The following is a 70,338-nucleotide window of genomic DNA, read 5'->3' as shown; positions in this document are numbered from 1 at the left end:
CTAGGTCCTAGGAATATCAGAACCAATGGACCACTTTGTGCCTCCAAATGAGGTCATCATCTAGTTGACTGTGACACAAAGTGACCCTATTCAGTGTTTCTGAGATTGCAAATCTTCACAGGAGCAGACAACCTCGTCTTTTCCCTGCTGCTGGGTTTGAATCTCTGACTTTACGGTTAGCACCCCAAAATCTAATCAAATCCACAGCAAATATTTACTATCACGGAGCTGACATTCAAACTAGATTGAGATAATAAGCAATGTGCATAAGAAGTATTCTCCCCACCCCCACCTTCACTATCATGATCCCAATTCTACCTTACAAATCTGGCTAGACCAGAGGATGGACACTGGTACAGATAGGAACTGGAAACACAGGGAATCCAGGGTGGATGATCCCTTCAGGACCAGTGGTGTGAGTGGCGATACTGGGAGGGTAGAGGGAGGGTGGGTTGGAAAGGGGGAACCGAATACAATGATCTACATGTGACCTCCTCCCTGGGGGATGGACAACAGAAAAGTCGGTGAAGGGAGACGTCAGACAGTGTAAGATATAACAAAATAATAATTTATAAATTATCGAGGGGGGGAGGGGGGAAATGATGAGCTGATGCCAGGGGCTTAAGTGGAGAGCAAATGTTTTGAGAATGATGAGGGCAATGAATGTACAAATGTGCTTGACACAATGGATGTAGGTATGGATTGTGATAAGAGTTGTATGAGCCCCCAATAAAATGATTAAAAACAAACAAAAACAAGTATAACAGGGTAAAAGGAAGCACAAATGGGCGTAAGCGGATAACAATAATTGGATGGCCAAGGAAGTCCTTACATAAAAAGAGGCATTTGAACAAAGATTTGAAGGAAGGGAGGGGGAGTTGTGCAGCTATCCAGAGTGTCGGCTTTAGAGAGGGGAGGGCAGCGGCAAGTGTAAAGGCTCTGTGGTGGCACTATTGCTGGGATGTCTGAGCAGTAGCAAGAAGGCCAAGATGGTAGAAAGTCAAGTGGCAGGTACTGTTGCGCTTTCAGGGCCACTGTAAGGACTGACTTTTGTTTTGATTGAAGAGGGAACCATAACAAGCCTTGGCAAAGCCACTGCCATTCAGTGCCTGCTGACATCCCTACACACATGCAATCAATCAAAAGAAATATCACCGGAGTATTTCCCCGTAGCATCTCTCCTCATAAGAGGACCGAACATCATCACCGTATCCCTTCATCTTTAGCAAGTTCTCATGGCCTTAACTCCTCCCTGTCCTCAAAAAGGTTTTAAGAAAATTTGTAAAACTGAGGGGTACTCTCCCCCCTTTTAGTTTTCCATTTCCCAATGAACAGATGAGTCCTAGCACTAACTGGGGTGTTAACCAAGAGGCTGATATTTGAACCCGCCAGTGGCTCTGTGGGAAAATGAGCTGGCAACTTGCTCCCATAACGCTAACAACGAAGAAAAGTCAATGGGGAGGTACTACTTTGTGGATGGTTATGGGGGGGAACAGGGCACTACTTTGTCATATATATTAGGCTCGCCGCAAAAAATAAACTGAGGCCAGGCCAGGGAGAAGGAGAAGGGGAAGGAGAAGTTTATTCTGCACTTCTGGGTGAGATTCACAGATCCAAGAGTGGGGCCAGTGAAGTCGCATCATCTGTGGTGAAGAGCAAGTTTTTGAGCTGGTCAGGAAGGGAAAGGAGAAGGGAGGGGTAGGGGCTGCAAAGGGCTTAAGCCGTGTCCATCTGTGAAATTCCGAGACGGGGTGGTGTCTTGATCATTCCGCCTGACTCAGAGGAGATGGCTCATTGGCCCAGAGCCCTTTGAGGCTAGCTATTTCCATTAGATAAGGGCAGGTCAAGCTGTTCCTAATGTCCCTATACCCCACCAACAGTAGAGAGGCACTGTGAGTCAGAATCATTTCAGCAGCACCCAACAACATAACAATGAATGGATTGTTTTCAAAAAAGAAGTAAGATAAGGCTCAGAATATCAACAGACATGAGTCAACAGGGTTGCTTGTGGCTATTCAAAGCATAAGGGATTCCACATTTGTATAATCCAGCCAACTAGAAATGATGATGTCCAGCAATGACTTTATAACCTTGGGGGCTTCATCAATGCCTCCAAAGATGGCTTTTTATGTCCTCTTTCAGGAACAACACAAAGTGACATGTATATGGAAAGATATGGTAGTTGTCTATGAAAGCATAAAAGAAGAGTTGTATTAATATGTGTATGCTTATGAACTATCACCACAATCAAAATAGTAAGCATATAATCATTACCCTGAAAAGTTTTCTCCTCCTTTTTCTAATCCTTCCTTATCTTTATCTTCAAGCAACCACTGATCTGCTTTCTGCAAGGAAACTTTACCCAGTGCCATTGAGTTCATGCAGATCGCAGTGACTCTGTGCAGGGTTTCCAGGCTGTAAATCTCTACAGGAGCAGATAGCCTCATCTTCCTCCCAGAGTGGATGATGGATTTGAACAGCTGAGCTTGTGGTTAGCAGGATCGTTCAGTTTCCATTTACTCCAATCTTATATAAATGGTATACGTTATTCCATTTTTTTGTAAGGTGAAATTTACATACTATAAAACCACTTTAAAGTGTGCAATTCAGTGGTCACACAAGCTTATGAAACCATGTCACTAATTGCAGAACATTTTCTTTTTTTTGTCAGAACATTTTCATTATCCAAGAAGAAACCTCAAAACTGATATCAATTACTCCATTTTCTTCCTCCTCCTGCTCCCTGTGACCTCTAATATACTTTCTATCTATGAGTTTGCCTATTCTGAATGGTCCATAAAGGAACCACACAATATGTGACTTTTTATGTCTGACTTCTTTCCCTTAATGTAATGTTTTCAGGGATCATCATGTATCAGTACTTCGTTTCTGTTGATGGAATATGTGGTAGTTACATAATCTTGGTGTCAACTTGTGAAGGGGTGGAGTCTAGCCTGTCAATCAGGTCACAGCTTGATGACCTCATTTGGAGGTGCCACAGAGATAAATAACTCACTGGGGGCCAGATATGCAGAGTCTTTTCTTGGTCTTTCTGTTGAAAAGCCACATAGAACTACACTAGAGTCCTAGAGCTGGAGGAGCCATATGGAGACCCCTGCCAGTGAGATGCTTTCACTGCCACGGGATCCACAAGACTTTCCACCCACTGACCTGTCATCTTCCTGCATTCAGCGTCATTACATGTGTTTTGTGAGTCTGAAGAGGAATTTATAGATTGGTATCGGACATATGGGCTAATATTGGACTTCTGGACTTGATCTGGACTGGGCTGGGATGTTTTCTCAACATACAATTACTCTTTGATATAAAATTAGCTCTTCAACACATTTGAGTGTCTATGAATTTGTTTCTCTAGTCAACCTGGACTAACACATTATGGTACTAGGAGTGGGGTGGAAGAGGTATGTGGATTGACCACTCTGAATGAGCCAAGAAGGTAAAGATAATCGTGTCTCACGTGAACACTCACCAAAGAGTTACCTCTGAAGAGGACTTTAACATGCCAATGGATAAGATGACACGCACTGTGGAGACTGGTCCTCCTCTTTCCTTCACCACTCCTGTCATTGTCCAATGGGCACATGGACAAAGTGGACATGGTGGCAGGGATGGAGGTTATGCATGAGCAGAGCAACGTGGACTTCCATTTACCATAGCTGACTTGGCCACTGCCATTGCTGAGTGCCGCATCTGCCAGCAGCGGAAACCAACATTGAGTGGAAGATATGGGACCATTCCTCAGGGAGATCAATTAGCAACCTGGTGGCAGGTTGATCACATAGGACCACTTCCGTCATGGAGGGGGCAGCATTTTGTTCTTACTGGAATAGACACCTACTCTGCATATGGATTGGCCTTCCCTGCGTGCAATGCTTCTGCCAAAACTACCATTCGTGGACTCACAGAATGCCTCATCCACAGGCATGGCATCCCACATAGCATTGGGTTGTAATCTATATGTAACTTTATGAGAACCTCCAAGTGAATTTTCATAAGGTCTGCATTATTGGGGTCTTAAAAGATTAAAGATAAACAAACGGCCATCTAGCTGAGAAGCAACAAAACCCACATGGCAGAAGCACACCAGATTGTGTGATCATAGGTGTTGGTAGGATGAGATAGCAGGCATCAAAGACCCAGAACAAAAAGTCATATCACTGTGAATGAGGGGGAGGGCAGAGTGGAGACCCAAAGCCCATCTGTATACAATTGGACGTCCCCTTAAAGAAGGGCCATGGGGAGGAGGCGAGCCAGTCAGGGTGCACTGATGAAACATACAACTTTCCTCTAGTTCTTTAATGCTTCCTCATCCCCACTATCATGACCCCAACTCTACTTTACAAATATGGCTAGACCAGAGAATGTACATAAGAGCTGGAAACACAGGGAATCCAGGACAGATAAACCCTTCAGGACCAATATTGAGAGTAGCCATACCAGGAGGATAAGGGAAAGGTAGGGGGAGATAGGGGGAACCAATCACAATGATCTACATATAACCCCCTTCCAGGTAGACGGACAACAGAAAAGTGGGTGAAGGGAAACATCGGTCAGTGAAAGACATGAAAAAATAATAATAATTTCTAAATTATCAAGGGTTCATGAGGGAGAGGGGAGGGAGGGGAAAAGTAGAAGCTGATACCAAGGTCTCAAGTAGAAAGAAAATGTTTTGAAAATGATGATGGCAACAAATGTGCTTGACATAATGGATGGACAGATGGATTGTGTTAAGAGTTGTATGAGCCCCCAATAAAATGATTTTTTAAGTCTGCATTATTTTACATTTCCACCAGCAATGAGTAAAGGTTCCCATTTCCCCCACATTCTTTTTTGTTTGTCAGTTAGTCAAGCAGCTGTCTTCCGAATTTCCTGGCATAGATGAATGAGTGCGTCCAGTGCTTCACCAGTTTGTTGAAATATTTCAATTAGTATTCCAGCAATTCCTTGAGCCTTGCTTTTAGCTAATACTTTCAGTGCAGCTTGAGCTTCTTCCTCCAGTCCCATTGGTTCTTGCTTATATGCTACTTCATGAAATGTGCAATGTTCACTAGCTCATTTTAGTGCAGTGACTCAGTGTATTCCTTCCATCTTCTTTTGATGCTTCCTGCATCATTCACGATTTTGCCCAAAGGATCTTTCAATATTGCAACTCAATGTTTGAATTTTTTTCTTGATTTTTCTAAGTCTCTGATATGCTAAAGCATGTTCTTTTGGGGTTTTCTAACACTAGGTTTTCTCATCCCAGGTCTTTGCACTCTCCGTTATAATACTTGACTTGGTCTTCTCAGGCTGCCCTTTACAAATATTTCCTCCCAGTCTGTAGCTTGGCTTTTCAGTCTCTTAACAATTCCTTTGGAAAAGCAGAAAATGTTTATTTTTATTTTATTTTTTTTTTGACCCTGTCTGAAACTAGCCCAGGCTCCAAGAGCACTGAGGGGCAGGCTTCAATGTTTCTTTTCCTCCTTTTACGACCACCCAGACCAGTGTTGAAAATGTTTATTTTTGATGAAGTAAAATTTATCAATGTGTTCTTTTTGAATCATCCTTATGGTATCATATTAAAGAAACCTTAGTCTAATTCTAAGTTACAGAAATTTTCTCACAGGAACTGATACCAAGGGCTCAATAGAAAGGAAATGTCTAGAAATGATTGACAGCAACATATGTACAAGCATGCCTGTTGCAATCAATGTATGGATTGTAACAAGAGTTGTAAGAGTCCCCAATCAAATGATCTTTAAAAAAAATTAGATAATTGGAAAATAAAAAAGGAAGGAAAGATATTTTTTACATTTTATTGTTTGGGGGTTTACGTTTGAGTCTTTGATTCATTTTGAGTTTGTTTTTGTGTATAATGAGACACATGAATTCAAGCATACATATTAAGTATCATAAATCTAGTTATGTGTTGGGCTGTGAGCTAAAACCACCAGCTGCTCCATGGGAGAAAAACTAGACTTTCTACTCCCGTAACAGTTACAATCTTGGTAACCCACAAGGGTTGAGTCAACATTGACTCAATGGAAGTGAGTTTGGTTTGGGTTTGATTTTAATAGCACATACATTCAATAGTACATAATACATAGTACATAAATCATAATACATAGCACAGAATTCTTCAGAGAAGGGTTAGAGAAGTGAACCCATCACCTTCCAAAGTATGTAGACCCCCCAAAAAAAGTATGTAAACCTAGATAGCAGATATATCAAGAAACAATAGCTTCCCATTTTAATATCTTGTTTTATGAAGATTTCTATGAGTTTGTAAGATTTTTTAACTATTAATTGTGAATTGGGTGAAGGTCTACAGAGCAGATCCATTTTCCACTCAACAATTCAACATATTTGTTTCATCTCATTGATTGTAATTCCCACAATCCCACTTATCTCACTTCCTCTCTGCATTTCCTATTTCCATTCCTCCTTCTTTTCTACCTCTTCTAAACGCTGCCCCTTTGATTTTAAATTGTTGCTATTCTAAATTGTACATACTTAATTAGGGTTAAATTTTTCCATATAGGCCTGTCTATGTTTTGACTAACAATGGAACCATGAGTGAGGTTACGTCTAGGACGGAAAGGTATCTAAGGGTTGTAGTCTCAAGGGTTCCATCAGTCTCTTTCCAACCAGTAAGCTTGGTTGTTTTTTTAAAATACTTTGGTCTATACGTTTTTGTAATAGGTATCCAACCATTTCAGCACCATTTATCAAAATGATTATTTTTCCGCCACTGCATTGCCTCTGTGCCTTTGTCAAAAAAAATCAGTTGTCTATAAATGTAAGGACTTATTACTGGACTTTCCGTTCTGCTCCACTGGTATATTTGTCCGTCATATATGTCAATATCATGCTGTATTGATTACTGTATTTTTAGAATGATTCTTGAAATCAGGAAATGTTTTCTCTAGTATCCTAAGTATGTTACACTTCCAATTTTAGAATCTGTTTATCAATTTCTTGAGGCCTTGGGTTGAGCAGATAGTTACTGTGCAACGAGGGTGCCTGGGAAGAAGGAGCTGGCAAGCTACTCCCCTGGAAACCACACGGAGCACAACTTGACTCTGCATGCATCAGATGAAATGGACTTCAAGCCAACTGGTGGTGGTATCAATTTCTTTCATTTTACAATTTCTCTCAACTCTTACAATATTCTTTTTTTTAAATCATTTTACTGGGGGCTCATACAACTATCACAATCCATAAATCCATCCACTGTGTCAAGCACATTTGTACATTTGTTGCCATCATCATTTTCAAAACCTTTTCTTTCTACTTGAGCCATTGATGGTATCAGTTTTTACAGGAAAAAGGAGCGCCTGCTGGGATTTTAACTTTGATAGCCCTGAATCTGTGTATCAATTTAAGAAAAATCCACATATTAATAGTATTAAGTCTTGTGACTCATGAACAAAATTAGTATTTATTCTTTAGTTTTTGTCAGCAAATTTTTTAGTTTTCAGGTTTTACACATTTCTTGTCAGATTTACCTTTAAGTGCTTCATATATTTTGATATTGTACATGTTATTTTTAAAGTTTAGAATTCCAATTGTTCACTGGTAGTGTATAGAAATACAGTTTTTTATCATTATATTAGGAGCTCATACAACTCTTATCACAATCCATACATACATCAACTGTGTCAAGCACATCCATATATTCATTGCTTTCATCATTCTCAAAACATTTGCTCTCCACTTAAGCCCCCGCCATCAGCGCCTCATTTCCTCCTCTCCCTCCCTTCTCCCTCCAAATACAGTGTTGTTGTTTAATACATTGAGCTTGTATCTTACAAGCTTGCTAAACTAACAATCATTCTATAAACTTTTTGTTGTGGATTCCCTTTAATTTTCTACTAGATCACGTTGTCTACAAATAAATATGGTTTTACTACTTTCTTCCCAATATGTATGCCTATTATTTAATTTTCTTCCCTTCCTAGGACCTCTAGTGCAGTGGCTCTCAACCTTCCTAATGCCACGACCCTTGTAGTGACCTCCCCAACCATATAATATTTTCTTTGCTACTTCATAACTATTATTTTGCTACTGTTATGAATCGGGTGACCCCTGTGAAAGGGTCATTCAACCACCAAAGAGGTCACGACCCACAGGTTGAGGACCGCTACTCTAGTGTGATGTTGAACAGAAGGGGTGAGAGTAGACATCTGTCTCGTTCTTGACATTAAGGAAACACATTCAGCCTTTCACCATTCAGCATGATGCTAGCTTTAGTTTTTCGTAGATGTTATTAATCAGGTTGAGATAGCTATTGTCTTAGTTACCTGGTGCTGCTCTAAAAAATACCACAAATGAGTTAATTTAACAAACAGAAAATAATTTTATCATTTAGGAGGCTGTTGTTGTTATTGTTTTCAGGTGGTCTCTAGTCAGTTCCAACTCATCATAACCCTGTGTACAGCAGAACCAAATACTGCCTGGTCCTGGTCATTCTCACAGTAGGTTTTCTGTTTCAGCTGCTTTACAAAGCATGATATAATTTTCCAGGGATTTATCCCTCCTGATAACACATCCAAAGTATGTGAGACAATTGCCACCCTCCTCGCTTCTAAGGAGCATTCTGGCTGCACCTCTTCTAAAACAGACTTGTTTACTCTTCTGGTAGTCCATGATATTTTCAATATTCTTCACCAACCCTACAATTCAAATGCACCAACTCTTCTTCAATTTTCCTTATTAATTGTCCAATTTTCACATACATATGAGGTGATTGAAAATACCATGACTTGGGTCATGCTTGTCACTCAGTTGTCAAAGTGACATCCTTGCTCTTTAAAGAAGTTTTGTACAGCCGATTTTCCCAATGCAATGCATCATTTGATTTCTTGACATAAATTGTGGATCCAAGTAAAATTGAGGCAAGGTAGGGGGCACACATGGAGGCTGTTTGACCAGAGAGTGAAGGAAGAGCCATCCCTTACATAACTGAGTGGGACTTGGGTTCAGACAGAAAAGACAGGCCTCTGAATGAAGTTATTGAACCATTTTCCAGAAATAGAGATCTGGCGCCATCCTGTGGAAACAGTACGCATACCTTCCTGAAAACCCTCCTCTCCCTTTTCAGACCAAACATTTTAAACTACATTTCCTAGAATTCCTTGCATGCATACTTAGACTGAAACTCTCAGAATCCCTCTAGACTCACAGGAATCAGTCACAGGAATCAGTCATACCCTTACCCACCTGTGTGGCAGAAAGCCATCTTCCTGACCACACTAGCCATCTTGTCATGGCTTCCTTCCAGAGCCCCTAATAAAAATCTCCTGCATTGCCTCTATGCCTAATCAGAGTAATTCTTTCTCTTGGGAAAGACAAGAGGTTATTTTAAAAAGAAAAAAAGAGAGAATCTTCTGATTAAAAAAAAACAAGAATTTGACCATGCAACAAAATTAAATCCGTTTAGCAGGATGTGTTTATTGGTCCAGTTGTGAGGGATTTGGTTTTGTCTTACACTGACTTGTAATCCCTACTGACACCTACGGGCATTGATTTTCATCATCAAGTGCTTCAAATACTTTTAACATTCGACAGCAAGGTTGTGTTCCAGCATCTGCATAGTGTAGGTTGTTAATAAGCCTTCCTCCAATTCTTACACCAGTCAACTCTTGAATTATTTGCTCAGCCTACAGATTGCATAAATATGGTGAAAAGATACTGCTCTGATGTACACACGTAGGTAGCCATATATCCATACCCATACACACATATGCCTATATAGGTAGTCCCTAGCTTTTGATGGAATCTACTCAATCAATTCTGTTTTAAATCAGTTTGATATCAGTTGAAAGTTTAATTTTTTAAATTATGATTGTCATGTATTATCAGTATCTTTAAAAATCCAATCTTTATTTGTCCTTAGGAGATGTAGACATTGCTTATAAATTTTCAGTTTATTTAATATTTTGTATAGTACACATTACTACTGGCAAGATGTAAAAAAAAGTCAAAGTGCAATTTATCAAAATTGAAATACATCAGAAGTTAAGGAATATATATGTGTATATATATAATACATATTTGAGTAGCCACACATTATGATGTGTCCACTTATACATGGATCTCTTTGGATTATTCTACTTGGAATTTGTTATCTTTTAGTAAATGTAGATGAATATTTCGCATAAATTTGGGGAGTTTACAGCCATTATTTCTTCTAATACTATTTCTGCTCTTGCCTATTCCTCTTCTTCTGAGTCATGTAATTCATATGTAATAATCTTGTTCTTTTGTGTGTGTCCTTTCTTTTACTTTTTTAACAGTTTTATTGGCATATAATTCAGTAGTGCAGTCACATTAAGAAGAGTTGTCCTCACTCTATGATGCTCACTCTCCCGACACAACTGCTGGAGCCAAAGTGGGTGAACAAGTAAATGTGGTGAAGAAAGCTGATGGTGCCCGGCTATCAAAAGAGATAGTGACTGGGGTCTTAAAGGCTTGAAGATAAACAAGCGGCCATCTAGCTCAGAAGCAACAAAGTCCACATGGAAGAACACACCAGCCTGTGGGACGAGTGGTCCCGAAGGAATCAGTTATCAGGAATCAAAGAACAAAAAAATCATCATATCATTGGCTGCACACCTCCATGATAGGATCTCTGAAGACAAATGGGTGCATAAGCAAATGTGGTGAAGAAAGCTGATGGTGCCCGGCTATCAAAAGAGATTGTGTCTGGGGTCTTAAAGGCTTGAAGGTGAACAAGCAGCCATTTAGCTCAGAAGCAAAAAAGCCCACATGGAAGAAGCACACCGGCCAGTGCGATTACGAGGTGCCAAAGGGACCAGGTATAAGGCATCATGCAAAAAAAAAAGATATATGTGTGTATATGTATATATATGTATGTGTGTATGTATGTATATATGTGTATATATATACCATATTGAATGAAGGGGGAAGTGCAGAGTGGAGACCCAAGGCCCAAGTGTCGGCCAATGGAGATCCCCTCATAGAGGGGTTTAGGAGAGGAGATGGTTTAATTAGGGTGTGAGGTAGTACCGATGAAGAACACAGCTTTCCCCCAGATCCTGAATGCTTCCTCCCCCCAACTACCATGATCCGAATTCTACCTTGCAGGGCTGGATAGGGCAGCGGTTGCACACTGGTACATATGAGGGCTGGGGGCACAGGGAATCCAGGGTGGATGATACCTTCAGGACCAAGGGTGTGAGGGGCGATGCTGGGAGAGTGGAGGGTGAGTGGGTTGGAAAGGAGGAACTGATTACAAGGATCCACATGTGACCTCCTCCCTGGGGGAGGGACGGCAGAGAAGGGGGGGGAAAGGGAGACTCCAGATAGGGCAAGATATGACAAAATAACGAGGTATAAATTACCAAGGGCACATGAGGGAGGGGGTAGCGGGGAGGGAGGGGAAAAAAAGAGGACCTGATGCAAAGGGCTTAAGTGGAGAGCAAATGCTTTGAGAATGATTGGGGCAGGGAATGTATGGATGTGCTTTAAACAATTGATGTATGTATATGTATGGATTGTGATAAGAGTTGTATGAGTCCCTAATAAAATGTAAAAAAAGAAAAGAGCAGGAAAAAAAAGGAAAATGATTAGGGCAAAGAATGTACAGATGTGCTTTATACAATTGATGTATGTATATGTATAAGAGTTGTATGAGCCACTAATAAAATGTTTTTTAAAAAAAGAAGAGTTGTGCTCACTTCGGCAGCACATATACTAAAATTGGAACGATACAGAGAAGATTAGCATGGCCCCTGCGCAAGGATGACACGCAAATTCGTGAAGCGTTCCATATTTTAAAAAAAAGAAGAGTTGTCCTCATTCTTATCAACTCGGCATTTCCCTCCAACCTCCCCTACCAAGAAAATATTAATCCAGTTATGGTCTCTATAGATTTACATATCCTAGATTCCATGTACAGAAAAAAAAACATTAAAAAGGCTAACAACAATAACAACCTAGAATAAAGGGAAATCTTGAATGCGAAGAAAGCAGAAAATATTAAAAACTAAAACAAATTAAAATGGGTCAAAGAGAGATCAGATGATAAGTTGTTAAATCTTATGCTAACTGCATCTGCAATAAATCACTTTCCAATGCACTGCGTATGACAGTATCCCTGTTCTATGGTCAGAGGGGATTCACCTCAGGCTTAACCCACAAGTATTTCCCCTTCCCTTTCTTTTTTAATGGAACCATCTTTGGACTGGGTCCAAGGGGAGATCAAATGATCAGATATTACATTTTAACCTAACTACATCTGCCATCATGGACTTAACAATGGTCGCTGTCTGACCACAAAGCTATTCATGTCTCCCTGGTATGATCAGAGAAGATTCAGCAGAGGCTTAATCCATGTGTGGAACCCACTCATATCTTTCTACAAACTGGATGCTCACAATTCAAGCTTTGATGCCATTCACGCCTGCAGAATTGGATTTCATTAGTATTTACAATCAGTGAGACACAGGCTAGTGTGCTTCTTCCATGTGGCTTTAGCTGACACCTCCCTTAGACGGCTGCTTGTTTGAAGACAAGCCTTTGAGATCCCAGACACTATTCTTTCTGATAGCCGGACCCCATCCAATTTCGTCTCTACACTTTTCGGTAGCACCCATATCTTTGGGGTTCTTTTCGTGAAGGCAAGCATCAAGCAGAGCCATACAATAAGAAACTATTGTTTTTTTATTGGGGCTAGAATTAAATGTGAGCCCCAAATCCAATCATATAATCTCTCGTTGAAATATATCTCTGAGTCACCTGATCTTGCTTTTATGATTTGTAAAGTGGGCCTTGAGAAGTACTACATCTAAAACTAATTATTCTCCGGGACGGAAGCAAGACCTTTCTGCATAGGCTGTGGATTCTTGACTTTTCTAGGCTGGGTGGTGGAAGTGGGTATCCTCAGCTCTGTATGAGTAGCAGACCTTGGTCCCTCTTCTTTCCTTGGAGAGTTTCTTCCTATGCACACATGTGAAAGTGCTCTCCTGCCTATTCAAGGAGGACCCTCTGTAGACCTCGGTTGTTCTCTCTGGGTGCATTACTCTCTTCCCTGGTATTTCCCTGTACTACCCCTGCTGCTCTCTGCCTTCTTTTCCCATGCCTGAAGCAGCGTTCTGGGAGTGGGGACCTGATCCTCTTTCCCTTGTTCCTCCTTTCTCGGGGATCACTGTCCTCCATTGTCTGATGCCTAGAGTTTGATATTCCCATGTATATAGTCTCATGATGATAGAGGGGATGAGTTAGCCCGTTGTTAATCAAAATGCTAGAAGTAGAACATAGATTAAGATTTTGCTTGTTCAAAATCCAAAATGTAACAGCCTCCTCCCTTGCAGGAAAAATTCTTTTTAAAGTTAATCAGTAAGGATGTGCTAATTCTGGACAAAAGCAAGGCCATTTAGATATGAGATAAATAGGTGTGGGTCTGATAGCCCCTGGAGAAATATAGATATCAATTGGTCTGATAATCCCTTGGGGAGTGTAGATTATTTTCTTGTGAATTCTGCTCACATTGTTTAGAGTCCGGCTAATTGCAAACTTTTTGAGGCAGTTAGTTTATTGTGCCAACCTGACTGATATACACATGTGGGGTTAACTGAAGTGCAGAGAGATAAATGGTTCAGTGAGCCTCACCTTTCTAGTTCTTGGGTCTCTTGCTTTGTGATGGTCAGACCAGAGTGCAACTGCCTTAGCCAGTTCCCTGCTTCAGCTGGCAAGGCTCACTTCCTGCAAGACATCCCCAAGGAGAAGCCACATGGTTCTACCCCAATGCAGCCCTGGGCGCTGGAGCAGCCCTTTGGAGACCACTGCAGCGCTGAATTGCTTACACATTCACTGACTCAGCTTTCCTCCTGCAGTCAGCATCATAGTGTATGTGTGTGTGTGTGTGTGTTCTTTTTATTACATTTTATTAGGGGCTCTTACAACTCTTATCACAATCCATACATATACATACATCAATTGTATAAAGCACATCCGCACATTCCCTGCCCCAATCATTCTCAAAGCATTTGCTCTCCACTTAAGCCCTTTGCATCAGGTCCTCTTTTTTCCCCCTCCCTCCCCGCTACCCCTCCCTCATGAGCCCTTGATAATTTATAGATTGTTATTTTGTCATATCTTGCCCTATCTGGAGTCTCCCCATCCCCCTCATAGTGTGTGTTTTGTGAGATGGAAGAGGACTTTATGGATTGGTGTCTGACAAATGGGTTGGACTTGTGGGCTTGGGCAGCACTGGGTTAGGATGTTTTCTTGATGCTCACCTACCCTTTATATCAAACTCTCTCTTACACATATGAGTTCCTGTGGATTTGTTTCTCTAATGGACCCAAACTAATACACTTTGCTAATTATCTCCTGGGTCTGTTGCAAAACCTTTTCATTCTCACCCCAACCCAACCCGCCACATAGTTTGGGGTACATAACTTCTTGGATTTTCACTGAGTCTTCTAAGCAGCTTGAAGGTAGCAAACCCCATGGTTTCCCTGTGTCTCCTGTTTCAGAATAAACTTCTTGAGTTTCTCAAAGCGACTTCATCTCTGTCTTTGGCTAAAACAATGGCGGCCACCCTAGACCCCCTTGTCTCCCAGCAACAAAGAGACAGCTCAAATTTAACCCACCCAAATAAAGTAGCCCAATTCTTGGCCATAGTCTATTCTGACTCATAGTGACCCATCCAAATAGAGCTCTTAGGTTTGCCCTGCTTAAACATGCTTGTCACCCATATCTCCATCAATGGTACTATAACACCTAGTTTGTCACACAAATAAAAAGGCAAATATAGGATCCATGATACAAGGAAATGATATGTTAATCACAGCTCCAGACACTCATTAGCCAGTAATCCACAGCTACTTCCTCTTCCTCCTCCTCCTCCTCTTTACCCTTACCTTCTTTCCCTTCCCAGTGTTTTTCCCAGGGTTGCTTCCTTGCCCCAATTTTTTTGGGGGGGGCCTCATTATGTAACATGATTGGATCAGCCACATACTCCCCCTGAAGGGTAAAAAATAATTTGGACAAGTAGCCCTCTTTTAGCATAAATCCTCAGGATTAGTTTAGATAACAAAGATACTTTAATTACTCAGGAAATTCTAAGGGTTTTCAGTTACCTCTTAGGAACCCAACTCAATTTACTTGAGGAAACTCTTTACCCCACAGAGATCTCTACTAGTGCTATAAATTTGTGGGTCTTTGAAATTCTGGCCACAATGAAGGCTGTTTGATGAGATCAAATTACCCAGGAAGAGATCATTGACTACAGAATATGAGTGCCGGATCATACCCAGGAACGCTTTAATAATTAGAAACATGTGGAGGAGTAGTTAGAGAAGACAATTGAGGGACTCACAGCAGGTAACTGGAATGCTGTTGGGAGGCCTCAGGAGAAGGCAGAGAAATGACTGCCGATTTGGCAAAAAGTTCTTGGACAAACTCCATTATCTTTTATTCCATTTTTCCATTAACTTTTTGAAGCCCTCGCCTATGATTCACGAATAATCTGATTAAGAGCAGGCTAAGTGTTATGGGGGTGGCAAAAGCCAAATTGAATTGAGTTAAGGTCTGGAAGGTAAGGGTACGGACCTGAGGGTATAGATAACCCTCTTCAACCATTGGCTTTCTTGAGGGGAATAGCAATGGAATTATACCTTGAGGGGCATGTTGTGTGCTATTCAGTTGCTTCCGACTTATAACCAACTTAAGGTTATCCTTGGATATAGTCTTTACTGAACCCTCCGAGTGGGTTCAAATAGTCAACCTTTTGGTTTGCAGCTGAACACTTAGCCATTGTGCCACCAGGAGTATAGGGACCCAAGATCGAGGACACAGTACTTGAAACAATATAGATGCCCAGTAGAAGGGTTATGGCTGAATAATGCTACATTTATACCATAAAATACTATGATTCAGTTAAGAAGGATAATATACACAGAGGTCCACTAAATGTTAATAAATAAAAACAAAGGTAATAAAAAATAAGTATACTGGGACGAATGATTTCTGCATGCAGAAAATAAAGTTGCCACTTTATCACTGTTACTAATGCTGGCTCATCCTTGGGAGCAGTTCAGCCAACTCACTCATTCCAAACTAGAAGAATTGCAATCCATATAGAGCAGTGGTTCTCACCCTTCCTCGTGCCGCGACCCTTTTAATACAGTCCCTCACGTTATGCTGACCCCCCCCCCCAACCATCAAATGATTTTCATTGCTACTTCATCACTGTCATTTTGCTACTGTTCTGAGTCAGGTGACTCCTGTGAAGGGGTCGTTCGACCCCCAGAGGGGTCTCGACCCACAGGTTGAGAACCACTGATAAAGGCTGCAATCCTTGATCCTCACTTTCAGCAACAATGTTGTGTCATCTGCACTTTGTTGCTGTTAGGTGCCATCAAGTCAGTTCCAACCCATAACGACCCTACGCACCACAAAACAAAACACTGCCAGGTACTGTGCCAACCTCACAATTGTTCCTAGGCTTGAGTCCATTGCTGCGGGTACTGAGCCGATCCACCTCATTCAAGGTCTTCCTTGTTCGCACTGCCCTTCTGTTTTACCAAGCATGATGCCCTTTGCCAGGGTCTGACTCTCGATAACATGCCAAAGCATGTGAAACGAAGGCTTGCCATCCTCATTGCTAAGAAGTATTTGGACTGTACTTCTTCCAAGACAGACTTGTTTGTTCTTCTGGAAGTCAATGGCACTGTCAATATTGTTCCCCAGCACAATTCAAATGTATTCATGCTTCAGTCTTCCTTATTCAATGTCCACTGAGGAAATTGAGAATATCAGGGCTTGGGCCAGGTGCGCACTAGTTCTCAAAGTAACATCCTTGGTTTGCAACACTTTGCAGAGGTCTTGTGTAGCACATTTACCAAATCCAATACATCTTCTGATCACTTGACCGCTGTTTCCATGAGCGTTGATTGTAGATCCAAGCAAGAAATTGTCCTTGATAACTTCAGGATTCTACTTATTGGTCCAATTGTGAGGATCTGGGATTAATTTACTTCATTTCTAATCCATACTGAAGGAAACTCCAATCCTGATGCCACATTCTTCTTCACATAATCCAGCTTCTCTGATGATTGGCTCAGCATACAGATGGAATAAGTGTGGTGAGAAGATAAAATGCACACTTTTCCTGACGCAGTGGTCCCTTTTTCTGTTCAGTGCTTGACACAACTGCCTCTTGAGTCACATACAAGCTCTGTATGGTAGCAGTGACGTGTTCTGGAATCCCCACTCTTCTCAAGGCTGTCCAGACCTGGTTATGACTCCTACAGTCAAATGTCTTGGCGTAGTCGATCAAACACAAGTAAGCATTTTTCTGGCCTTCTCTGTCTTGCCCTGTTCAGATGACTGCCTCTTGACTGGAACAATAGGTAAGAGCATGATAAAAGGAGACAAGATTGAAGTTGTCAAGGGTTTTATCTTTCTCAGATCTACAATCAATGCTCATGGAAGCAGCAATCAAGAGATCAAAAGACACATTGCACTGGGTAAGTCTTTAAAGTGCCAAAAAGCAAGGATGTCACTTTAATGACTAATGTGCACCTGACCCAGGTCATGCTATTTTTTAAAACAATTTATTAGGGGCTCATACAACTCGTATCACAGTTCATACATATACATACATCAATTGTATAAAGCACATCTGTACATTCTTTGCCCTAATCATTTTCCTTTTTTTTCTGCTCTTTTCTTTTTTTACATTTTATTAGGGACTCATACAACTCTTATCACAATCCATACATATACATACATCAATTGTATAAAGCACATCCATACATTCCCTGCCCCAATCAGTCTCAAAGCATTTGCTCTCCACTTAAGCCCTTTGCATAAGGTCCTCTTTTTTTCCCCTCCCTCCCCTCTCCCCCCTCCCTCATGTGCCCTTGGTAATTTATACATCATTATTTTGTCATATCTTGCCCTATCCAGAGTCTCCCTTCCCCCCCTTCTCTGCCGTCCCTCTCCCAGGGAAGAGGTCACATGTGGATCCTTGTAATCAGTTCCTCCTTTCCAACCCACTCACCCTCCACTCTCCCAGCATCATCCCTCACACCCTTGGTCCTGAAGGTATCATCCACCCTGGATTCCCTGTGCCTCCAGCCCTCATATGTACCAGTGTACAGCCTCTGCCCTATCCAGCCCTGCAAGGTAGAATTTGGATCATGGTAGTTGGGGAGAGGAAGCATCCAGAATCTGGGGGAAAGCTGTGTTCTTCATCGGTACTACCTTGCACCCTAATTAACCCATCTCCTCTCCTAAACCCCTCTATGAGGGGATCTCCATTGGCCGACACTTGGGCCTTGGGTCTCCACTCTGCACTTCCCCCTTCATTTAATATGGTATATATATATATATATATATATATATATATATATATATATATATATATATATATATATATATATATATCCACATACATACACACACACACATATATACATACACACACATATATCTTTTTTTTGTTTTGCATGATACCTTATACCTGGTCCCTTGGCACCTCGTGATCGCACTGGCTGGTGTGCTTCTTCCATGTGGGCTTTTTTGCTTCTGAGCTAGATGGCCGCTTGTTCACCTTCAAGCCTTTAAGACCCCAGACACTATCTCTTTTGATAGCCGGGCACCATCAGCTTTCTTCACCACATTTGCTTATGCACCCATTTGTCTCCAGTGATCCTATGGTCATGCTATTTTCAATCGCCTCACATGCATGTGAAAGTTGGACACTGAATAAGGAAGACTGAATAAGAGCCAATGCATTTAAATGATGGTGCTGGAGAAGACTATTGAAAGTATCATGGACTCTCAAAAGGACAAACAAATGTGTCTCACAAGAAATATAGTCCGAATCATGTCATTGTAAATGAGGGTGAGTGCAGACTGGGGACCAAAAGCCCATGTGTAGGCAACTGGACACCCCCTTACTGAAGGGTTGTGGGGAGGAGATGAGCCAGTCAGGGCGCAGGGTAGCAATGATGATACATACAGCTTTCCTCTAGTTCTTAAATGCTTCTTTCCTCCACTATCATGATCCAAATTCTACCTTACAAATCTGGCTAGACTAGAGGATGTACACTGGTACAGTTAGGAACTGGAAACACAGGGAATCCAGGATGGATGACCCCTTCAGGATCCATGGTAAGAATGGCGATACTGGGAGGGTGGAGAGAAGGTGGGGTAGAAAGGGCAAACCAATTACAAGGATCTACATAAAACCTCCTCCTTGGGGGATGTATAACAGAAGAGTGGGTAAAGGGAGATGTTGGATAGGGCAAGATATGAGAAAATAATAATTTATAAATTATCAAGGGCTCATGAGGGAGGGGGGAATTGGGAGGGGGGGAAATGAGGAGCTGACGCCAGGGGTTTAGGTGGAGAACAAATGTTTTGAAAACGATGAGGGCAAAGAATGTACAAATAATGTGCTTCACACAATTGATGTATGTATAAATTGTGATAAGAGTTATATGAGCCCCTAATACAACAATCAAAAACAGAAGAAAAGTGGGTGAAGGGAGACATCGGACAGTGTAAGATATGACAACATAATAATAATTTATGAATTATGAAGTGTTCATGAGAGAGTGGGGAGGGAGGGGTAAAATGAGGAATTGATACCAAGGGCTCAAGTAGAAAGCAAATGTTTTGAGAATGATGATGGCAACAAATGTACAAATGTGCTTGACACAATGGATGGGTGGATGGATGGATGGATGGATGGATTGTGATAAGAATTGTTCAAGCCCCCGATAAAGTGATTTTTTTTAAAAGCACAGTCCGAATGCTTCTTGGTAGTGAGGACAGTGAGACTTCATCTCACATACTTTGGACACATTTTCAAGAGAGACAGTCCCTTACGAAGATTATCATGCTTGGTAAAATAGAAGGCCAGTGGAAAAAAAAGGAAGACGCTTAATGAGACACATTGACACAGTGGTTGCAACAATGGGTTCAAAGAAGAATTGTGAAGCTCGCTCAAGACCCAATGGTGTTTTGTTCTGTTGTACATAGGGTCACTGTGAGTCAGAGCTGACTTGATGGCATCTAACAAGTTAGAAGAAGAGAGATTGTTTATTAGAAGGTCACCCCACTGGTGTGAGTGGTGATACCAGGAAGGTGGAGGGAGGGTGGGGTACAAAGGGGGAACCAATTACAAGGATCTACATATAACCTCCTCCCTGGGGGATGGGCAACAGAAGAGTGGATGAAAGGAGACATCGGACAGTGTAAGACAGGACAAAATAATAATAATTTGTAAATTATCAAGGGTACATGAGGGAGGTGGAGGATGGGAGGGGTGGCAAAAAACGAGGAGCTGATACCAAGGTCTCAAGTAGAAAGCAAATGTTTTGATAATGATGATAGCAACAAATGTACAAATGTGCTTGACACAATGGATGGATGGGTGGATGGATGGATGGATGGATGGATGGATGGATGGATGGATGGATTGTGGTAAGAATTTTAAAGTCCTCAATAAATTGATTTTTTTAAATGCTACCATAGAGAAGACTGACAATAGCAAAAGTTATTAATAACATCCTACTTGGAACCAGAATATATAGAGAATTTTTTTACTTTAAAATTTAAACTTTGGGGAGTCAGATACAGACATTTTACATTAACTCGGGTTTCAGAATAATCGTGGGAAATATCTGTTGACCAGAAGCAAGCAAGCGGAATCAGGTTTTTAAGTCTTGGGTAAGTCTCAGGATGTCCTTGTTGACTAACTATATAGCAGAACCTAGCCTTTTGATCACAGGCAAATAAGAGAAGACTAAAAGTTTTCTGCCCCTTCCAGGCTACGGGAGCCCAAGGTCAGCAGTTCAAAATCACTAGCTGTGGGAGACAGAACCTGGAAGAGAATGTAATCTGGCAAATTTAACATTCATATCATTAAGAAATGTGGGAGGCCAAGGCTCCTGTGGAGGAAATTATTTGAAGTGAGGATCCGGTTGCGGGAGGAGCAGATAAATAATAGTAATAGTAGTAGTAATAATATAATTATTTTAAAGAAGACAATGGAACAAGATGGACGTATTTAAAATGTATGCTATTAAACAGAGGAGTTGATATCAAGGGCTCAAATAGAACGTAAATGTTTAGAAAATAATGATGGCAGCATATGTACAAATATGCTTGATGCAATTGATTATTATAAGAGCTCTAAGAGCCCCCAATAAAAATGATATTTTAAATAAATAAATAACTTCTAATGCCAAATTCAGATGCCATGAACCCTGTAATTCCAGATGATAATCTGGAATATCTACAATCCTATTTCAGAATCGATTAGTCTTGACAACCCCCCAGCATATTGGGATAGCAATATAAACAGTAGCACAAATAGCAATAAAACAAAAACTCTCTAAAAATTCATGGCCAGGAAGTAAATCCTGATTTATAGTGACTGGAAGGAGAGACTAAAACTGCCCCTGGGTAGTTTCTGAGTCTCTAAACCTTTCCTCACAGAAAGTCTTACCTGTCTGTGTCAGCGAGACCAGTGGGTTTGAACCTTTGACCTGGTGGTTAACAGCCCAACACGCGAAATCCACTACAAAATACAATTTAAAAACTTCAAACTCACAACATAGTCCACATGGAAGAAGCACACCAGCTGATGTGATCATGAGGTATTGATGGAATCCGTTAGCAGACATCAAAGAACAAAAAATCACATCATTTTGAATGAGGGGGAGAGCAAACAGAGGACCCAAAGTCCATCTGTAGGCAACTGGACATCCCCTTACAGAATGGTCTTGGGGAGGAGACAAGCCAGTCAGGGTGCAGTGTAGCAATGATGAAACAAACAACTTTCCTCTATTTCTTAAGTGCTTCTCCCCCACCCTCCCAACTATCATGATCCTAATTCTACTTTACAAATCTGGCTAGATAGACCAGAGCATGTACACTGGTACAGATAGGAACTGGAAACACAGGGAATCCAAGACAGATGATCCCTTCAGGACCAGTGGTAAGAGTAGCGATACTGGGTGGGTGGAGGGAGGGTGGGGTGGAAAGGGGAAACTGATTACAAGAATCTACATATAACCTCCTCCCTGGGGGGCAGACAACAGAAAAGTGGGTGAAGGGAGACTTCGGGCAGTGTAAGATATGACAAAATAATAATAATTTACAAATTATCAAGGGTTCATGAGAGAGGGGAGAGTGGGGTGGGAGGGAAAAAATGAGGAGCTGATACCAAGAGCTCAAGTAGAAAGCAAATGTTTGAGAATGATGAGGGCAAAAAGTGTACAGATGTGCTTGACACCATGTATGTATAGTGAGAAGAGTTGTATGATCCCCCAATAAAATTATTAAAATAATCATAATAATAAAAAATTCACCCCTTGGGGGAAACAAAAAAACAACTTCAAACTCACTGCCCCTGTGGGTTTCCAAGATTGCACCTTTTTTTTTCCCCCAGAAAGTTTTGTTAGATCTCTCGGGGAAGAGATATCCCTCGGTCCTTGTCTCTGTGCAAGAAAGAATTCACACAGAAGCCTGGTTTGTGATTCCAGTGGGTTTATAGAGAATAGTAGCAGTTTCGGGGTCTGCAGTAAATGGAACTCAAGCCAGACAGGGTCCATGACACAGTTGCGGGACTGCGGCCTGGCTGCTCTGCACAGCAGCCGGACTCCGCTACATTGTATAGCAGCTGCTGGCTGGGAAAGAGCCAGGTCAGGGCAAAACCTCTGGCCTTTTCAGGGCCCCGTTGGGAGGCGTGGTCAACAATACTAGTCGGCTCGATTGGCTGAATCAAATTCACCTGGCTTAGATGGGCCAATCCAGGTGTAAGGCCCACCTAGGTGTACCACCCCTTCCTGGCCAGAAGCTCGAACCTCTGAGTATGCGTAATGGACGCCCCAGTCCCTATGCTAGCTACCTAACATTTCCCCTTGAAGAGAGATGGACCCAAATCTTTGGGGTACTGGGCGACATCTCTAGCTGCTTCCTGCTGACAAAAGGGGTAAAGTGGGGCTTTGGGTCCATACCCTTCCTACTCTGTTGGAAGGGGCTGTCCATTCAGGGTCCAGGATGGATAAGGTTGAGGTGGTCCAGGAGATGGCACATTGGTTCAGAGGCCTTGGTAACCTGAGAACTTCTGGAAAAACAAACAAACGAATAAACAGGTGAACAGTTTAAGTGAGACAACAGTTAGATTGTGAGGTGGCAGTGCCATTGAAGTTAGGTTAGTCACAGGAAATAAATAAAAAATCTTAGGATTAACGGGCATGAGTATTTGGTCACTATAAGCATAGGAATGGGGGTAAAAGCATTCAGAATTTTCCCTAGGAGGGTACAGGAGTTTGGCACTACTGGGTGCAGTGAGATCACTGCTTCATTTATTACCCTGAGGTCTTGGACCAGCCAAGAAGACCCATCTTTCTTTTTAACTGGTAATATGGGGTGTTACAGGGGGAGTTAACAGGGACAAAAAGTCCATGTTGGAGAAACTTACTGATAGGGGGTTGTAATCCCTATGCTAGCTACCTAACAGGTTTTTTTCTCCTGAATAAATACTATAGAGGTTGTAAAATTAGTATTGGATTAATATCTAAGAATTTCTTTATAAAATCTACTGATTTTATGTATAATCAAAAGCAAAACTGAAAATGTAAAATAAAATAAAACTTATGCTGTTAATCTCACTCACTTATTGAAAAAACAAGGTATAGCAGTAATAAAACAAATGCAAGGTTTTCTACAAGTAGTAAAAAAAGTATAATCCATGGTTCCCAAAGGAAGGAACTTTAGATACAGGAACTTGGAAGTTGGTAAAAACTTAAAGAAAGCACACAGAGAGGGGCAGGGTATGCCTGTCACATGGTCTCTGTGAGTTCAAGTTTAGATGGTTTTAGAACTTCTGCAGGAGGAAGAGAAAGAGGATTATCAGTCTAGAGTGAGAGTCTCGTGTGAGCTATCCAAATCTAGAAAAGCTAGCTACAGTTTCTTTGAATGAGTATTCATTAGGTGATGAAACTTTAGAAAAATGAAGAAGCAGGGACTGATTTGTTATCTTTTTTTAATTATTTTTTTGAAGTTGAGAAAGGTTTTATTGAGGAAGGGAAAGAACTCCTGGAGGGGAGGGAGAGGAGAGAAGGAGTGGGAGGGCATCTTTTGCCCCCGGGTGGGTTCCGAGACCCAAGGAGTTAGGTCATGGGAATAAACCTCATAGTCTCTGTGTCTCCTGGGATGGCCCCCTCTGAAGGTCTAAAGGCGATAACCCGGACGGAGGACGTGAATCCTAAAACCCAAAGCGAGGCTATTAAACAATGCCGTGAAGCTCCCATGCTTTTAAAAGTAGAGAAGTAGCAGGAAAGGAAATTTTAGAAACCAAACCTAATCTAGACTGTTTTGCTGGGGAAAGATTGGATGTTTCCAAAAGAAGCGCGGGCAACACCCTGCAGCAAAGGGTGGGTCCATAATTGACTTTCCAGAGCCCAGCCAGTTGATGTAAAGTTAAGTAGCCAAGAGAAGGTTAACGAGTGCACCCTTGCAGCTGGTTAAAAGCAAACCTTGGGAGCCTCTGCTTGAAAGAGTAAAACAGCTTTCATTAGGGAAATCCAATCAAAGCACTCAGGAAATTCAAATTGATACTGGAGCTATTGATCAAAGATATGAGGAAAAGGTAAAAGCAGAAATTATTAAGACTGGTATTGTTAGGTAGCTGGCACGGGGACTGGAGTGTCCACTGCAATATGCTCAGAGATTCGAGCTTCTGGCCAGGAAGTGGGGGTACACCTAGGTGGGGGTACACCTGGATTGGTCCATCTGGGCCAGGTGAATTCAATTCAGCCAATGGAGTCGACCAGGATCGTTAACCACGCCTCCCAGGGAACAACTGAAAAGGCAGGATCCCGGAGCCTTTGGAGTCCAATGCTTGAAAGAACTGTAGGATGGATTGTGATAAGAGTTGTATGAGTCCCTAATAAAATGTTTAAGGAAAAAAGAAAGAACTGCAGGGTGGTTATTAGGAAGGGCCAACCTTAATTTTCAAGCTGTTCAGGTTGTTACTGGAGTTATAGATCAGGATTATGAAGAAAAAATTAAGGCAGTAGTTAAATCTGAAGCTTATAAAGAAGTTTGATTAAGCCAACTAATTGTGCTTCTTTATATTTCTTTTTTTTTGCTTCTTTATATTTCTAACGAATGGTAAAACAAAAACCACTTGGAAAATGAGCTTCCGAGCACTCTAACCTCATAGGTTATGAAGTATTAGGGGATGCTGTTATGGTCAAGAAGACGCATCCCCACATGGAATTAGAGATTGCCGAAGAAAAGGGTTTTTGAAGTTTCCTTTCTGGCGCTAAGGTCACAACCATGAGCCATTGACAACTGTCTAAGGCAATAGTCTCAACCTGTGGATTGTGACCCCGTTGGGGTCTAATGACCCTTTTACAGGAGTCGCCTAAGACCATTGGAAAACACATATTTCTGATAGTCTTAGGAACTGAGACACCGCTCCTCTATCCTCCAGCCGGGTCTGCCCACATGCAGATACGCCCACCTACGAGTACCCGGCATGCTTCAAGACAAAATATCATTCGTCATTAGGAATAAATATTTCACAATATATAATTACGTATTGTTTTTGTGAATGATCACTATGCTTTAATCATGTTCAATTTGTAACAATGAAAATACATCCTGCATATCAGATATTTACATAACAATCCCTAACAGTAGCAAAATGACAGTGATAAAGTAGCAACGAAACTCGTGTTATGGTTGGGGGTCACCACAATATGCGGAAGTGTATGAAAGGGTCGTGGCATTAGGGAAGCTGAGAACCACATGGGCATCACCTGGTTTCTTCACTGAACTTTGCTATGGCACCATATCCTCAGTGATCTCTTCATGAAGGCAGGCATTGAGCAGGGCCATTTCATAAGAGCCGACGGTTTCTAAATTGGTGTAGAATTCAGTGAAAGCCCCAAATCTCTTAATCAAATATATGATTTTTGAAGATATTCTCCCAATTTGGTAGTCTATTTTTTAGGAAAGTCTTTTCATTAAAAAAAAAAGTTTACTTTTTATGAGTTCCCATTCATTTGTTTTGGCTTTTGTTCCTTGTGTTTTTATTAATTAGGCAATCTATTGTTAAAAGTCAGGCCTGGTTGCATTGCCCTTGTATTTTATCTTAAGAATTTTATGGTTTGGGTTTGTATATTTGAGTCCTCCTGTATTAGAATTTAAATTTTCCTATTTGTCTTCTTTTATTTTAAAAAAATCATTTTATTGGGGGCCCATACAACTCTTATTGTGTGGAATGCAGAATGGAACTTAAGTGTTAAAGCATGATTTCAGAGGGACCCCTGACTCTCTTTGGAGCCCTTTCAGTTCAGCTTGCATTTGAATTCTTTCTCACCATTTACCAGCCATGTGGTAACTTGGCCGTCAGGCAGCTTGCTTAAAAGAAAGTTACAACTTCCCTGGCCAGCCCAAGAAGGTGCAATCTTATCCTCAGGGGACTTGCCTGAGTGTGTAGCCTTAATTCATTACAGATATGTGTCGCCTGGAAGTTCCTGTACCAAGACCTCATGGCCAAGTGTCATGCCCAGGTGGTCAAAGGACTTCAGGACCAGGTCTATTAAATTGTCTAATAAGCAGCTGAATTTTACATGTAGAAGTTATTAAATTAGATAATGTTTTATTGTGTATATTTTTCCACAATTAAAAAATTACATCAATAACAATGAGTGGAAGGAAGAAGAATAAATTCTAAAATTGATTGTGGTAATAATTACACAACTCTTCTTGATATGATCGAACTACTTGTGGATAAAGGGCTAATAAACATGTTTTTTCTTATCTGAAATTGGGTATGTATCCAAATCATGATCTTTTCCAAGCTTCTGCAATCCAGCCTAAGACCATGATGAACTAACTTGCCTCTATCTTCATTTTGTGAAGATTCCCTTGGTTTTCTTTTTCTTTTTAAATCATTTTATTGGGGGGCTCCTACAACTCTTATCACAATCCATTCATCCACCCATTGTGTCAACCACATTTGAACATTTGTTTGCCATCATCATTCTCAAAACATTTTCTTTCTACTTGAGCCCTTGGTATCAGCTCCTCATTTTCCCACCTCCCTCCCTCCCTCCCCCTTGATATTATTAGTTTTTCATGTCTTACACTGACCAATGTCTCCCTTCACCCACTTTTCTGTTATCCATTCCCCAGGGAGGGGGTGATATGTAGATCCTTGTAATCAGCTCTCCCTTTCTACCCCACCTTCCCTCCACCCTCCTGGTATCTCTACTCTCCTTATTGGTCCTGAGGGGATTGATTGTCTTTGTTTTCTCTCATTGGTAATTAGTCACATGGCTGTGAAACATTTGGATGCCATAATGATCTCAAGCTGATGGACTCTCTAATCCAGATGATTTGCATTTTTCTTCTCTTTGTCTTGTTTATAGCTTAATATACTTTTCACTATAGAATACAGGGTTGCTATCAGTGAAAAATTTTTAACAAGATGGATCCACACGGTGGCTGCCAACACTGGGCTTAAACATAACAATTGTGAGGATGGATGGCACAGGACTGGCAGTGCTTCCATTCTGTTGGATATAGGGTTGCTATGAGTCAGAACCAATTTAACTAACCAACTAACAACAACAACAAAAAAGCCATGAGTCCGAATTGTCTGAAGGCATTATAAAATAGACCTGGGTTTGATGGGTCTCCCCTCTAGAGCTGCCCTTAATCAATTTTGAATTTGTTTTTGGGTGTGAGGTGAAGCATGGATCCTATTTCATTTTCAACATGGGGAAATCCAATTTTCCTATTACCATTAAAGAGAATATTATTTCCTTATCAAAATAATTTGGCACCCTTGTCAAAAATCATGAGTTTATTTCTGGATTCTCAATTCTATTCCATGAATCTGTGCCTATGGTTATATACTAGGCTGTTTTGATTACTGTAGCTGTATAATATGTGTGGCACAAACATTTCATCACATTAAGTGTTGGTGGTTCGAGTGTACCCACAGGTAGCGTAGAATAAAGTCCCTGTGATAGCCTGGAAAATCCTGTAGAGTGAGGTTCTTCTCTGAAATGCATGGGGTCCAGGTGTTGGAATGAAGCCTACGCCAACTGGATTGGTATTTTGGTTTAGAATAGATCACATTAAGAGACAAAAACAACAACAGCGAAACACTGAAAATAACAAGTGTTACCAAGAATGTGTGGGAACATCTGTAGACAATTGGACATCCCCTTACAGAAGGGTCACAAGGAAGAGACAAGCCAGTCAGGGTGCAGTGTAGCACCAATGAAACCTACAGTTTTCCTCCGGTTCTTTAATGCTTCCTCCCTCCCACTATCATGAACCCACTTCTACCTTACAAATCCGGCTAGACCAGAACATGTATGTGGGTACAGATAAGAGCTAGAAACACAGGGAATCCAGGACAGATAAACCCCTTAGGACCCATAATGAGAGTATGGAGACCAGGAGGTTAAGGGGAAGGTGGGGGAGAAAGGGAGAACCGATCACAATGATCTATATATATAAGCCTCTCCCAGGGGGACAAACAATAGAAAAGTCGATGAAGGGAGACAGCATTCGGTGCAAGACATGAAAAAAATTTTTAATAAATTATCAAGGGCTCATGAGGAGAGGAGGGAGAAGAGGGAAGGAGAGGAAATACGCTGGTATCAAGGGCTTAAGTAGAAAGAAAATGTTCTGAAAATGATGATGGCAACATATGTACAAATATGCTTGACACAATGGATGGATGTATGGATTGTGATAAGAGCTGTAAGAGCCCCCAATAAAATGATTTAAAAACAAACAAACAAAGAATGTGGGAGAAATGGGAATCTTTACCCATTGCTGGTGGAAATGTAAAGTAATGTAGACCTTATGAAAATTAGTTTGGAGGTTCTTATAAAGTTAAATATAGATTACAACCCAGTAGTTTCACTCTTAGGAATTCCCAACGATTTTTTTAGTGCCACTTAGCGACATTGATTACACGCTGAAAGTCATGTAACCATTCTCACACTCATTTCTGAGTCATTACTCCTCCGTTACCATGAACCCACTGCCCCAGAAGGTTCCTGTCTAAACTTGTGAGTTGTTATAAGAATTCCAAACTATGTTAAAGCAGGGACTCAAAACAGACTTTGGTAGATCCATGTTTATTGAGGCATTATTCACAAAAATCAAAAGGGGAAAATAATCCAAGTGCTTATCAGCAGATGAACAGATAAGCAAAATATGATATTACATACTCACTCAAAAACACTCACTTACCATCCAGTCGATTTCAAGTCAAAGACACTACACTATGTGTACTTACCCCCAGACCCAAGCTCACTGCCATGGGGTCAAAGTCAACAGCCTCACCTTTCCCACAGAGCTGCTGATGGTCGAAGTAGCAAACCAAACGCCCTGCTATGGGGCGCATGCGCCTAGAGGATAGGGCGGAACTGCAGCTGTGAGCATCTGAGATGGTCCCTCTTTACTGGAGTAGAAAACTCCATTTTCCTCCCAGCAAACACACAGTAGATTAATATTCAGCTATAGAGAGAAATGAAACTCTGACACATGCCGAGGCATGAATTTTGGAAACATTAGGCTAATTGAAGTAAGGTAGTCACAAATGGACAAAATATTCTACTAATCCCACTTACGTGAAATATTTACTGTCATCAAATAGATAAACAGAGTTGATGAATGGTTACCAGGTATTGAGAGGTAGACCGGAGTGGAGAGTTATTGCTTAATGGTACAGAATTTGAGATGCTAAAAACATTTTGGAAATTCACATAAGTAGTGGTAATGGTGCAGGAAAGCTCTGGTGGCATAGTTGGGCTGCTAACCACAAGGTCGGCAGTTCAAACACAGCAGGTTTTCAAAAAGGGTTCTTCTCAGGAACCTTCGGGGACAGTTAGTTCAGTCCTGCCCTACAGGGTCCCTGTGAGTCCAGCCTTGACTGGAAGGCGGTGAGTTTGGAGATCGAGTCTTAATGTTTGTGCCGTGAGTGTTGAGCAATGTTCTCAGCATCATACGGGAATTGTACACTAATGGTTAAAATGGCAAATTTTATGTTAGTCTATTTTGTCCCTCACCAAAAAGGTCTGGATAAATGTATTGTATGCCTGTCAATATACTGATTGTCTGCAAAAATGTACTCTACTTGGCAAAATGTTACCATTAGGGGAAACTATGTTAAAAGCAAGAAATGATCAAAAGAAATCATGTACTTTTTGCATAGTTTCCCCTAATGGTAACATATTGCCCCGTGTTATTGTTAGTATCTTCTCAGTAAAACGTTTTATTTTGAGAAACTTGTGCAATGATGTCTTTTAATCACTTCTTACAAGTTTCTCAAAATGAAAAGGTACTACTAATATGGGGCCACTTTTCCCCTTGCAAACTAAACATTTGCATTTCTTAACAACAAAAAGCTATTCATTGTTTTGTAGATAAGGTGAGAGTGGGGAGGACAAAAAGAAAGCGAAAGTCCAGAAGCCTGCGGGCTAGGGACCGGCTAGGACTGCCTCCGGCGGAGCTGCAGGCCCGGCCCTTTGCCCGCGATCTCACGTCGCCAGGGTCCGAAGGGACTGGATGGCAGCGAGTTTGGTTGGGGGGGGGGGAATGATCCCTTATTCATGCCTCAGACAACCATGCCTTGGCGGAGCCTCTTTCGCCTCCGGTGCCCCATCCGACCTCCTCCCGCCTCAGAGAACCAGGCCAGTGCTCGCGGTGCTGCAAAAACAAGGGCACTGGGCTGCAAGGGTAGAATTTGATTTTCCGGCCTGGATGACTCATTTCCGGTCACCGCCTCCCCGGAAGAAAGATCTGATGTAAACACCGAAGCCGGGCGCTAGGGCCCTGGAGTTCAGTAAGCCGGGCCGCGGGCGGCACCGAGTAGAACCGGGATCCGGGACGCGGGAGACAAGGTCAGTGCCGGCGGCGGGGAGCTCTAGCACGTGGCCAGAACTGGTTGGAATCTGGGGTGGACATATGGGTCTTTGACAGGGCTTTTGATGGATTAGGAGCGGGGCACGTCTAGCATAGAGATCTGGGGTTGGTTCTGCAGTTGGAAGGAGTAAGCGGGCACACTTGGACAGGGGTCTTGCGGGCACGGGTGAAGCATCCTGAGTTAGGCTCTCAGAATGCGATTTTGTCAGGTGGAGGTGGGGGTCTACAAAAGGGGTCTTAGAAGGTGGTGCTATCCAAAGAGTACGCCTTGGGGAGAGAGGTGCTCATGAGAGGGTGCAGTGGAAAGGAGGAGATTAAGTGGCCTTGAGTTGTAGAAGGTGAGGGCAAGGGACATGTGTCCTGAAGAGTCTTTGGGGAGAGGGGAGTTTCAAGGGATGATGGAGTAGGGAGGTCTTGAACACAAGAGGTCTTGGCAAATGGAGGTATCCCAGGTTGTGTAGGTGCTAGGGGGTCCTAGCAAGGGTCTGAAAGGGGAAAGGTGCCCAAAGGAGGGCTTTTGAAAGAAGGGTAAGGGTCTGGGGAAGGGTAGGGACAGGTCTGTTCTTGTTGGAACAGCAGAGCCTAAGGAAGGGTGGGGAATTGGGCCTGATAAGGGAATCTTCAAGTAAAATCTGCAGGGCATCAGAGGCTGGGAGGGAATGCCCTGATTGACCCCGGTTGAGCAAAAATCAGCATGGTTCAAGGAGACGTGATAGTTTGAAGGGGCTGGGGAAGACTTTGAGATAGAGTCGAAAGCACACGAGGGAGTGGCAGTTCCCTCCCACCACTTCTTGCTCTGAGTGGTACATTACCCAGAGTACATCTTAGGGGCAGGTCAAGGCAGTTCAAGGAAGAGGGGAATTTCGAGGAGGGGGGTTGCTGTGAGTGGTAGATCACCCATAGTTTATATTCAGAGCAGGTCAAGGAGGTTCAGGAAGAGGTAAATTTCTTATCCCCTATTGACAGGTGGAACTACGTGCTAGTCTTAGTGCGGAGACCGTGCGGTGGGAGGGGTGTTTCCAAGCAAGGTTGGACACAATTGCCAGGCTAGTCCTGGAGTAGGCCCTATCATTTGCTTCCTGACAATGAGCCAGATGTGGGGGCGGGGAGTGGAGCCGGAATGTAAGGAGGAGATGGGGGCCGTCCAGGTCAGGGTAGATCTAAGATGAGGTAGAGTGGTCCCTGGTCATACTGTTAGGGGTTTGGGGAGCTAATAACAGAGACCACAGTACTTCCCCCTGTTTTTATCTTCTATGCCATCTGACTGAGGTCAGTGGCTAAGCAGGGTGGGCTCAACGTCAAGGAGGTCAGCTGGGGGAACAGAGTCTTGAGATTTGAAGGGAGACGCCAAAACTCTCCATAATCCTACCCAACCCCATTTGTGTCCAGGAGAAAAATCTTGGACCATGACTCAGCAACCACTTCGAGGAGTGACCAGCCTTCGTTTCAACCAAGACCAGAGTGAGAAAGGCTTGTGCCCGCATCCTTTGGGGAGAGACCACTGTCTCCCCCCTCCCCACCTCCCTGCATCTTCTAAAGCAACTGGGTCCACTCCCTGTGGGAAGGAGGGAGGGTAGGAAGGACAGAGGTCACCAGCTCCCCCATCCTCTGAGGCAGTCTGGGCTCCTCTCACCCCGTAGGCTGTTTTTGCTGTGCCATGGAGACTGGCGTGCGTATCTACAATGTGGAGCCATTGATGGAGAAGGGGCATCTGGGTGAGTGGTTCGAGGGAGGGGCAACAGGCAGAAAGGATGGGCTGGGCATTGGCTCCCACCGCCACTGACACCCTGGTCCCTATCCAGACCATGAGCAGGTAGGCAGCATGGGCCTGGTGGAGATGCTACACCGTTCCAATCTGCTGGCCCTGGTAGGCGGCGGTAGCAGTCCCAAGTTCTCAGAGATTTCAGGTAAGCGCCCTTGTTCTGCCCTTAGTCCACATTCCCTGGCCTCCCAAAGGTCCCTGCAGGCACTGGTATAGGACAGGGTCCGTGTCCCTCAGTCACCACACAGGGAGGCCTGCAGCTCATGAAGCTTGGTCTTTTGTTTTCATTTAGCAAATGCTAAAGTGCTGTGCCCTTATCTATGTCGCCCTTACCATGAGCCTAGTAATGTTCTAGCACTGTGTATCGGTTAACTCATCGTCCATTCCATACGGTGGGAAGTAGCGATAGCTCCATTTTAATATATGAGGAAACTGAGGCCCAGAGAGATTAAGTGACTGGGCCAAGGCCATACAAGTAATAGGTTTCAAAATCGTGGAGCCGCCCACCAACACTCCCTTGCTTTGAGTCTCAAACACCATCTTTTCAAAAGGGTCTTTCTTGTTGATCTTCCTGGGACATGACAAGAATCACCCTCGTTGAGTCTCTGAGGCCTCGCTGCCCTCACAAAAAGCGCCTGGGTGGGTGCGGTAGGGACTGGGGCCCTGGCTACAGAAAGTGTTCTGTAAGTCGTCCCCCCCCCCCCCCGGTTGCTGAGGAGGAGGAGATGGGGGTCCTTGCCATCCTGGACCCGACACTCCTCCTTCCGGCCTTGGTTTCTTCCTTTGGAAATGGGTAGAACTGTTCTCTCAGGGTTCTCTCAGGGATCACGTTCACAAGGGCCCTCGTGTGTGAGCCTCGCATTGGATGTTTAATGGAAAGCTCAACCCGTGCGTTGAAGTCCCCTGGGGAGTCGGGGTGGCTTCTCTGTTACCAGGGCTTTCCCTCCTCCCAAACCTTGGCCGCCAACAACCTACCCACCTGCACAGCAGTGCTGATCTGGGACGATGCCCGAGAAGGCAAGGACTCCAAGGATAAGCTGGTGCTGGAGTTCACCTTCACCAAGCCAGTCCTGGCTGTGCGCATGCGCCATGACAAGTGAGCCTGTTGCAGAGTGAGGGAGGTGGTACGAACGGGTCAGAAGTCCCCTATAACAGGGGCTCTCCTCATGCCAACCCATGCTCAAATCACGCGATTTCCACAGGATCGTGATCGTGCTGAGGAACCGCATCTACGTGTACTCCTTCCCTGACAATCCCCGGAAGCTCTTTGAGTTTGACACCCGGGACAACCCCAAGGGTGAGGAGCCGGTTACTGAGGTGTAAGGGTGAGGGGTAGCGGATAGGCCGAGGACACAGATGAAGAGAGAAAGGATGGGCACACTGCTGAGGCCCAGGCCTGAGGGTTCCGTGTGTCATGTGGGTCATGTCATATGGATCAGTCTCACCTTGTGCAGCTCTGTCCATTCTCGACAGCAGTGGTTCTCCACCTTCCACATGCCGCCACCCTTTCCGACCATTCCTTGTGTGGTGGTGACCCCAACCATCACATGATTGTCGTTGCTACTTCATCACTGTCATGTAAATATCTGATAGGCAGGATGTATTTTCATTGTTACAAATTGAACATGATTAAAGCATAGTGATGAATCACAAAAGCCATATGTAATTATTGTGAACTATTTATTTCTAATGACAAATTAAATTATGGGTACTCATATGTGGTCTTATCTGCATGTGGGAGGACCCGGCTGGAGACGGATAGAGGTGCGGTGTCTCAGTTCCTAAGACCATCAGGAATATGTGTTTTCTGAAAGGGTCGTGACCCCCAGGTTGAGAACCGCTGCTCTACAGACTGTGTCTGTCTCAATGCCCAGCTGCAGGAGTCCCCTTAACCAGCCCCCACCCCCTTCACCTCCACAACCTAGGGCTCTGTGACCTCTGCCCCAGCCTGGAGAAACAACTCTTGGTGTTCCCGGGACACAAGTGCGGGAGTCTGCAGCTTGTGGTGAGCTGACCAGTGGGTAAATGGGTGAGCTGGCTCTCTCTTCCCCACCCCACTGCCAATGCCCAAGCGCCCCTTCTGATCCCAGGACTTGGCCAGCACAAAACCTGGTACTTCGTCTGCTCCGTTTACCATCAACGCGCATCAGAGTGATATAGCCTGCGTGTCCCTGAACCAGCCAGGCACTGTGGTGGCCTCCGCCTCCCAGAAGGGCACCCTTATCCGTCTTTTTGACACACAGTCCAAAGAGAAACTGGTGGAACTGCGCCGAGGCACGGACCCTGCCACCCTTTACTGGTGAGCACAGGATACGGAGGGTGAACTGGTGACCCCACGGCCCGTTCTAGATGAACATTACTTGGTGGGTCTCTCTTCCAGCATCAACTTCAGCCATGACTCCTCCTTCCTCTGCGCCTCCAGCGATAAGGGCACGGTCCATATCTTTGCTCTCAAGGATACCCGCCTCAACCGCCGCTCAGCGTGAGTACACCCTATCCTCCCCACCCCCCTGCCTTGTCACCATCCTCCCCATGTACCACACCTGGGCTTAGCCAGTGCTGTCTGCAGGCTGGCTCGTGTGGGCAAGGTGGGACCTATGATTGGGCAGTACGTGGACTCTCAATGGAGCCTGGCAAGCTTCACGGTGCCTGCAGAGTCTGCCTGCATCTGCGCCTTTGGACGAAATACTTCCAAGAACGTCAACTCTGTCATTGGTGAGTGAAATTAGCACCTTGTTGGAGGCACTGCATGGGCAGAGTTGAAGCTGCGAGAATTCAAGGGTCCTGGGGAACCTGAGAGAACTGGAATGTGTGGTTCAGCTCCATGAGCAGTAAGGGAAGGGGCATGGAGGCAGACCCCTGGGAAAGGATTGGCGTGTGTGACTGACAGCCTAAAGTTGTACCGTTCCTCTTCCCCTTCTAGCCATTTGTGTCGACGGGACCTTCCACAAATACGTCTTCACTCCGGATGGAAACTGCAACAGGGAGGCTTTTGATGTTTACCTTGACATCTGTGATGACGATGACTTTTGAGGACCTTGGGGGGCTATGTTAGTGACCTGCAAGAGCACTTTGCATAGCTGTGCCTTTGGGGAAGGGTTGATGTAGAAGCCACAGCCAGCAAGCTTTAATGGGGGGAGGGGTTCAATTTCCATTCAGTAGAGCGAGATGTCTGTAAACAGTGAAGCACTAATTCCTGACCACATGCCTGCAGGCTCAGGCCAGGGAGACAGCCTATTCCCCAGGCTCCAAGCCTGGAATAAACCTCCAGGGACCCGGAGGGATTAAAGAAGACCTCCAGGAAAGAATCTCTGGTGGGTGTGATGAATGTAAATAAAAACAAAACAAAAACACCAACAACCAAAAGAGCACTGCCATGGAAGCTGACTGGTGGGGTTTCCAAGGCTCCAATTCTTCACAGAAGTGGACTACATCTTTCTCCTATAGGATGGACCGGTGGGTTGGAACCACTCAGCTAGAGGTTGGCAGCCAAGCACTTTAGCTACTGTCCCTCCTAGGCTCCTATAAAAATCAAGTGTACTTAATGGCATTTATGACTGGATCTGAGGTGAGAGGGGCTGCGAGAAGTGGCTGAAAGCACCCTGAGGGAGTAGCCCAGAAAGGGGTCAAGCGTCCTCTTGGCACCACCAGTGGTCTTATATCTGGGAGCCCTCCTTGTACGCCCCCCCGCGCCCCCCCCCCCCGTCCCCGTCGTCTCCTCCCCTCCCTAGCAGTGAGTGTGGGAACTTCCCTCCTTGGCCCCCACCCTCCAGTGGCGGAGGCTTGATTTCCCAGAAACCTCAGCGGCTCCACAGCTCTGCGTTTCATTTGCATTTCCGGTCACGTGCATTGCCATCTCTGCGCAGTCCATTTAAGGGGTTGGAGTAGCCAAGTCAAGATTTTTATCTCCGTGTCCCTTAAGGTGGCGCGAGGTGTACCGGGTGTTGTAGTTCAAGCGCCTGTTTGGTCCAGCAACAGTGAGCTGCAGGATGTCGGAGGTGCGGCTGCCACCGCTACGTCCCCTAGAAGACTTTGTTCTGGGCTCAGCGCGTTTAGCGGCCCCAGATCTGGGCGATCCGCAGCGATGGTGCCACCGTGTCATCAACAACCTCCTCTATTACCAAAGCAACTACTTAATATGCCTGGGCTTCGGTCTCGCTCTGGCTGGGTGAGTGAGGAAGTGCGCAGGGCTGAGACGGGGGAGGCTCAGTGAGGACTAGGTGGGGGACTCTGAGTTGGATGGAAGGCCTGGAGGGCAAATCCAGTGGCGATGGAAGGAAGGCCTGAAGTGGAGCTGGGAGGATAGTGGAAAGGGAGACTGGAAGCCGTGGAACCAGGTTAAGGAAACACCATGGGGGATGGAACCTGATTAGGGGGTGGGGAGTTCCTGAGTGGTGTAAAATTAAGGGGCTGGGCTTGTTTGTTAACCAAAAGATTGGAGGTTTGAGTCCATCTAGAGGTGTGTAGGAAGAAAAGTCTAGCAATCTACTGGGGGTGGGGTGGGGTGGTATCAACCATTGGAATACTAGCTCTACTCTGACACATCTGGGGGTTTACTTGGAGAGGACCAGCCTACTTAAAGAAAGCTTGAGTGAAGGGGCATCTTAGGGGAAGATGGAGCAAGCCTGGGGCTGAAGGTGATGGAGGGCTCGGAGGGGGCCCTGAGAGGATAAGCAGGGCCAGAGAGGGGGCTATGGAAGTAGCTGCAGAGGGTGGAGGTGCTTAGCGGTTTTGAATCATAGTGCGTTATTAAGATGGCCCTGGAGAACCTAGGAAGGAGCCCCGGTGGCCCAGTACTTGAGTACTCCGCTGCTGGCCGGAAGGTCAGCGTGTCGATCCCAGCAGTTCTCTGTGGGAGAGGGGTGTGATAGTCCGCCTCCAGTAAGAGTTGCACCCTTGGGAATCCTCTAGGGCAGTAGTACTAAGTCTTTTCTATTTGATAGGGTTGCTAAGAGTCAGAACTGACTGGAAACCAGGTTGAATTTGCTTGGTTTGCAGGGCTCTGGAAAGAGACAGGGATGTGGCAACATTGAAAGGTTTGGGGGGATGAATTTGAGGGGGATCTGGGCTTGGAAGGGACCTTTTCTCCAACAGGAATGTGTAGGGAGAGGTTACCTGTTGGGGAACTTGAAGCCAAAGGACAGACTCAAGGCTGGAAGCGCAGAGACTGGAGAGGGATGAAGAACCTGGGGCAGGGACTTGGCATTGCTGGAAATCCCGAGGAGGGCTGAAGGCCTGAAAGGAGCTCTAGCGGTGATTGATGGGAGGATATACACAGGGAAATGGGAACCTGGCGGTAGGGAGGCAAGGATTAGAGCAGGGGCTTCCCCCTGGAAGGCGGGGGGGTGGGGGGGGGGGTGGGGGGGTGGGGGGGTGGGGGGGGGTGGGGGGGTGGGGGGGTGGGGGGGGTCCCCTTAAGGACCTAGAAAAAGAAGACAGGGTTTTGAAGAGGGATTTGCAGGGGCTGGCTCCAAAGGAGTAACTTGGGGACAGGTTGGGAGGGGGCCTGGAGGAAGGGGCTTAGCCAGTGCTGTCTTCAGGGTGGCTCATGTGGGCAAGGTGGGGCCTATGATTGGGTAGTATGTGGATTCTCAGTGGAGCCTGGAAGGAGAGGCCAGGAGAGGACTGGGATCCCAGGATGGGGATGGCAGGGCCTGAAGCGAGGAACATTAAGAAAAAATGGGACTGTAGGCTTGACATAAAACGGGGGGGTGGTCCAGGGGCTAGAGGGCTTGGAGAAAGGGGACTTGAGGTTGGGCGGATGGTGGTCCCATCTGCGTGCCAGGCTAGCTCTGTTCCCTTGTCCCCGCAGGTACATGCGCCCGCTGCACATGCTCCTAGGCGCGCTGGTGGTAGCGGTGGCGTTGGGCGTGCTGGTGTGGGCAGCTGAGACCCGCGCGGCCATGCGCCGCTGCCGTCGCAGCCACCCTGCCGCCTGCCTGGCCGCAGTGCTTGCCACCGGCCTCTTCGTTCTCTGGGCAGTGGGAGGCGCTTGCACCTTCCTGGTCGGCATCGCGGGGCCAGTGCTTCGTGAGTCTCCACTACCCTGGGATGGACCGGGAAAGAGCCAGCGCATGCGCATGGTGCCAGGCCCGCCCTGCTGTTGTTCTGGGGCCTGGGCACGCCCCTTTGCAAAGAACCTTCTCTGGCATTGCTCCCTCTTCTCAGGGAACACCCTTCTCTCTCTCTCTCTCTCTACTCCCAGGGACTCATTCCTGTTGCTAAGTGCTTTCCGCTTGCCACGTCTTAGTTACCAGTGTCTCCTGTCCCGCCCACTTTACCACCACACTTCTTCTTTGGGCCCCTGATTGGTTACAAGCTGACCTGCCTCCTCGGCCCCATTACTGATCCCACTCCTCTCCGTACCACCTACAGTGATCCTGGTGCACGCTTCACTGCGCCTGCGCAACCTCAAGAGCAAGCTTGAGAACAACATGGAGAGCATTGGTCTCAAGCGGACGCCAATGGGGCTGCTACTAGAGGCGCTGGGACAAGAGCAGGAGGCTGGATCCTAGGGACCTGTATCCCGGACCACATACCCTGGCCAGAACCTGGGGCCCAAAGCCCTCTCCCGGTCCAGAAAGCAGGGCATTGGCATCCCCCCAACCCTGGGTCCCAAGCTGGCGTATCCCTCACACCCAGCCCTGTAGAACCAGTACATTCCTTCCGCCTTGAACCTGAGCCCCGGCCAGAGCCACTAAAATGGGAGCTTGAAGACCAGAGTCAGCCTGCAACTCAGGACCTGGAGGAACTCCCCTAATCCCTATCTGAAACCCACCTTTCCCCCTCCTGGCCCCCAAGCTGGGAGCTGAGACTAAATACGAGCATATCTTGATCCCGGGACCAAGGCTTCTCCAGACCCTACCTCAGCTCTGGATCCAGGTCAAGGCATTGCCAAATCTTGAACCCAAGACCCAGGTGTCCCCTGCCGCCCCCACCTGGATGCTAGGCTCAGGCATCCTATCCTTGTTGAATCCTTGGTCCAGGGTGACCCCAACCCTCACCACTTACCTTCTTCCAGCTCTCCTTAGGGACCGTCACTCCCCGGAACAAGTTTCACAGTGGTAAGGGGTGGGATGTGGGGGAAGGCCCTCCAGAAATGGGGCATATATATCAGTGTTGCTACAATAAAGGCTGTTGCATCTCAAGCCAATTTCAGCCTCCTGGGTAGGGCCTTGGGCGTTTCAATAGACAGATGTGGTCTTGCTAACTTCTGAAAAATGCTTCTTGACTGGGTCGGTCCAATTAAACATGGGCTGAAGGGATGATCTCCGAGGCCCTTCCTGACACCTAGCACCCCTGCAGAAGCAGTACAGCATGTAGTAGTTGAGGCAGGAAGTGTTTACTGTCATTTTCTTGACTAAGGGTTCTTCTCGGGTTGGCTAGGAAGCTGGGCAAAAAGGCAATGAAGCATCCTACCACAAGCAAGTGAAGCCCGAGCAGACAAGGTCACTACAGGCTGTTTTAAAATCAGAAGCTATCTGGTCTGAGAGAAATGAGTGGCCCCCAAGGCAGGACAGACAGAGTAGTCAGTTCATACATTTATTATAGAAATCCCCTTCCAGTGTGGGTAGTGTCTTGGGCCCAGATCCACTGGTACAAAAAAAAAGTTTTAACACCAGATAAAGGGGGTAGTGGGACGCCACCCCCACCCCCCCAGCTCCAGAAAGTCAGACAGGTGTCATAGAAAACACAGCTTGTGTGGATTTGTTTACAAAGTGGGTGGAAGGAAAGCCAGGAAAAGTGTGACGTGGCCCATAGCCAGATGTCACCTGAGGATTTTACTAGCATTTACCAGATGCCAGGTTGAACCACTGTAGTATACCACCACCACCGCATACAACATACCCTAGGAATATCCTGCCCTTCCCCTTCCTCAGGGGCCTCCTGATTGAAGAGTCAGGGTAGGGGCTACCACCAAAAGCTGGGCCATATTGCTCTGTGGGCAGAGGCAGTGGGTGCAGACAAGGGCCCCTTTGGGCACCACCCCTGGGCTTGGAGAAATGAACCTAATCTCCCCACCCAGACTTCAGCTCTTCAAAAGTGTAGGTAGAGAGTCCACCTCTCTAAGGCCTGCCAGAGGGTGGAGTGGAATGTTGAGGATGGAAGTTTTGTTCACATCGGACCCTCCTGGCTGCCCAGAACAGCACCAAGACCCTATATGGCCTGTTTCATGAAAGGGGTTCCTGACTGGACCAGGGGACAGGAATGAAGCCAATTAGGACAAGAGCTCAGTTTCTCTGTTATAAAAGGTCTAGTGTTGGGGAAGCCAGTGAACACCTAAATCACAACTGTAAACAAATGGAGGAGGGGCGTTGAGACCCCATTATATCACCCCCCCTTTTCAGCTAGCTGAGGTCCCCCAGCCCCCAGCACAGTGTGAGAGAAAGGGCGCCAGACACTGTCCTAGGCCCTCTCAGGTCCCAGTGAGGCCAGCCGTGTGCTCCCCAGGAGGCAGCTGTGCCCAGGTTGGCAAGGGGCCTAGCAGATCAGACCAGTGTCCCTGGGGTCTGGGAGTCAGAAGCGGAGGACTGCTCCCCCTCTAACGTCAGGTCACTTAAACGAGTGCTCAGCTCCGGGGGGTACAGGAAGTCCGCAGAGTATCTTTAGAAGGGGTAGCAGGAATCCGGAGGATAGGTTGAAGAAGATGGAGAAGCGAGAAAAAGACAGACACGACACAGACAGAAAGGGAAAGAAGCTCGTTAAAGAGGTGGAGGCAGGAGCAGGACAGGGTACCTCCGGGCTCCCAAGCATGGGGCATAGAAAAGAGGGCAAGAGAAAGTGGGGGCACAGGTTGCCCCTTCCCCCCCAGTACCCTGGCTTCATGACTCATTTTCAGCTGACATGCACTGGTTGTTACACCATGAAAATGATTCCACTGGGTAAAGTACGAAAGCTTCTAGCGCCCCAAGTGTGCCTTCACCAGAACCCTGTGGACTACCGCAGGCCCCCAACAGCTGTGGCTGTTCCCTGTGGTCTACATCATCAACGCTTGTGCCCTGACGAGCTGCTTCCTGGCCTGGAGACCCTTGCCATCTGCCTCGAGAGCCCCCTACCCATCAGTAAAAGCACCCCCCATACCTGCTGGAGACAGGGGGCGCTGTGAAACTCCTGGAATGCGGGAGCGGTGCCTGGCTGGGGGTCCCGTACAGCACCTGGCCCACCTCATAGCAGCGGGCATGAAGGAAGGGTTGGTGTGATGAGCCCATGTGGGGGATCGCAGGCCGGCGCTGAGGCCCGGCAGCCAGGCCCGAGTTCCGGATGTACCAGTCCCGCAGCCCCTCCAGTGCAAGGTTCTTGTGACCGCTGCGCTCACCAGCCAGGGGGTTTCGGGTGGGAGGGGGCATCCACAGTAGAGGGGCTGGATGCCCCTCCAAACCCTCAGAGGCATCCAGAGGCAGGCCACAGGGCTTGGTGCGGGTAGCACGGGCCTGGGGATCCTTGCTGCGGAGGAGGGGGCTGCTGCCATCAGCTGCATACACAGGTGGTGAGCCCGGGAGCATGGCAAGGGGCCCCTCCCGGCGGGAAAGGGCTCCTGGGACCTCGACGGCAGGTAGCAGCTCCCCCCAGCCTGGCCCACCACTACCTCGGGGCAGGCCCCGTTCCAGGGAATAGTCCAAGAGGAAGTCACACACAGGAGGGTGCCTGGGGACGCCGCGGGAGGCAGGCGCAGCTGAGCTGGGCCTGGCAGCCCGAGGAGGGTCTGGCGGGCCAGCTGTGCGAGAGGAGAAGGCAGGGACTGGTTGGGGGTGCTCGTACAGTACTTCACTGCTCTTACAGACTGGGGGGCCAGCAGCAGGGGGGTGCGGAGGAGCAGGGGGGGAGCTAGCTCCCCCACCAGCTGCTCGATCCACGAGCAGCGCCTCGGAGCTGTTGCTGCGGCGGGTGCGAGCTGCGAAGAGGGAGGCGTGGTCGGAGACGTGGTCGGAGGCCGGGTCTGCCCGGGGGAAGCCCATCTGGGAGTCCTGGCTGCCAGACCATTGGCGAGAATGGAGGCCTTCGGGTCTGGGGGGCGTAGAAGTGGGAGCAATGGAATAGCGTCGGCAAAATTATAATAATAAAAATTAAGCAATGGGCTGAGCGTCCCCCCATCCCCAGGCCTTCTCCTTCGGATCTGAGCCTTCCCTTCCACATCTCCAAGGTGGGCCCAGGATTAGAGCTGGTGCAGATGCAGTGTCTGGGACCCGGCAAGCCAAGGGGCAGCAAGGGTCTGGTCTAGAGTTGGGGGTTAGGGGAGAGGGGAAGGGAGGCAAGGGGGAGGGAGGCTGAGGCCCTTAGTCCCCAGAGACTATGCTTGCCTAGGGCTGGAGAGGATAGACTAGGTGCATAGAGGCCCCACTGGGAGGCTGCTCCGAACACATCTGACTCCTAATCCTTTGCCACTGGAGCTCCCTCTCCTTGCTCCCTAATGAAGTCTGAAGCAAGCCTCCCCCAGCTTTCGGTCCTGCAGTGTGTAAGCACCACCCCAACCATCGTGCCCAGCCATTCTTGTTCACAGGCAGTAAGCTCCACAAAGACAGAGGAGACTTGCTTCTTCACTGCCAGAAACCGACTCGGTGCATGAGAAGTCTGGCAGACAGTGGACTGTAACAATTAACCATAACTTTGGGGCCTACAACATCTTTCAGAGGCTGAAATTCTTATGCCCATTTCACACATATGGAGGCACAAATTGAGAGAAGAGAGCTTACTTGTCCTGAATGCACAGAACTATCCGCTCCAAGTCCCCACCCCTTCTTCTGGACCAAGATAACTCCTCTTTGCCTTTCAAAGCCCACCCTCCATAGTCTCCCACCCTTTGATGATACTTTTTCCTAACCCTCCCAGTTAAAACTAAACGATACCCTCCTCTCAGTCTCAAAGCCACCCTCAGAGTCTCCTTACTTGCAGAGCTGGGGGCCAGCGCCCCGGGAGAGGACAGGGGTGGCAGGCACACTTCGCCCCTCAAAGCTCGAGGCACTCCTGGGCAGTGAGCGTGTGGGGCTAAGCAGAGACAGGCAGGCCCAGTCCAGGGCCCAGGTTAGAGACCATGCGCACCAGCATGCCCTCCGGCCCCGCCCAAGCTCAGCATTCCATTTCTGACTCAGGAGGAAGAAAGGATGCAGGACCTCGCCCTCACCTGGTGGGGCTGGCCACCGAGTTCCGTCGGCTCTTCAGATCCCCATAAAGATCGGGTGGGGGTGGTTTCCAAGGGGCTCGTCGCTCAGGGCTGCCCCCAGATACTGCCCGCAGCTGGTCCCAGGCCTTGGGTGGTGAAGGGCGCTCAGCCAGAGGGAAACAGCTCCCATGGGGCTCCTCTGAATAGGAGGGGAGAAGTCAGTGAAAGGAAGCAGGGCAGGTGGGGGGGGGGTGCAAAGCAAAGAGGAGGGACTAAGGAAGTAGGGAAGGGGCAAAGATCTGGGACTGCTAAGAGGGCTAAAGGAGGAGGCAGGCAGCAAGCAGAGGGGAGAAGCTGTTGGGTAGGGACTGGAACTAAGGGAACAAGGGTGGGACAACGCTAAAAAGATGGGGGACCCGCAGGAAAATGGGCTAAAGAGGTCTAAGTGGAACAGAAGGGGTGATCATCTAGGAGTGGGTCAGAGAGCATAGGAAGGGGTTGGGGGCGCGCCTGGGGGAAGGACTCCTCACCATTATCATGGCTGGCCCCAGACTCTGAGAGGGAGCTGCTCTCTGAGTGCAGAACTACGTCCTCTACAGATAAGAAGGGGGAGAACCAGGCCTAACAATCCAAGGCCTGGCTACCATCCCCTTATGCTATCGGATAGGCCTTGCTGAACTGCCCCTTCTGGACGTACCTCCTCCTCAACCCCAAGAATTCACCTTTGCGGCTATCCAAAGCCACCATGCACTTGATTCCTCACTCTTCTCCCATCTACTGGCCAGTTCACAATGGCACCACCCTTCCCATGAGCCAACTGATCTCCACTCTTCTTACTGGATGGGCCCCTTCAAGTTCTGTCCAGCTCCCTGTCTTCGCCCCGCCCACCCTTCCCAGTACGTTAACCAGTGTCCATTCACTGGGCCCCCTCTCCCACTTTCACAGGTGAGATGATGGGACCTGGCTCACCTTGGCTGAGTTGAGTGAGGCGCGTGCCCAGGCAAAGTCCCTGGGTGGTGATAACTGTCCCCGTGGACAGCGGCAGTGGCTGGGGTGGCGGGAGCACTGGGAGGCCAAGGCAGGCCCGGACATCCCTGAGCTGCTCCTCCAGCTCATGTAGTCTCCGCAGTGCATCTGCCTGGACCTGGCGCCTGCGCCGGCGCTGCTCACCACTCAGCTCAGGGGCCAAGGCCAGGCGGCGGGCAGCTGCTGCAATCTGCTGCTGCACTGACACCTCGCGTTCCAGAGCCTCAAGAGCCAGCTCCTGCGGGGTCCATCCAAAATGGGTGGGGCAGGACCAAATGTTGTAAATAGTCAAACCCCAGGACAATCCGAGACTGGAGGTGAGTGGGGCCTGTGCTTTCTAGGGTGAAGCTCTCGTTGTGCCCAGCTCTGAGAAGTGGATTCATCCTCTGGGCACAGGGCCTGTCTTAATTAGGGCTAGGCCAACCAATCTTCCTCGGGGTGGGAGGCCTATCCTGACTGAGTTGGGAGTCAGCTTCGCCTTGGGGGTGGCATTTATCAGGCCTAAAAGCAGGCACTATCTTGGGTCTTGCTCCTCTATCTTCCCTTAGGGACCGCTGTACCCCCTTGCACCCGAAACCCACCTCGCTCAACCCCTTTTCTTTCTTATCTTTTAAAAATTGTTTTATTAGGGGCTCATACAACTCTTATCATTTGTTCTCTACCTAAGCCCCTGGCACCTGCTCATTTTTCCCCCTCTCTCCCCCCTCCACCTCCCTTATCAATCCTTAATCATTTATAAATTATTATTTTGTCAAATCTTGCCCTGTCCGACGTCTCCCTTCACCCACTTTTCTGTTGTCCATCCCCCAGGGAGGAGGTCACATGTAGATCCTTGTAATTGGTTCCCCCTTTCCATCCCACCCTCCTTCTACCCTCCCAGTATCGCCACTCACACCACTGATCCTGAAGGGATCATCTGTCCTGGATTCCCTGTGTTTCCAGTTCCTATCTGTACCAGTGTACATCCTCTGGTCTAGCCAGATTTGTAAGGTAGAATTGGGATCAATGATAGTGGGGGAGGGGGAGGAAGTATTTAGGAACTAGAGGAAAGTTGTATGTTTCATCGTTGCTACATCGCACCCTGACTGGCTCGTCTCCTCCCCGAGACCCTTCTGTAAGGGGATGTCCAGTGGCCTACAAATGGGCTTTGAGTCTCCACTCTGCACTCCCCACCTCATTCATTATGATAGGATTTTTTTGTTCTGATGATGCCTGATCCCTTTGACACCTCGTGATCGCACAGGCTAGTATGCTTCTTCCATGTGGGCTTTGTTGCTTCTGAGCTAGATGGCCGCTTGTTTACCTTCCTTTTTTTTTCTTATCTTAGCCTCTCCCTGCCCTGGACTCAAACCCCCTGGAACTGGGACTGTGGTTGGTCTCCTGGCTCCTCTTCCTCTATACCTGTCCCCCTCCCTCCATACCACCTTGTTCTCCAAGTCTGCTCACCTCAGCGGAGCACAAAGCATGGCGTGCTGGGTTGGGGTGCGAGGGAGGGTAGGTGCGGGCTGCAGGGGGCCTCCTTCGGACCAACTGGGGCCGCTCACCAGGTTCCAGGGGACACTCAGGGGGAAGCTGGCCAGTTAGCTCCTGGGTAGGGGGCAAGAATCAGAGACTACCAAGGGTTAGCTGAGGGAAGGGGTGAAGCAGTAGTGACACCCCCCCCCACATTTGCAGAGAGCCTCCTAGGGGCCTGGCCCTGTTTAGCACCTGTTTGTTCTCTTCCTGCTCCCACTAATAACCCCCATGCAGTGGAGACTCTGCCCCTTAATGGTCCACATCTCTGGGACAGTGGGGATGAGGAGGATGCAGAGATTTGGTTTGGAATCCAAAAATGTTGACAAAGGCAACACAGCCTACATATTGTCATTACGTAACACCTCTACTAGGGTATGGGGCCGCATGCTCGGAGCCGAGTCATTACTTGGGGCATTCACACCTAACCAGAGTAGAATTGGCCCACAGGATTTCCAAGGCTGTACCCTTTATGGAGGCAGACCGCCAGCTCTTTCTCCTCAGAGGGGCTGGCAGGTTGGAACCACCAACCTTGGGCTTAGCAGCTGGCTCATTAACCACTGTACCTCCAGTGTCCTTCACTGAAAGCCCACACCGCATCGTTCTGTCTGCCAAACTGCGTGGCCATTGGCACTGAGACAGGTAAACAGAAACTATAAATCCCTCTGTGTCAGGTCAGGTTTGGCTGCCACATTTTGGGAAGAACTTTTTTGTTATTGAGGGTTTTGAATTTCAGGACTGTAGACAAGGAATTGGGTGTGGGGGGAGCTCCACTACTGATTCTAAGATCTCTAGGCTGAGCTGTGATGAGGGAATCTACAGTCGCTACCCCAGCCTGTCTACCGAGGGCTCCCCAGCTCCCTCCAGCCCTGGGGCCAAACCTCACCGCCTCCTGGAGACACACTTTCCGGAGCTCCTGCAATTTCAGGTTCAGGGTCTCCTGTAGGACTCGCTGCCGGTCAAGCAGTCCCCGTAGACGCTCCGACTTCACCTGGGGGGCAGCCTCTCCAAACAGGGCAGCTGGACACAGAGAAAGCAAAGGTCAGCGGGGCAGTCTGAGCCTCCTGGAGCAGCGCAGGGTGGGGTGGGGTAGGAAACTCCGTTCCTCATCAGGCAGGTAGTGGCTCAGCACAGCGGAGGTGACAGACGGAGGGGGAAATCAGCCACCGACCTAGGGCAGTGCAGGTGGGAAAGCTGATCAGCTGACCTTTGACTTCCATCCTGGTGCTGTCAAGAGTCTGTGGCCGCTGGCTGGACAAGTCCTGGCAATGAAGCGCAGGAGCCATTAAGGAAACACATTACAGGAGAGCCTGTCCCCGTCCCCGTCCCCACCCGTCTTCCCACACCCCGCCTGGGACAGTGGGGAGCATTACGGCCCACTCGCCTACTTGATCTGCCCTCAGAATTTGTTTCAATGTCTGGACACAGCAGGGTCACCCCAGAATGGTGTTGGCCCTGGTACCTTGAGTCCCTTCCCATTGAGTGGGAGCACAGCAAACGGGGAGCTTGGCAGACTTATGACGCCTCCTCAGAGGCCCATGGGCCACAGCCAACCAGGAGTTTTGCCTGGGGAGGGAGAATTAATGGGGACAGATGTAACCAACTGTAACAATAGCGCATGTACTAAGCTCCAGTGTACCCGATACCTGGCACAGTTCGACACCACCTATCACCCAATGCCATCGAACTGAGAAGGACCCTATAGAGCAGAGTACAACTGCCCCTGTGGGTTTCAAAGGCTGTAAACCTTTACAGGCTCAAAAAGCCTCAGAGCAGCTGGTAGGTTTGAACCTCCAGCCTTGTGACTACAAGCCCATGACACCACTGTTGTTGTGGTTCGTTCTGGGTGCCTTCAAAGTCAGTTCTTACTGACCTAATGTTTTTGTCTTTTTTTTTTTAAACCACACCACCACTCATTGCCGTCAAGTCGATGCCGACTTAGCGCAAACCCATAGGAGAGGATAGAACTGCCTTTGTTGGTTTCCAAGCCTGTAATTCTTTAAGGGAGTAGAAAGCCTTATCTTTCTCCTATGGAGCAGCTGGTGGCTTTGAACTGCTGACCTTGTGGATCGTGGCCCAACATGTAACCACTATGCTACCAAGGGCAAGAGGACTACACTACTGGGCCACATTTCATCTTCACAACCATCCTGTGATGGTATAGTTCTCTGATGATTATGACCTTGGTGTAAAGGTGAGAGTAATGCACAGAGTAATAAAATAACTTACCCAAGACCACACACCGAGGCCCCTCTCTGCTGGCCCAGCACTTTCCCTCACGAGAGCCGTTCAGGACCCGCCAACTTCCTAATCAATTCCCAGGTCCCGCAGGCTCAGGCTGTGGTTATTGGCTGGAGTGCTCTTCCCACCCCAACCCATGGTTCTCACTTGTCATTCTTGGGCTTAGGTGCCTTCCCCATGTATCCCCAAGGACAGGAAACACAACTGTCCTGTTTTCTTCAGCATCTCCAGCACATTGAGCGCTGCTGCACTACAGAGCAGGTGCCCAGTCAATGTCTGCCAGCTGAATGAAGAAATGATCAAATAAACGAATGAAGAGGCGGCAGAGCTAGGGCTCAAGCCCAGTTCTGTGGGTGTGCAGACCTGTCCCAGCACAGTCCTGGTACAGCAGAAAGATCATTTTCATTGGCCCCTCCAGCCCTATCTTAGGGGACATACTCTACTGGGATTTGTGAGAGCCAAGAGCCACAACTGAAGATAACAAACCAACCCCTTCTGGTCCCATCCTCTGCCTCCGATGCTCTGTTGGGCTGCCAGTCCTGTTTGTGTCACCACCTCTGGAGTTTGCTCCCTCCCTGTACATCCTGAACAGCCCTCGGCTGTGTAGCCGGGTTACGTCACCTCCCCAGCAACGGGCCTGACCTCTGCGGCAGGCAACTGGCTTGACCTCAGGGATCCACAGAGGGCCGATTCCATGGACTGAGAATGTAACGTTAGTCATGACATGGTGGCCAGGCAACCAAGGAGGTGAGGGTTCAAGGTTCTTCCCCATCTATACAGGCTGCCTTGCAAGGCCCAGTGGTTTCTCTGCAGTCCTTTTAAACACACGCCAATGTGTCTGCACCCCTGCTTTGAAAGAGTGATTTTTGTTTTCAACATTAGGGGTAACAGTGAGTTCCTGAAGCCTTTTTGCAAATCCACGTACCAGCATGTACTGCACAGGGGCATTCTGACTCAGAAAAAAAAAATATTTCCCAGCACAACTGTGCTTCCTGGAGGCACCAGCCCAGCCCTCTTTGCTCCTGGGCTCCTGAATCTCCCAATTCTCCAGCCCTCGTTTGCATTTGAGAGGCTTTCGACTCCGCCCCAATAGGCCTGTTCGCCAGGATTGGTCCTGCAATCCAGGGTCTGTCTGAAGCTTTTCTCTCCAGCTAGTTCAGGGCACCCTGGACGTCAACACAGGGCTCAGACAGGAACCCCCACTCCACCCTGCCAATCTGACCTCAGGGACATAGCTAAGAGCTGAATCACAGGGTCACTGGGCAGGCCAGATACAGGGTCAACGCCCCACACCTCCGCATACAGCTGTTAAACCTTGACCTCCTCTCACCTGCCACCTGCCCTACCAAAGGCGCCCAAAAGGCGCCCAGCCTGCCTGCTCCCCACCCAGAGATAGTGAGAAGTGGGGGATCCTAGCAACCCCCTCCTCAAACACACACCCATGCTAGCCCCTGGATCTTCCTCATTGGTGACCTTCTGGCCCTGTCCCATCCCAGGGATGGGCTACAGTAAGAGAGCCGCAGAGGACACCCCCCCACACACACACCCAGAAGCGGGCCCAGCAGGTTTTTCAGGTCTGTCCTTCTGACACCATAGCTGAGAAAGAAATTCCTGGCTGTAATAATTGTTTACAACCAAGACACCTCACCTGGGTGGCACCCACCCTCAATGGGACCCCCTTGCCACACCCTGCCACCACTGGAGCAAACACAAATCCACAATGTCAGGGACTATGCCACACCGTCTCACAGCTACCCCCCTTCCTCCACACTTACGTGAACAAATACGGGCGGAGCAGGCAGGCGGGCAGACAGGCAGGTGCCTGGAAATAGTTTACCAATAGGCCAGGCTGGGCTCTCCAGGGGGTCTGGGCCCTGGGCTAGGAGCGGAGAAGAGGAAGTAGAGAAGGTGGGAGTGGAGCAGGGGGACTCATGCTTCTAGCCCTGGAGTCCTGCCCAGACCTTTCCTTATCCTCCCTCGTCCACTTCTGACCAAAAACTGGCTTCAAGCCAGACAAGGAGATCAGACATTTAGGGTTCAAGCTACTCCTCCCTGCACCTGACCCCCTCCTCCTCTGCGGTGTTGACTTGCTGGGAACTTCAGCTGACCCCACCCAGATTGCCCAAGCCCCACCGCCCCACTACCCATAGTGCCCAATGCTCACCACTACCAGAGGGGTGCTGTAGGGGCCTCAGGTCCCTCAAGCAAATCGTCCTCTCAGGTCCCCGTCTTGGCTCAGCTGGTGGTGGCTAGTAGCAGTGCCTGCTGGATACCTCAGCCGCCTCCCACTAGGGACCAGCCCAGCCTACCTGGCCTGGGACTGGGCCAGCCCACACACCCTTTAACCCTTCCCTGCCTGCCACCTTGGCTAAGGCCATCTCTGGGGCCATGTCTCCTCAGGGTGCCCAGCACGGCTAAGACGGGCACCTGGAACTCCCTGTATATCCCGATACATCTAGCTGGGAGATCAAAAGCCATGGTCATTGAGTGGATTCAGAACCACAGGGGCCCTCTAGAACAGAGTAGAACTGTCTCTGAGGGTTTGCAATGGTGTCATCCTTATGCAAGCAGACTGGCACATTTTCTGGAGTAGAGGCCTTGTGGGTCTGAACCACTGATCTTCCTTTAGCAGCCGGCCACTGGCCTACTGCACCCCAGGGCTCCAGGGGGGACAAGAGAACTGGGCACGGAGGGCTCAGGGTTATGGGAGTGGAACTACCTCTCCAACGACCCCAGTTCCCCAAAGAGCAGGTAGTGCCCACCCACGAGGAGCAGAGAGACGGAGAGCTGAGGAGTTGAGAAGCACATGGGTGACCTTGAGTATGAATGGAGTTTGTGGTTCTTGGCAGTGCATATAGCATTCCTGAGGCCCCTACACTTTCCTTCAGGGCAAGGCAAGGGCGGTGGAAGGTCATGGGGCAATTCCCCTCTCAGCAGAGGGACTGTTCCCCAAGCTAAGGACAGAGGTTGACCTTTTTAAGGTGAAGCCAAGTCTTAAGATGCTCTCACTTTCTGTGGCTCCTGAAGAAACCACACAGTAAACTGACTACAATTTACACTCTACGAAAACACTTGGATGCGCTTTAATGGTTACGCAATGGGCTGTGAACTGCAAGATCAGCAGTTCAAAACCTCCAGCCGCTTCTAGGGAGAAAGAAGGATTTCCACTCCTCTAAAGAGTTACAGTCTCGAAAAGCCAGAGGCAGTTCTACCCTGTCCTATACGGTGGACGTGCGGCAGAACCAAGTCGGTGGCAGTGTGTTTACTTATTAGTTTTCACCATTATGACCTCAGGAGAAAGATCAGGCTGTCTGCTCCTATAAAAATTGATAGATTCAGAAACCCTATGGGACAGTTCTACGCTGTCCTATAGGGTCACTATGAGTCGGAATCAACCCGATGGCAGTGGGTTTGGTTTTGGTTTGGTCCCTATGAAGCTGGATGACACAGACCCAGGCCCTTCATGGAATTTTATAGACATGGGAGCTGATGCTTGGGAAGGTGACCAGGACAGATTCAGATCAGAGGGACATAAAAACAGATAGCATCAGAACGCAGAGGGACAGGGGGCTGGGCTCTGGGGTGGAGGCAACCCGGCTACTCCAGCAAGAAAGGGGAAAGGGCTCAGGCTTTTCCATATCCAGGTTAGGGGTCTTCCCCCAGGTCCTCCTGACCAGGAGTTAACTTCATGCCAGATCAGGAAATTGGCTCTGAGTGCCTACAAGGGAGGAATTTCTCACCGCCCCCACAGCCCTGCTTCCCAGCACCACCTGGGCTCTAGGCCTGCTGCAGCACACACCTGTGTCTGGTGCTAGATTTGGGACCATCTGCTCTGTGACCTCGGGACCTAGGCCCCACCCAGGCCCCTGCAGTTAGTCCATGCCATTATGTGAAAGATCAGAGTGGGGCCAACTCCCTCCTCCCTTGGAGGGTGGGCCAGACTTAGGCCTGAGCTCTAAGCTCCCTCCACATGGGCGCCTCCTACCATTCTGTCCACCTTTCTTCCTGGGCTGAGGTTTCCAGCAAGGGACACAAAGGGCCCTTTCATCCACCCCCAACCCTCCCCTTTTCCTTCCTGCACTGCTGGGCCGGTGGAGACTGACTCCTAGGTGGGCAATTAGGTGTTAGTGGGGAGTTTCCTCTCAGCTCCAGACTCTGTTGGCAAGAGAGATGTTTACAAAACCCGAGCCAAGAAGGACAAGAGAAGTGTCTGGCAATGCAGGTTCACTCTCCAGGCTGCGGGTTCCTGTATCTGTAAAATGGGTAAAAGGGGCCTATAAGAGTAGCCAAAGTCACTTTGGAAAGCATCTCAAAGTCCAAGGAAACTCACACTATGCCGTCACCCACCCACCCGCTGCCATCTCGGGGATTCTGACCCTTAACATGGCTCCAGGACAGAGGACAGTTGCTTCCTCTGGTCTCCGAGCTGCAAGTCTTCACAGGAACAGAAAGCCTCTTCCTTCTCCCACAGTATGCCTGGTGGACTTGAACTGTTGACCTTGCCATTAATAGCCACACACATGCCCTACTCAGCCACCAAGGTATGCCATTAATGACTGTTAATAGTCAAATAATAAACTTACACAGAGATGAGCTCCTGCAGAGGCTGGAGGAGAGCAGGTAACCGAACATTTGGGGCCAGGCATGCAGGCGGGGCAGGGGCACCCACCCACATCACTGCCTGTTCCATGATTTCACAGCCTGGAAGGCGGGGCAACATACAGGTCCCACCCTAGCCAGGTCCTGAGCCTCAGATAACCCTACTTGGTTACAAAGTGGTGGGATTCAATCAAGCTCCCGCTAGAGACTGGCTGGGTGACTGTTCAGACAAGTTGAGTACTCTTTCTGTGCCTCAATGTCCTCATTTTAAGAATGGAGATGAAGCATCCGGTGTGTTCATGTTTAGCACTTATATAGGGCAGGGCCTGGCACACGGGGAGAACTCAGTACTTGGTGGTAGTTTCAATGACAAGTACTCCGCCCTGTGTGAACCCAGGAATCTCTCGGCTGGCTACATTCAGATACATTTTTCTTTTTGAGGCCTCACCAGATCAACTTGAAAGAGAGCTATTTTCCCTCAGATAGCTTGTGCAAACGCATTCTTAAGAAGCAGGAAGCAGCCGGATTTGGATACATTTTTGAGACGGTGTGGTGTCCCTTGCCCTTCCCGCTCGCCATACTTGTTACTCAGACATGAGTAACCATTCCTACTTGTGTTCTCTCTCGCATTGCTTAACCAACCTCTCCCTACTCCTCGAAGAAGAAAACACTAGACCCCCATACATTCCGATAACTTGGCTGAACTCCCTCCCACTATTCAAATCTGGCAATTGAGTGGATGGAGAGACCTAGCTGAGAGACAGTTGGTATTGCACACACTGAGCTTTCGTTATCACCCAGCAAACCCAGAATCGCAGCTCTCTCCTTCGCTCTGCCAAGCCTTAAAACACAACTGCATCTTAGGAAAGGATTCATTGGGATATATTTTTGAGTTAGACTCCTTATCCTTATCCCGCTCTACCTACTTTGTAAAATGTAGAAACCAAATACTTTCAGATAACTTGGGATTTTTCACTGTCTGAGCGAAGACCTAACAGGACAGTGAGGAATGCCTGTGGAGGTGTGTGGGATTGTTCTTAATAGGTAGGACGGCCATTTGGGGATCAGTGAAATGGGTCTGATAGTCATCATTATGCAAATGCTCACTGTGAGAAATACAGGATTTCCCATGAGAAAGACAGGAACAAAATGTAACTGAGTAACACATTACTCCCTCACCATCCAAATCCTCCTTGTCCATCTTCAGAATCCAGCAGATTCACACAGCACGGAATCCTCATATTAATATTGTTGTTGTTTTAATTACTACCTGATGGACCTCATTCTAACATCCAGTGGCTGCCCCCCCACCACACACACACACACACACACACACACACACACACACACACACACACACAGACCCACCCCACAGAGGTGGGATAGACCAGCACAGAGACTGATGGTGATTACTGCCAAGAGAGAAGGAGTTGGGGTTAAACTTCTGCTCCCACCCTTTCCCCAACCAAGCCCTGAAGCCAGAATGGACTTTTTTCCCCCAGGCCAAGAAAGATGAGCTTACAAATAACAGAACCAGGACCAAGGGAGATGTCCTGGAAGATTCACACATATCCAAGGTCCCCTACCCCACATACTCCCTCACCCCCTAACATTGGGCAGCCCCCCACCTACAAGGCTAGAAACATGACCCGGAACTCCCAGAGAGCCACTGAATAATTCAGGTGTTCTTTCATCCTTGAGGAAGGGAGGCAGGCACAGAAGAACCATTCCATACCCTCCTGGGGTAGAGAGAAATGCAAGCTCTGTGTGAGATCCCGGGGTCAGGGGAAGTTCACATACAAAACACCCCATCAGCCCCACAGGGTTACTCTGTTAAGCAACTGTTGGGCATGGGGTAGGCAGAATGGAAGTCCACAGCCCTTTGAAGAACAGCAATACTTGGGCTGTACTGCTAAGGTTCTGGGAACAAGGAAACACCCCCCCCCACTCCCCCACACCCCCTGCGTTCAGGAGCCAGATATAAGGGAACTCCTCTTCTTAAGTGGATGGGAAGTGGGTGTGAAGAAGTTAGGAATGCTGAACAGAGTGGAAGGGCATGGTAAAGGGGGAGCACAGGGGCCCCAGGTTGGGACAAGATGAGGAAAGCATGAGGGAGACAAGACCGAATCTTGTCAAGATGGGGTTAGGGGTTAAGAAGCAGGGCAGGGAATGAGACAGGACATTGGCCACGGAATGTGATTGAGGGAGGCTCGAGGCAGATCAGAGACAAAGGGAAAAAGGGGACAAAACTGAAGGGCAGGATCAGGAGCAGTACAGAACAGGAGTCAGAAGACATGAGAAAGGACAGGGCAAGACAGTGGCCAAGGAAAGCAGGAAGGTTCAGATTGAAGGTTAGTAACAGGAAAAGACCCAGACAGAACGGGATGGGGCCAGAAAGGGCAAAATGGACAGGGTTGGGGGGCAGACACTGGGCAGAAGGCAGGGGGGGCATTCCAATGGTGGTGAGCCAGGACAGAGATGGGAGTCAGGAGATGGGATGGGGGTAAAAGTACAGAGGTCAGACATCTGGGCAGAAATGGATCAGGTTAGAGGCCAATGGAATAGGACACCACTAGGAAGGGGCACAGAGACTGGACAGGGGTTTCCCTAAACCCCTAAACAGCTCAAGCATCGGGCAGCAACTGGGGTCAGTGTTAGGCATCAGGACTGGGCACAATGAGCTTCAGAAATGGTACGAAGTCACACAGGACTGTGGGGTCGGTGCAAGCATCCGGAGGCCAGGTCCAGATGGGTTTGGGGTTTAAGAAGATAAAATGGGTTAAGAGTACGTTAAACCAGAATATGACCAGGTCCTGGGCTAATGGCTAACCAAGGTTCGAGGTTAAAAACAACAACAACAACAACTGAGGTTCGGTCAGGCAGGAGTCCCAGCGTGAGAACACTGGGTCAGAGGTGGTGGGTGCGCTCGCGCAGGTACACAGGTATGTCTGCCATCAGCGTTTCCCTGGCCCTCGCCCCACCCTGCTCCCTCCCTTCCACCCCGGGCTGGAGTTGTTACTCACCAAGGGTCGTCAAACCCACGGCGAAGGCTTGGATGGTGTAGGCCTGGGAGTGGGGGTGTTGGGGGCGCCCCTCCTTCGCGGTCTCTCGCTCGTCCTCGGGCGCGCGCTGATTCCCCTCCGCGCCCTACCCCTGGGCCGCGCGCGCGCGCGCGGCGGGGGGCAGAGAGAGGGTACGAGGAGGATGGGAGAGAAGCGCTAGCTCCACAGCCGGGGGTGAACACCCTCCCACCCCACCCCACCCATGCCTTTAACTGGAGTCCCTGGGCTCCCGACCTCCTGGCGGCACCACCTCCGCCGCGGCTGAGCGCGAGCCGGTGGAAAGGGTGAAAGGGGCGGGGCGCGAGACCACAGCAGCGGTGGGTGCGAAGTGCGCAGGCGCAAGCCGAGGCCTTCGATTTCCACCACCACCCCTCTCACGCACCCCCTCTTTGGGAGCTCCCAAAGCGAACAAGCTAGGACCGCGTGCGCACGCGCGTTCTCGGTGGCTTCCAAGCAGGTTAAGGGTAGGAACCGAACTGCGCGCACCCCAGGAGCACCCCTTTCCTAGCCTGGGTCCAGCCCCCAACAATGCCACGCCTTCTTAGTGATTAGACTGGAGCTCTTCCCCTAGACTCACTCTCCATGGACTCCCAAGCGTTACCTCAAACTGCTGTCTGACAGCCAATACCCACCGCACTTTCAAACGCCCCTAGCTACTCTCGTGCCATCTTCAAATGTCCACCACTCTCCATGGACCTCAAGGCTGCACACGATATTGACCCCAAGCTGTACCTTTAAATTACCTTCCATGGACACCAAGATGGTATTCGAAGCAACAATATTTTCTGACTTTCAGCCTTTAAATTGTATCCCCAAATTAATCTCTATTGACCTCCAAACAGTACCTCCAATCCATTCTCCATGGATACTGACGCTGCACCCATACACCACACTCCGCTAAACAAACAAGAAACATAGTCATTGCTGTAGAGCTGATTCCGACTCATAGCTGCCCTGTCGACGGAGTAGAACTGCTCTATAGCCACTTGCAGGGTTTAAATGGCCAACTTTTTGGTTAGCATTTGAATGCATAACCTCCACTGCCCCCGTTATTTCCCCAAACCACCTTCCGCCAACCTTGAATCCGCCCAACATTGATCTCCAAACAGCATTTCCAAACCACCTACCCCCTTATCATACAATCCAAAACACACTCCATACATCCTCCAAACCATACTCAGTGTGGTCCCACCTGCACATTTAACGACCTATTCTATCCTCAAGCCATGCTCCATGGACCTCAAAATCATCTTTCTTTCTTTTCTTTGTTTGGTTTTGATAACTTTTAAAAATTGTTTTATTAGGGGCTCATACAACTCTTATCACAATCCATACATACATCAATTGTGTAAAACACATTTGTACATTCATTGTCCTCATCATTCTCAAAACATTTGCTCTCCACTTAAGCCCCTAACATCAGGTCCTCATTTTTCCCCTCCCTCCCCACTCCCTCCTCCCTCATGAACCCTTGATAATTTATAAATTATTATTTTGTCATATCTTGTCCTGTCCGACGTCTCCCTTCACCCACTTTTCTGTTTTCCGTCCCCCAGGGAAGAGGTCACATGTAGATCCTTGTAATCGGGTCCCCCTTTCCAACTCACCCTCCCTCTACGTTCCCAGTATCGCCACTCACACCATTGGTCCTGAAGGGATCATCCGCCCTGGATTCCCTGTGTTTCTGGTTCCTATCTGTACCAGTGTCCATCCTCTGGTCTAGCCAGATTTGTAAGGTAGAATTGGGATCATGATAGTGGGGGGAAGGGGGAAATATCTTTCATTAACCATTCCATTCCATGCACACACATATAAGCTTCCTTCCAACAGCCTCCACCACTATACCAAATAACTGTGAACTACTCTATATGTGGTTCATTTAAAATTCACTTACAAAAAACTGCATTTCAAGCCACATTCCATTATCCCCTACTCCTCCAAACCACAGCACACTCACCTAAACTGCATGCCCCAACTCTCCCAACAGTTTCCAATTCTACTTCCTATTAGCCACTACTAACTCCCTTGCTGTAGTTACCAAAACACCACTAAATCATACTCCAGGGACTCAGAATGTGTCCTGCAAATCCTCCAATGACTCTTACATTTTTCTTTTACTTAAATGGTTTTTGTTGATGTTGAGAATATACATAGAAAAACATAAGTATACTCCAGATCAAGTATCCTCAGATTCAACAGTTTCTCCATATACAATTCGGTGACATTGATGACATTTTTGGAGTTGTACAACCATACTCACCTTCCTTTTCTGAGCTGTTCCTTCCCCACTAACATAAGCTCCCTACTCCCTCAAGTCCCTGTTGCTCGTGTCTTTCCAGTTGCTGCTGTCAATTTAATCCCACATCAAAAAAACAAAACAGATGCCCCCCTCCAATCAATCTGGCCTCTCTTTGACTGTAGGCTCTCCTGGACCCCTTGCAACATATGTGTTGAAATGGATTCAAGGACAATGAATGTTTGGGAAGTACATACCAAGATGGGCTTCCTTCATCCTGGGATCCCACATGACTACTATGTGCAGAACTCCTCTGCCTACTCGTGGTATACTAACATGTGAATGAAGAGGACACCTGTGAAAGCTAGTTTATTGGCTATTTCTCGACAAATTGGAATTTCACCTATGCTATGCTTGCTTCAACTCCTCTTAGCTCCCTGCATTATGCTCAACAACCAACCGACTTCTAGTCTTCCTGCTGATCTTGAGTTCATCAGTCACTGAGTGAGAAGAAGCCTCGAGTTGTACATCTGACCCACAGACTTGGAACTTGCCTGACCTTAGATTGACCTGCTTCTACATCCAAACTCTCTGCCATCGAATAGATCCCCATTCAAAGTGACTCTACAAGACAGTGAAGAGTTGCCCATTCAAGTGTCTGAGGCTGGAATTTTTAAAATCATTTTATTGGGGGCTCATACAACTCTTATCACAATCCATATGTACATCCATTATGTCAAGCACATTTGTACATTTGTTGCCCTCACCATTCTCAAAATATTTGCTTTCTACTTGAGCCCTCGCTTTCCCCCCTGCCCCCTCCCCCTCCCTCATGAACCCTTGATAATTTATAAATTATCATTATTTTGTCATGTTTTACACTGTGCAGTGTTTCCCTTCACCCACTTGTCTGTTGGCCATTCCCCAGGGAGGAGGTTATATGTAGATCCTTGTAATCAGTTCCCCCTTTCTACCCCACCTTCCCTCCACCCTCTCGGTATTGCCACTCTCACCACTGGTCCTGAAGGGATCATATGTCCTGGATTCCCTGTGTTTCCAGTTCCTATCTGTACCAGTGTACATCCTCCGGTCTCTAGCCGGATTTGTAAGGTAGAATTGGGATCATGGTAGTGGGGTGGGGGGGGGGCGGAGAGAGGAAGCATTTAAGAACTAGAGGGAAGTTGTACGTTTCATCATTGCTACACTGCACCCTGACTGGCTCATCTCCGCCCCGTGACCCTTCTGTAAGGGGATGTCCAGTGCCTACAGATGGGCTTTGGGTCCCCAATCTGCACTCCCCCTCATTCACAGTGATATGATTTTTTTGTTCCTTGATGCCGGATACCTGATCTCTTCGACACTTCGTGATCACACAGGCCAGTGTGCTTCTTCCATGTGGGCCTTGTTGCTTCTGAGCTAGATGGCCACTTGTTTACCTTTAAGTCTTTCAGACCCCAGACACTATATCTTTTGATAGCTGGGCACCATCAGCTTCTTCACTACATTTGCTTATGCACCCATTGTCTTCAGCGATCATATTGGGAAGGTGAGCAGATAGTGATATGACTTGTTGTTCTTTGGTGCCAAGGCTGGAATTCTTTTTTTTTTAATTTTAACAATTTATTAGGGGCTCATACAATTCTTATCACAGTTCATACATATACATACATCAATTGTATAAAGCACATCCATACAGTCCCTGCCCTAATCATTTTATTCTCCTCTTTTCTTTTTTTACATTTTATTAGGGACCCATACAACTCTCATCACCATCCATACATATACATACATCAATTGTATAAAGCACATCCATACATTCCCTGCCCCAATCATTCTCAAAGCATCTGCTCCCCACCTACGCCCCTTGCATCAGGTCCTCTTTTTTTCCCCTCCCTCCCCTTTCCCCCCTCCCTCATGTGCCCTTGGTAATTTATACCTCGTTATTTTGTCATATCTTGCCCTATCCGGAGTCTCCCTTCCCCCCTTCTCTGCTGTCCCTCTCCCAGGGAAGAGGTCACATGTGGATCCCTGTAATCAGTTCCCCCCTTCCAACCCACTCACCCTCCACTCTTCCAGCATTGTCCCTCACACCCTTGGTCCTGAAGGTATCATCCACCCTGGATTCCCTGTACCTCCAGCCCTCATATGTACCAGTGTACAGCCTCTGTCCTATCCAGGCCTGCAAGGTAGAATTCGGATCATGGTAGTTGGGGGGAGGAAGCATCCAGGATCTGGGGGAAAGCTGTGTTCTTCATCGGTACTACCTTGCACCCTAATTAACCCATCTCCTCTCCTAAACGCCTCTATGAGGGTATCTCCATTGGCCGACACTTGGGCCTTGGGTCTCCACTCTGCACTTCCCCCTTCATTCAATATGGTATATACATACATATACATATACACATATATACACACACTTATATCGTTGTTTTTTTTTGCATGATGGCTTATACCTGGTCCCTTGGCACCTCGTGATCGCACTGGCCGGTGTGCTTCTTCCATGTGGGCTTTTTTGCTTCTGAGCTAGATGGCCGCTTGTTCACCTTCAAGCCTTTAAGACCCCAGACACTATCTCTTTTGATAAGGGCTGGAATTCTTATGGAACAAAAGGTCTCCTGAGGTGTGGTGATTATTTTGATTGGCATGAAATTTAATGTATAGGTTAATTTGTAAGACTCTTTTAATAGTATTGGACTTGCAATTCATGAACATGACAATTGTGTCCTTTATTTAGATAGTTCATGTCTTTCAAAAATTCCAGTAACTATTAGAGCATAGGTTTTGTATGTCTTCTACTCTTAATGCTTTGTGTTTTCTGGCATTAATAAAAAGTTATTTAATTCCATTAAAAAACACCAACAACTCAAAGCTGACTCAAATGCGGACTCACAGTAACCTACAGAACAGGGTGGAACTGGGCCCTATGAGTTTCCAAGACAGTAACTATATACAGGAGTAGAATGCTCTGTCTTTCTCCCACACAGTGGCAGGTGGTTTCAAACTACCAACCTTGCAGATCAGAGCCTAATATGTAACCACTACACCATGAGATCTCTAATCTCATATAGATAATTCTTTTTTTAAAATCACAATTTTAAAAAATTGTATTCTATTGTTTCTATTGTTTCTATTGTTTAGTTTATGAAGATGTTTAATGGATACTTTTGTTTTAAGGTTTAAAGAATGTGTTAGGGCAATAGTTTCAAATGTTCATCCAGCCTTCGTGGAGTCTGAAAGCCTGGAATCCACAAGAATTTAGTAATACTGTTCTATATTTTCCTCCTTTTGATTAGGATTCTTCATAGAATCTTTGATCAAAATGTTCAGTAATGTTAGGACATCATCCAGATCTTATGGCCTTATGGCAATTAGCCACACATTTAATTTCCTGCACCCATTCATGATTCTGTCGTACTTGGATCCACAATCTGTGCTCATGGAAGCAGCAGTCAAGAGATCAAAAGACATATTGCATTAGGCAAATCTGCTTCACGAGACGTTTTAGCATATTGAAGAGCAATAACGTTAATTTGAGGACTGACTTAGGTGCACCGACCCAAGCCATGGTATTCTTCATTGCGTCATATGCACGTGAGAGTTGGGCACTGAATAACGAAGACTATAGAAGAATCGATGCATTTGAATTGTGATGCTGAAGAGGAATACTCAAAGTACCATGGACTGCTAAAAGGAGAAACAGATCTGTGTTGAAATAATAGGCAAGGATGGCAAGATTTTGTCTTCCATACTTTGGACATGCTGTCGGGAGAGACCAGTGTCTGGGAAAGGACATTATTTATTTTGGTAAAGTGGTGTAAAAGAGCAATGTCCCCAAGGAGATGGGTAGACACAGGGGCTGCATCAATGGGCTCAAGTATGGGAACAATTGTGAGGATGGCACGGGCCAGGGCAGTGTTTTGTTCTGTTGTGCAGAGGGTTGTTATGGGTTGGAGTCCCTGGATGACACCAAACAATAACAACATTCCTGACTCCCACCACTTGTCTGTCACTCTGCTGGCTTGTGTTTCTGTGATGCTGGAAGCTATATTTTCAAGTGCCAGCAGGGTCCCCCAAAGGGAACAGGTTTCAGTGGAGCTCCAGACTAAGACCAGACAATGAAGAAGGACTCGGCTGTGCACTTGAGAGCAAGGAGCCGCCAACGTCATGCATAGCAGCTTTGAAGCTCTGTCAAACGCTGAAACTCTAAACGAAGGAAGCGGAGCATTGTCTGAGGCACTGCCAGAGGATGGGCCCTCAGGCCAAGGGCCCAGGAAATGTGATTCAAGAAGAGCTGATTTCTTGGAGAGGAGGCACCCAGTGACCTGAGCCAGAGAAAGCCTGTGGGAGTGGAGCCTTCAGGATCTTCATTTGCTGATGGGGAACAACTCAAGAGAAAGAGCGGCAAAAATGTACTGCTAATCTACTAATTGGAGTGTATGAAGTATGAATCTAGGACAATCAGAAGTCATCAAAAATGAAATGGAATGCAGAAAGATCTATATCTGAGGCACTAGTGAGCTGGAATGGACTGGTATTGGCCATTTTGAACCAGAAATTCATATGATTTACTATGCTGGGAGTAACACAGTCAAGAGGAATGGTGGAGCATTCATTGTCAAAAAGGTTCTTGCTGCATGCATCATGAAGTATTAATGCTGTTTGTTATAGGATTGTATCTATCTGCCTTCAAGAAAATCCCATCAATACAATTATTTTTCAATTTTATATGCCAACCACAAAAGCTAGTGATGAAAAAAATTGAAGAATTCTATCAACAATGTCAGTCAGAAATTGATCAGATATGCAAACAAGATGCATTGATGATTACTGATATGCAAAAGTTGGAAAAATGATGAAGGAACAGTAGGAAAATATGAACTTGGTGACAGAAATGAAGCTGGAGATTGCATAATAGAGTTTTGCAAAACCAATGACTTAGTCATAGCAAGGATCTTTTGTCAATAACACAAAGGTGATGATATACATGGACTTAACCAGATTGAACACACAGAAATCAAATTGACTACCTCTGTGGAAAGAGACTATGGAGAGGATCAATATCAGTAGCTAAAACCAGACCAGAGGCTGACTGTGGAACAGACCATCCATTGCTCATTTGTAAGCTCAGGATAAAGTTGAAGAACATGAAAACAAGTCCACAAGAGCCAAAATATGACCTTCAGCCTCTCCCACCTGAATTTTGAGAACATCTAATGAACAGACTTGACGCATTGAACAGTAATGACAGAAAACCTGATGAACTATGGGAGAACATCATTCATGAAGAAAGCAAAAGGTCATTTAAAAGATGGGAAAGAAAGAAAAGATCAAAGTGAGTGTCAGAAAGACTCTGCAACTTGCTCTTAATCATAGAGCAGTTAAAGCAAATGAAAGAAATGATGAAATCAAAGAGATGAATAGAAAAATTCAAAGGGCAGCGCAAGAAGACAAGCTAAAATATTATAATAAAATGTGCAAAGACCTAGAGTTGGAAAACCAAAAAGGAAGAAAATGCTCGAGATTTTTTATTAAATTGGAAGATCTCAATAAAAAAAATTCAAAAAAAAGACAAAAAAAAATTCAAGCCTCAAGTTGCAATCTTGAAAGATTCTATAGACAAAATATTGAATGATGGAGGAAACATCAAGAGAAGATGGAAAGAGTACACAGAGTCACTGTATCAAAAGGCACTAGTTAACATTCCACTATTATTTCAAGAGGTAGCATATGAGTAAGAACCAATGGTGCAAAAAGAAAAACAACCAATGGTGCTGAAGGAAGAAGTTCAAATTACACTGAATGTATTACCCACAAACAAGGCTCCAGAAATTGATGGAATTCTCATTGAAATGTTTCAGCAAGCTGAAGGAGCACTGGAAGCGCTCATCCATGCCAGGAAACTTGGAGGCCAGCTACTTTGTCAACTGACAGGAAGAGATCCATATTTGTGTCCATTCTAAAGAAAGGTGACCCAACCAAATGCTCAAACTAGAGAACGGTGTGATTGATATCACACACAAGTAAATTTTGGCTTAAGATTATCGAACAACAGTTGCAGTAAGTACATTGCCAAGGAACTGCCAGAGATTCAGGCTGGATTCAGAAGAGGCCCTGGAACAAGGGATATCATTGCTAATGTCAGCTAGATCTTGGCTGAAAGCATAAAATACCAGAAAGATGCTTACTTGTGCTTTATTGACTATGCCAAGGTGTTCCACTGTGTGGACAATAATAAACTGTGAATAACCTTGAGAAGATGGGAATTCCGGGACTTTCCAATGTGCTCATGAAGAACTTGTACATGGATCAAGAGGCAGTTATGCTTTTGCAAACAGAACAAGGGAATACTGCATAGTTTAAAATCAGGACAAGTGTGTGTTAGGGTTATATCTTCTCATCATATGTATTCCATCTGTATGCTGTGCAAATCATCAGAGAAGCTATAATATATGAAGAAGAATGTGGCACCAGGGTTGGAGGAAGGCTTCTTAACACCCTGCCACATGCAGCTGACACACCCTTGCTGGCTGAAAGGGAGGAGGACTTGAAGCATTTGCCAATGACGATCAAAGATTGCAGCCTTTAGTATGGATTGCAACTCAATATAAGGAAGATAAAAACTCTCACACCTGAACCCATAAGGTAGCCTCATGTTAAATGGAAAAGGTTGAAGTAGTCAAGGATTCTGTCTTATTTGGGTCCACAAGCAATGCTCAGGAAAGCAGCAGTCAAGAAATAAAAAGACGTATTGCATTAGGTAAATCTGCTACAAAAACTCTTCACTAAAAAAACAAAACAAAAACCCCAAACCTCTTCAGAGTATTGAAGGGCAAGGTTGTTACTTTGAGGACTAAGGTGCACCTGACCCAAGCCATGATATTCTCCATCGCATCATATGCATTTGAGAGTTGGACATTGAATAAGGAAGACAACAGATGACTCGATGCATTTGAATTGTGGTGGTGGAGAAGAATATTGAAAATGCCATCAACGGCTAAAATGACATACCAGTCTGTGTTGGAAGAAGTAAATCCAGAGTCCTTAGAAGCAAGGATGGCGAGACTTTATCTTACATATTTTGGACATATTGTCAGGAAAAATCAGTCCCTGGAGAAGGACATCCTGCTTAGTAAAGTGAAAGGACAGCAGAAGAGGAAGGCTCTCAAGGAGATGGGGGAGGCGCAGTGGCTGCATCAATAGACTTGGGCACGGGAACGATTGGAGGGATGGCACAGGGCTGGGCAGTGTTTCATTCTGTTGTGCAGAGGGTCACTATGGGTCGGAACCAACTCGATTGCACCTAACAACACAACAACATTCCTAATTCTCTTTCTTCCTCGGTTGCTCCAGATGAACAGACCAATTGTTGTCCCTTGTTGTTGTTGCTGTTGCTAGGTGCCATCGACTCCTTCCGCAGAGCAACCCCGTGTACAGCAGAATGAAACACTGCTTAGGCCTGCCCCGTCCGCACAATTTTTCTTTCGTTTGCGTCTATTGTTGCAGCCACTGTGTCCATCCATTTCCTTGAAAGCCTTCCTCTTTTCCACTGCCCCTATCCTTTACAAAGCATGATGTCCTTCTTTAGGGACTGGTCTCGCCTGACAACATGTCCAAAGGTAATGAGAACAAACTCGTCATCCTTGCCTCTCAGGGGCATTCTGGCTGTATGTATTTAAGGAGAGATTTGTTTGTTCTTCCGGCAGTCCATGGTACTTTCAATATTCCTCGCCAGCACCACAATTCAAATGCATCGATTCCTCTTCCGGCTTCCAACTGTTACATGCAGATGAGGAAATTGAAGAGACCCTGGCTTGGGTCAGGCACAACATAGTCCTCAAAGTAGCATCCTTACTTGTCAACACTTGAAAGAAATCCTGTGCAGCTGATTGTCCCAATACAATACTTCGTTTGATCTCTTGACTGCTGTTTTCATTAGTACTGATTGTGGATCCAAGCTGGATGAAGTCCTGGACATGGTCAAACTTTTCTCGGTGTATCATGATGTCACCTGTTGGGTCAGTTGTGAGGATTTGAGTCTTCTTTACATTGAGTCATAATCCATACCGAAGGCTGCAATGTTTGACCTTCTTCTTTTTTGTAGGCAGTCAACATTTATTGAACAATTAACTCCAGTGGATGACCTTCGAAGTGCCTTATGCGGGTTCTGTCATCACAACACTGCCTGCTCTGGGGAGAGTCATGTGACAGAGACTCCAGGACATTCTAGGAGTTCATGCCTCCGTGTATCATATAAAGGACCAGGCACTGGTCACTTGGTGTCTCTCAGCCCATGCTGTCTTCTAGAAAAAGGACCTACATGGCTTCCATTTCCAACCTTGAGGACCATGAAGACCAAAGGTAACCATGTATACCAAGGACATCAATTGTGAACATTCACATGGTATTTTCTGTATGCACCCACATATGATACCCTGCATTGGCTTTCTAAGTATACTACACATTCATATCTAAAAATGGTCCCCGTTTATAAAATACAGCTCAATTGAGACAACCCCCAGTAGGTAGAACCCTCCCGCCACACGCACACACAGAATCTTGCCGTTTAAAGCAGACGTACTGTTTTGTCAACTGGACTGTTTGGAGTTTGGGAGGCAGAGCAAAGGGTGATGGGATGGGGCATGGGTAAGCATAGGCTAGCTTGGGAATTATAATCCATACCGAAGGCTGCAATCTTTGATTGTCATCAACAAGTCCTTCAAGCCTTCTCCTCGCTTTCAGCAAGCAAGGCTGTATCATCTGCATATTGAAAGTTGACAATAAGCCTTCCTCTAATCCTCATGCCACTTTTGTCTTCATATAATCCAGCTTCTCTGATGATTTGCTCAGCAAATATGATGAGAATTTATTGAAAGAATTGAGTAAATATGATGAGAAGACATAACCCTGACGCATACTTTTCCGAATTTTAAACCATGAAACATTCCCTTGTTCTGTTTGCACAAGCATAACCACCTCTTGATCCGTGTACAAGTTCCAAATGAGCATAATAAAGTGTTCTGGAATTCACATTCTTCTCAAGGATATGCATATTTTACTATGATCCACACAGTCGAATGCCTTGGCAAAGTCAAGAAAACACAAATAAGCATCTTTGTGGTAGTTTCTGCTGTCAGCCCAGCTCTGTTCGAGATCAGCAACGATTTCCCTGGTTCCACGTCCTCTTTTGAATCAAACCTGAACTTCTGGCAGCTCCATGGCAATGTAGTGCTGCAACTGTTGTGGGATGATCTTGAGCAAATGTTTGCTTGCAATTGATATTAATGATCTTGTTCTCTAATTAGTGCACTCTGTTGGACCACCTTTCTTTGGAATGGACACAAATATGGATCTCTTCCAATCAGTTGGCCAAGGGAATAGTTTAAAATCAGGAAGTGTGTGCTTCAGGGTTGTATTCCCTCACCATACTTATTCAGTCTGTGTGCTAAACAAGTAATCCAAGAAGCTGAACTGTACGAAGAAGAATGCAGCATCAGGATTAGAGGAAGGCTTACTAACAACCTGAGATATGCAGATGACACAACTTTGCTTCCTGAAAGTGAGGAGGACTTGAAGCACTTGTTGATGAAAATCAAATATTGCAGCCTTCGGTATGGATTAGAACCTAATGTAAAGAAAACAACAATTCTTGTAATTGGACTAATAAACAAGATCACTATAGATAGAGAAAAGAGAGAAGTCAACGATTTTACTTGCTAGGATACACAATGCACTTAGAAGCAGCAGTCAAGAGATCAAACGCCGCATTGTATTGGGTAAAACTGCTGCATCTTTAAAATATTGAAGAACAGGGATGTCATCTTGAGGACTAAGGTGTGCATTTCTCAAGCCATGGTAATTTCAATGGCCTTGAATGCGTGTGAAAGTTGGACACTGAATAAGGAAGACCAGAGAAGAATTGATGCAGTTGAATTACGGTGCTGGCGAAGAATCTTGAAAGTGCCATGGACTGCTAAAAGAACAAACATCTGTCTTGGAAGATGTATAGCCAGAGTATTCCTTAGAAATGAGGATGGTGAGACTTTGCCTCCCTGATTTTAGACATGTTGTCAGGACAGACCAGTCCCTGGAGCAGGACAGCATGCTTGGTAAAGTGGAGGACGGTGAAAGAGAGGAAGACCTCAAGGAGAAGGACTGGCCCATTGGCAACAATAATGGCTCAAACAGAATTGGGAGGCTTGGGAACTGACTTGATGCCACCTAGCTACAAGAACATCCTTCATTAATCCAGACACAAAAAATATTCCTCAAAATCCCAGCTAATAGAATCCAACAGCATATGAAAATGATAACACGTCGAGTTGTGGCGGGAGAGCAGCGGAGCTGAGGGCGTGACTCGACCACTCCGGAGTTGCCCCCTGCCATCGCTGCCGCTTACGCCCACACAACCATGTCCGAAGGTCCTCCTTAGGCTAAGGAGGGGGGGAAGCTGAGAACGACCACATCAACCTGAAGGTGGCTGGGCAGGATGGCTCTGCCGTCCAGTTCAAAATCACGAGGCACACACCGCTGAGCAAGCTGATGAAGGCCTACTGTGAGCGACAGGGTTTGTCAATGAGACAGATTAGATTCAGGTTTGATGGACAGCCAATTAATTAAACAGGCATCCCAACCCAGCTGGAGATGGAGGATGAAGACACGATCGACATGTTCCAGCAGCAGGTGGCTGGAGGTCTTTCAGAATGTGGTGCCTAGGTGCTGCCCCACATCCGTGTCACCTGTCCGTGCATTTGCCATCTAGTAGTAAACACATGAACAAGCCAACACAAAGGAGTCTGCGGAAACTCGAGGACCGTCACCAAATGACTTTTGTCTTTCTGACGCATCTGGAGAGCAACTCAACGCTAGTTCTGCAGGGATTAACCTACGACTGAAATTGTGCCAACGTAAATCACTATCTTTGTTTAGGTAAAATGAGTTGCTAGTTTTGGGGGGGGCTTGTTTTTGTTATTGGTTACCCTTCCTGTAACACTTCTACTCCAAACGTGTGGCCTGCCTGTCCTGTGGGTGGAGATGTGGCCCCAGGTGTTGTGGTCTCCTCTCCCCAACTGTTGCATCCAACCATGTAGGTAGCTCCTATGCGCATGTGCAGTGCTTTGGGTGCTGGGCCTGGACACCTGTTTTTTTTGGGGGTGGTGTCTGTTGGGATGGAAGTGAGGATTTCACTGGTTGCTTGTTGTAAGTACAGCTTATTAAATTTTACCGACTTGCTGCAAATTTTAGCTTTGTTCAGCATCTGGTAAAGTCAAAGGGCAGACACTAGGATGCTGCTTCAAAGACAATCCAGCAAAGGGAAACCGTGGGGCCCTTCCTTGGTATTTGCCCACAGGATTCTGGACCTAGAGTCTCCAGCACCACTGCTCAGGATCTGTTGACCGGTGTAGCGGGCGACCACTGCAAAGCTGAATTGGTTCTCCCTGTTTATTCATGTAGGAGAAAACAAGGACCACAACCCCCCTTTGGTAGCAGTATTGTAGTCTCAGTTCCTCTGGTATTTGTTTCTGCGGAGTCATTATGGTCCCTCTATGAGAAGGCAAGATTCAGGATTGCTGACTTTGCAGTTCTGCTGTTGTGTTCAAGAGCTGCTTCGGGGTGTGGTGACGGATGAAGCCCATGGAAAGATGACTTCATGTTATTCTCACAGATTTTGGCTTTGCTGCTTTCCAAATATGTATGGAGTTTATATGCACTAGTTTGGTGACTTCAGTTCTGTGACTCTTGGGAGATCTATACCAATTACAAAGTCTCATCACGCTGCCTGTCGGCCTTCAGTAAGGGGTCTCTGCTGCTTGACGGCCCTTATCTGCTTTCTGTAGTCACCGGG

General features: G+C 46.8%; 3 protein-coding genes and 1 non-coding gene across 8 annotated transcripts; 3 read left to right on the top strand and 1 right to left on the bottom strand.

Annotated features, from left to right (window-relative positions):
* The first annotated feature begins 11,694 nt into the window (after window positions 1-11,694).
* LOC142435189 (U6 spliceosomal RNA) lies at window positions 11,695-11,801 on the top strand. The gene has a single exon (XR_012781294.1). It is a non-coding gene; the product is annotated as a U6 spliceosomal RNA (small nuclear RNA).
* Window positions 11,802-30,823: 19,022 nt separating this feature from the next.
* Window positions 30,824-36,442, top strand: WDR45 (WD repeat domain 45). Of its 3 annotated transcripts, none has more exons than XM_075538760.1 (11): window positions 30,824-30,938; window positions 32,350-32,421; window positions 32,601-32,675; window positions 32,763-32,867; window positions 33,713-33,818; window positions 33,925-34,019; window positions 34,648-34,727; window positions 34,813-35,021; window positions 35,103-35,204; window positions 35,292-35,437; window positions 35,646-36,442. In XM_075538760.1, exons 2-11 carry the CDS (start codon window positions 32,367-32,369, stop codon window positions 35,753-35,755), a joined length of 1,083 nt encoding a protein of 360 aa, XP_075394875.1. In that variant the 5' UTR covers window positions 30,824-30,938; window positions 32,350-32,366; the 3' UTR covers window positions 35,756-36,442. The 3 variants fall into 3 exon arrangements, with proteins under 3 accessions (XP_075394875.1, XP_075394873.1, XP_075394874.1); XM_075538758.1 differs by having other exon boundaries at window positions 33,710-33,818; XM_075538759.1 differs by lacking the exon at window positions 30,824-30,938 and adding an exon at window positions 30,953-30,981 and having other exon boundaries at window positions 33,710-33,818.
* A 135-nt stretch (window positions 36,443-36,577) lies between these two features.
* Window positions 36,578-39,870, top strand: PRAF2 (PRA1 domain family member 2). Its single transcript, XM_075538761.1, has 3 exons — window positions 36,578-36,890; window positions 38,535-38,752; window positions 39,098-39,870. Exons 1-3 carry the CDS (start codon window positions 36,712-36,714, stop codon window positions 39,235-39,237), a joined length of 537 nt encoding a protein of 178 aa, XP_075394876.1. The 5' UTR covers window positions 36,578-36,711; the 3' UTR covers window positions 39,238-39,870.
* A 380-nt stretch (window positions 39,871-40,250) lies between these two features.
* On the bottom strand, window positions 40,251-56,516 carry CCDC120 (coiled-coil domain containing 120). Of its 3 annotated transcripts, XM_075539002.1 has the most exons (10): window positions 56,222-56,515; window positions 47,821-47,924; window positions 47,566-47,620; window positions 47,245-47,378; window positions 46,293-46,433; window positions 44,790-45,084; window positions 44,351-44,413; window positions 43,842-44,019; window positions 43,607-43,705; window positions 40,251-42,727 (listed from the first exon to the last, which is right to left on the bottom strand). In XM_075539002.1, the coding sequence occupies exons 3-10, from the start codon at window positions 47,576-47,578 to the stop codon at window positions 41,782-41,784; spliced, it is 1,869 nt and encodes a 622-aa protein (XP_075395117.1). In that variant the 5' UTR covers window positions 47,579-47,620; window positions 47,821-47,924; window positions 56,222-56,515; the 3' UTR covers window positions 40,251-41,781. The 3 variants fall into 3 exon arrangements, with proteins under 3 accessions (XP_075395117.1, XP_075395119.1, XP_075395118.1); XM_075539004.1 differs by lacking the exon at window positions 43,607-43,705 and having other exon boundaries at window positions 56,222-56,516; XM_075539003.1 differs by lacking the exon at window positions 44,351-44,413 and having other exon boundaries at window positions 56,222-56,516.
* Between the last annotated feature and the right edge of the window lie 13,822 nt (window positions 56,517-70,338).

This window comes from Tenrec ecaudatus, chromosome X, assembly GCF_050624435.1.
Source record: "Tenrec ecaudatus isolate mTenEca1 chromosome X, mTenEca1.hap1, whole genome shotgun sequence".
In the NCBI taxonomy this organism is placed as follows: Eukaryota; Metazoa; Chordata; class Mammalia; order Afrosoricida; family Tenrecidae; genus Tenrec; species Tenrec ecaudatus.
The sequence above is the reverse complement of the archived record's forward strand: the minus strand, read 5'-3'. Positions and strand labels throughout refer to the sequence as shown.

Excerpts from the sequence above, each read along its gene's own strand:
- CCDC120 (XM_075539002.1), bottom strand. Across the intron at positions 44,020-44,350 it reads TGGGGCCAGCCATGATAATG|AGGAGCCCCATGGGAGCTGT; the intron begins GTGAGGAGTCCT and ends CCTCCTATTCAG. Across the intron at positions 42,728-43,606 it reads GCTGGCCCCCAGCTCTGCAA|ACCCGAAGGCCTCCATTCTC; the intron begins GTAAGGAGACTC and ends TACGCCCCCCAG.
- WDR45 (XM_075538758.1), top strand. The coding sequence starts at position 32,367 with ATGACTCAGCAACCACTTCGAGGAGTGACCAGCCTTCGTTTCAACCAA. Across the intron at positions 35,022-35,102 it reads GACCCTGCCACCCTTTACTG|CATCAACTTCAGCCATGACT; the intron begins GTGAGCACAGGA and ends TCTCTCTTCCAG. Across the intron at positions 35,205-35,291 it reads CGCCTCAACCGCCGCTCAGC|GCTGGCTCGTGTGGGCAAGG; the intron begins GTGAGTACACCC and ends TGCTGTCTGCAG.
- PRAF2 (XM_075538761.1), top strand. The coding sequence starts at position 36,712 with ATGTCGGAGGTGCGGCTGCCACCGCTACGTCCCCTAGAAGACTTTGTT. Across the intron at positions 36,891-38,534 it reads TTCGGTCTCGCTCTGGCTGG|GTACATGCGCCCGCTGCACA; the intron begins GTGAGTGAGGAA and ends TTGTCCCCGCAG. Across the intron at positions 38,753-39,097 it reads CATCGCGGGGCCAGTGCTTC|TGATCCTGGTGCACGCTTCA; the intron begins GTGAGTCTCCAC and ends TACCACCTACAG.